Below are 72,089 nucleotides of genomic sequence, written 5' to 3' on the forward strand. Positions count from 1 at the left end.
TTCCGGTCATTGTGCAATTCATACTGGGAAGGATTTTCCGAAAAAGTGAGCATCAAACCGCCATGTTTGTTTTCCCAGTGGGATGTGTCTTTTGACAAAGTCGATCTTTTCAAGTCTTTTGAACCATATCACTTTTGTTTCTGGTTCTGATATTGTCATATTTTAGTTTTGGGATTTGGACATCGTTAATTGTTGTGGTTGTTGGATCCTAACAGCGGAAAACGGCTCGAGAAATGTGTTTGTGAACTCCATAGATGCAAAAGTGAATCAGATGTGTGTGACTGCAAACCTCTGTTCAAACTGTTTCTCTTCACAAAGGAATTGAAAAAAAGTGAAAGCTGAAGGCGATGGGCAGGATTGATCCACAGGAAAGAGGAAAAAGACTGCCTAAATCATCCCGAGTTTGCAGTGAACATTTTGTATGTGGAGCGTCATCAAAGCGGGATCCCGTTTGTTAAGTGAGAGGAACAGAAGACAAACAGACTGAGCTGCACTTTCTTGTTCTTGTGGTTTTACAGCAACATTCACGTCTTGGTCTCTTTGCAGTGGAAGGTGTTTCTTGGTGAACAGCTGGTGACTTTCACTTTGGCGTTGACTTTTTAAATTTGTAACCAAATATGAGCGAGGGATTGGGATTTTGCTTTGATGTCGCTCCACATACAAAATGTTCTCTGCAAACTCGGGGTGATTTAGGCAGTCAGAGGTTTCCTTTTTCATCCTTCCCGTGGATCAATCCTGCCCATCACCTTCGCCTTTCACTATTTTTCAATTCCGTTGGGAAGAGAAACAGTTTGAACAGAGGTTTGCAGTCACACACATCTGATTCACTTTTGCATTTATGGAGTTCGCAAACAAATTTTTCGAGCCATTTTCCGCTGTTAGGATCCAACAACCACACAATTAACGATGTCCAAATCCCAAAACTAAAATATGACAATATCAGAACCAGAAACAAAAGTGATATGGTTCAAAAGACTAGAAAAGATCAACTTTGTCAATAGACACATCCCACTGGGAAAACAAACATGGAGGTTTGATGCTCACTTTTTCAGAAAATCCTTCCCAGTATGAATTGCACAATGACCGGAAGTCCGAGACTCTATTGTAATGAAAGGTACACTATGTAACTCTAGAGGTCGCCACCTGGTTGTTAATGCTTACCTGAAATGTTCCACAGTAATGCATTAAGCTTACATACATCCACTCTACTCTCCACTCTTGTACCAGATACAAGACAGATGAGTTTAATGCCGTACTTCCAGAACATCTCAGGCCAAGTAATAACATCTCCATGGAGTTGAGTAACATAGTGCTTCTTTAAACAAACAGGACATTACAGCGTGAGCATCGTTGCTTCAGTTTTAGATTCTTTCCATCTGATGACATAAGAGCCCCAGACTAACAGACAGTCAAGCAGAGTTTTGATCAGGGATACGGTTGGGCGTATGGTTCTAATTTCCAGATCAGTGATACGCAGCAAAAAATGGAGAGTTAAAAATTTAAGAGTAAATTATTTCAGAGTTGTTTTTAATACAAAAAGTGTTACTTTAACTATTAGATTAGACTATTAAATGAGGATTCCAGTTGGGGTTATGTGCCAGAGTTGATATGGTTGAAGTTAATTCAACTTCTCTTAGTGTTATTTCAATTTCCATTAGTGTTAATTCAACTTCCTCTAATGTTAATTTAACTTCCCTTCATGTTAATTCAACTTTACTTAGATTTAATTTAACTTCCCCTTGTATTAATTCACCTTTTAGTGTTAATTCATCTTTCCTTAGTGTTAATTCAACTTCCTCTAGTGTTAATTCAACTTATTTTAGAGTTAATGCAACTTCCCCTAGTGTTAATTTGGCTCCTCCCATCCACCATTTCAAATTCCGGCGAGAGAAGACCATTTTGAACCAGATTTGTGCATAATTTCATTTTAAATTAACTAAAATAAAAAAAAAAACAAAAACAAAAAAAACAACAACAACCAAACAAAAAAAAAGTAAAAATAAAACACCTCTGTGTGTTGTTTCGCTAAATCAGGATAACTCTACAAAGTGTTATCCATTTACTCGCAAAACATGAATATAACTCTTGATTTCGGGGTTAAACAGAAATTTTGGTCCAGTGTTACTTAATTGACAATTCCAAAAAAAAGTTCAATTAACTCTAGAACAGATTGGACGCATATAAACTCTGAGAAAATGTTAAAATTGATTCTGTGAGAGTCAATTTTAACTCTCCACTTTTTGCTGTGTACTGGAGGGTCTCGGTACCGGTCCGATAAAGAAAAATGTAGCTGATATTTAGGTCAAATATTTTGCTCTGCACATTTTTCTGCACCTCCCGGGTCTTTGCGTGCCCATGTGTCATTCCCAAATTGTCTGTACATTTTACAAAAGTGAAAAAAAGGGTAATTTGTGAACTTTACTATAATAACATAACTTTGAGGGATTTGCTGAGTTACACAATTTTAGTATCGGTATCGGCAAATATTAGTTATCGGCCGGAGCAGCGAGTCAAATATAAAAAAATCATATCGGACGATCTGTCATTTTGATCAAGAGCAAACAGACCACACATGCACAAACACTGGCGGCTTTTGACATAATAATGAGAGATTGAGGCAGAAAAAGCGCTCTTAAGTCTCTCCTTTGGGCTCTTGTAAACACTCATTTGAACATAATTCTGAACAGCTGAAAAGGCCGCGGATCAAAAGGCAGAAGGACGCGAGGAGAGAGGGGAGGGGTGTGGCGGCTGGTGGCCCTATCTCGCACTGAGAAGCAAACATGCGAAAGTTCATCATATCATCCCTTTTAAGGTCACAGCGTCGTTCCTGCACACTGAATAATGCAGTATGTGTGTCAATGTGTCAGTGTGTACACGGCAAGAATAAAAGACTTCACTTCGACAAGGAAAATGATCTACCAGTGGAAAATAGGAAAACACCTCCATTTGTAAGGCTTTAATTCTCTTTTAAATGTGTTTTCGGTCAACGTGGGATAAGTATTTCACATTTTCTAACTTGAAAATAATGTCTGCATTTGGAAAATTTTAAACTTCACCTCCATTTCTAACGAGGCATTTAGAAAGTAAACAATTGAAGTCCCTTTTCCTCTGTGAATACTAATCGAGGCGTGTGTTTGTTGTGAACACAGTTTGACCACAGTCCACTGATGGTTTCTGGGCTTAAAAACGAAGCACTATTACCTGTGACGCAACAATCTTGGCAAAATGTTAAGGGAGCATTTTAGAGTGCTTGGAGAGGACGACTTTGTATTTAGTGGGAAAAGTCAATTTTGCATAATATGTGCTCTTTGGAGTTTGTATAAAGTAAAGTTGTATGTTTCTTGAATGAAGAATACACATATTACACGGGCAGATCATTTTACTTGTGAAGTCAAATCTTAAAATCAAGTCTTAATTTGAGTTAGTATTTTCTGGGCTATTAGACGCACTGGATTATAAGACACACTGTCATTAAATGGTCTATTTTCAAACTTTTTTCACAAATAAACCGCACAGGACTTTAAAGGAAACACAACAGTGTGATGGGTGAGTGGTTTTGTTTGTTTGGTGCGTTCACGGTGACTCTGGGCTTTGTTCAGTTGTGGTGTGTAGGGAGGGTGCTGTCTGGGACCAACGGATTGTCGGCGTGTTCGCAGTGACTCAGTTGTTCAGTTGCGGCTCAGAGTGGTACATTGGACTCGCTTTTGTGGTTCGTTCTAGTTCCTCGTCGGCGTGGAGTGATGAGTGTGTCTGTGGGTGTTTGTCACTGTGCGGTCGCTGTCTGCTCCGTGTGTGTTTGTGTGTTCTGCGGGTGGTGCAGCTTTGTAGTTTACTGAAGTGGTGCTGGGACACCTGAGTGGATTCGTGTATTGGGCGCTCTGGATTGCGGGGTGCGGTCGTTTTTTGATGGTGTTAGAGGCTTAAGAGTGCGTCTAATAGCCCGGAAAATACGGTAATGACCTAGATCTGACTTTTTGCATTTGAAGACACGTGACTGGCAAAGGCCGTGAAGAGCGGCTGCTTATCTACTCCACACATGACGTCTGGATGCTACGGAAGCCCAGTGGAGACAAAACACTGTTGTGGTTTCAGTCAGAGGGAAGAGTCCAGCCTAAACAAAGACCATAGTGATGCATAGTTGTTGTTTGTAAAAGCAGGTTGGGCCCTAAGACCTTGCACTGGGATCTGAGGCCAGTTCAGCTTGTTCTGCGCACACCTGCTGTTTACATGGAACTTCGAAAGTCTGTTTTTAAATTTGAAAAAGTTGAGCAACAGCTTTTGTTATTCTTATTTCATTCTGTGAGTATTATCAAATGTGTTATATAATGATGTGTTCTTTTATTGCGTGGCTTTAAAGTGTTCAATCTGTATTTTGAAATTAGCCAGACTATTTGAAAACTGTATTTGTACTTCAAATTATTCCATCAATATATGTCAGTTTTACAATTATCCCTAGATTGCACGCTTCAAAGCCAGAGTGGAGACTCGTCGCATGGTTTGGTAGCATTAGCAAGTCTAATTTGAATCAAATAGAGATCCAGCTGTTTAAAATGGTCAATGATCAGCTTTTTTTTTTTTTTAAAGCAAGGGTCTACAGCCAATCTGTCATTAAAAGCATGTGCTTTGGAGCAGAAAGCAGACGCTGGAGGAAGACACTTGAGAGCTTTTGTTAAATGGTAATGATTGGAAGCCATTTTGAATAGTTAATTGTTAGCAGATATAACTGAATTAAATACTGTGTCTGATCAATATTGACTTTAAGGTCTGGGGTTTATACTCCAACACATTTTTAAGGCACAACTGTAGCGTAGGTTTCATAAAAATCATACTTCTTCTCAAATAGGCACATCGAGTTTACATTGGGCACAGTAATACTTCCAAAGGCACTTCGGCAAATACATAGCATACAAAAAAAAAAAGAAATCTCAAACTTATGAAAATAAGTTAACATTAGAAAAGAGTCTCTGCTCAGCACTGGTGTTTGGTCCCGGTGGTTGCATAGTAAAGTGTGGGTCAGTACTTGGGCATGAGTGGCACTTTGACAGTCTTGATCTCTGCTATGTGAGAGGACTTCTGGATGATGCAGCTGGTGGTGCCGGGGGGGCTGTCGCTGCTGGTCTGGGACAGGTTGGTCAGGGCCATGGCGGCGTTCATCTCCCTCCAGTACGTCTCATCTCTGCCCTTCACCCTGTGCCTGTGCGCCGCTGCCCCCCCACTGCTGCCGCTGCTACTGCGCACACACACACAACACACACACACACAGAGAAGCACGTGAGTTTAGAGACTGAAGAAGTGTTTTTGTGATAAGAACAGTGGGAGTGAACAGAGCCGCGTACGTCAGCAGACTGTAACCTTCAACAATGTACATCACTTCTCCAAAAGATTGATGTAAGCATGTCGGCTCTTTCATTTACACGTTTGAGTTGTTAAAGGCCAAAAGTACTACAGTGTAAATGTTTTTGTAATAAAAATAATTGTCATAAACCACGTTGTGAAACCACAGTGCAAATACACACACTTGGGACAGTGAGTGCTCTGCATAGCTACACAAATAGTTTCTATGTTAAATCTTGCAAGTAAAAAGTCAAAATATGGTTCTGAAGGTACAGTATGTAACATTTTTAGTGGATATGTATCATTGCTTTGATTGGAATGTCCCACAGTATTGAATTGAACCTAATCTATCTGTATGGAGAGTACAAAACCCACGTTACAAGTCAGATCTGTGAAGACACAACCTTACTCATGATTAGAATTTGTGTTTTAAGGTATTTTTAACAAAAAAAAAAAAAAAAAGATAAGTTTAAGACCATATAGAATATTCCAGACAAAGCAAGACCGTTTCCATGGAGACAACTAGCTGGCAGATCCCCCACCAGAAATATCACACAGTGCACCTTTAATATTGTTAAAACAGGGGTCTCCAACCTACCAGGAGCTCTCCACCCCCTTCCAGGTACCTCACCAAGGGATTTCTGAAGTCTATGTATTGTGGATAGTAAGTAAATTTAATGAATTACCAATGTAAATATATTATTTTGATGCATAACTTGGTGCACTGATAAATGGATAATGGTTTATGTTTTATATATGTTCCCCGTTCTAAGGCTCACCGTTGCTCTTATATTTACTCAGTTTCCTTGTGACTGCTGAAACTGGTTAGCCTGATTCATCAGCCGGTTTCACTTTGTAGAAACCGTCTGACCTCGCAGAATTAGAATTTGTTTGTTCGACGGTAGGTGGGTACTTTTTATCATTTAACCAATCGCTGATATTTGGTAGTCACGTATGTAATGCACCGCTAATGGGGCTAACTGGCATATTAAGCTTTTCCCAAATCCCGTAGGAAGAAGGACAATAAAATTTTTCCCCTTGATAAATTCACAAAACATTCTCTTTGTTCTGGCTTTAAATCCACGATCTTGGGAATCATTGACAACCCTGAATCTATGGCTCTTCACTGATTGGCTGGTGCCCGAACTTGCACTTTCGGGGTTTTTGCGAACCGTCTATTGTATTCTGGTTCCTGATCTAGTCGCTGGACAGAAATGAAACTGAGTGGAAGCAGTAGGTGGCGCGAGCCTGGCTAGAAATTGGTAGCTCTCTGGCATTTTTTTTAAAGGTAGCTCACTGGAGAAAAGATTGGAGACCCCTGTGTTAAAAACAGAAAAACAATATCATTTGCAATGTGTAGACTGTGGACTATGAGCATTTAAAATTAAGCCTAAATTTAACATTATTTCTCTGTAAATATGTGTATATTGTGCAAACATTATTTATGTTTTATTATAGTTCATCTTTCAAAATAGGATTTCACTGATGTCACAACCTTTGGATTATTAACGCAAAATAATACGTAAATTCAAATAACAGGTGGATACTGTGCAGACGGACTCTTTTTGAAATTCCTCTCACATATTTGGAAAAAGCCAACTTACTTGTCACATTTACTTGATCCATGGTCTGTGGTTTCTGAAAAATACAAGAGGGAAAAAGAATGTTAATTTCTCAAACTTGATGTATCCACATTCTCTGAACATGTCTGCTGGAGCGCGCCGTGTTCCGTGCAAACATGTGCGGCTCTGCTTTGTCTCCGTGTGGAGTTTTTTTTTATATTTTTGATGCAAAGAGCGGCGTTGAGAAAGTAGGTGACGAATCGGACACAGATGAAAGATGTGTCTCATGACTCACAGGCTCCGGGCGCTAATATTTAGTAGGAAAACAAATGGGTCCTGGCCAGAGCATTTGAGTGATCGGAGCCGTCCAAAAAAACCTGAGAGGAACTGAAACACTGCAAGGACAGAGGCTGATAACTGCTTATAGACCTGTGACAATAAACAGTTTTGAAGTGCATTATAGATTAATGATCATTACCATTATCTGGTAGGAATGCACAAATATCATAGTGCATCAAATATCTTGGATATCAGTGATATGACATTGGTTCAGCCAAAATCCAGAATACTTCAGAATGTTTGAACTTTAATTCCTACAAAGTTGTTCAGCTGTTACTTGCAGGATAAATAGCAGTTACATAACACATTTGGATACAATTTGTAATACGTTAACTGTGTTTTAAGGGCGGAAAAATCAGCCCCTACACTGGTAACAGGTAATCAGTATCAGCAGATACTCAAAGTAGCCCAAGTATCAATATCGGTATCAAAACTGAAAAAAAAAAACAAAAATACTGTTTGGTGCATCCCAAATTATCTGGACTATACGAAAAGACACACATGGAAAATACCTTTTCTAGAACAAAGACAGTCAAAAAAGGGGGAAAAAACAGTTTTGGATGTTCCTCAATAATACGCTTTATTCTGACATATTCTCTTTTTAGTAAGTTTCAGTCACCACATTTGGTTGATAATTCACTTTAAAAGTCTCAGTGGGCAATAGCTAAAAATCATTTGACTGGTGAAGTACTCGAAATTATGCACAATAAGCATAAAAAATAGGGATGTAACAATATCTAAATCTCACAGTACAATATTTTCATGATATACTGTACATCTCACAGTACAGTATTTACTGAAGTATTTATTGCAGTATTTTGTGGAGACTAACAAAAATGTGAATATTCTACTTTTTCCTCTTAAAATGCCTTGACAAAACTTAATCCAAAGATTTCAAAGTGCTTAGAACTGTTATTTCTTCATGTAGTTTTCACTAAAAGGATCATGGTCGATGGAGTTCCCTCTTTTCTTTTTAGTTACTGCTCCACCATAAGCAAAAGAACTCGTGATTCGATATATTGTGACAGCCCGTGATATTATTGAGAGACTTTTGATGATACGATATCACAGTATTTTGGTTATTGTTACACTCCTAAAAAAAAAAAATCTAAATGTACAAAATAATTAAGAATCCTGAGCTGCAGTACAGAAATAGTAAACAAAACACTTTAGTATTTAGTTTGTATTCATAGTGAGTCACAGAAGTTGTTGGGTTTCAGATGACCTCACAACATTCTATAGGGAGTAATATTGAAGACAGATGCGAGGCTGAACTAAAAATTGTTGTTTTTGTGATCAGGTTCAACATTTGTGCATTTACGTTTTGGATATTTCATGGTAAAGTACAATGTAATCAGTATGGAAATCTGTCTCTTCCCCATCTTATTTCCAAACAATTTCCCTGGTGGATCAATGAAGTTTGTCTAAGTAAATCTAAGTCTAAGTCGATCTCATATCATTCTGGAATCTGAAAAGCAAACATTCAAATTTATCCTGCTCAAATCTTACCGAACACTGAAAGAAATAGTACACAAGATAAAATCCGACCTCCCAAAAATCACCAGTACGTTTTGTTGAATCGCTGGTTACTTTTGACTTTATGGGACCATCTCGATCTCATATGAAAGGCATTAGCTGGAATTGCCCGCTCATTAAACACAGAGCGCGTTTATAGTGTAGGAGGATCCAGAGCGGAGTGTGGGGGTGAGCTCTGTGTGCTCTGGACCTGTCTAGTGTCTCCTCCGCTGTGGGGTGAGCTGTGCCCGCCAGCCATGACAAAAGCTTGGCGTTTGGTGAGGCATCTGGAGTTCCCCAACCCCTATGGCCTGCTATAAAGCGGCGTTTAAGCTAGCCAAACAGCCCGCTAAGGCTCGCTGAGCTGGTAAGAAGTTCAATCTGGGCAACTCGGTGACTTCACAGATGCTGGATCCGGGCTAAATTTGAATTTGGGTCAAAGACAGAGTTTTTCTCCCTGTACAAAATACCGAGGATGAACATAAGAGTCAGTCAATATTAGTGTTGTCACGATACTGAAATTTCAAACTCCATTTCGATACTAAGGAGTAGACTCGATACTCAAAACTGATTCTTATACCATGATTAAAATAAAAAATGACAATAGAAAGTGACCTTTAACGTTAAATTGTAGTATTTTCTTTAATTTTACCACACAGCAATAACTGGAGGGTTAAAATTTCAGGGTAAAATATTTCAGAGTTGTTTATGAGTAGTTTTAACTATTTGAAAGTTAAATGGGGGTTAAAGTTGGGGTTATTTGCCAGAGTTGATATGGTAGAAGTTAATTCAGCTTTCTCTAGTTTTAATTGAATTTCCCCTAGTGGTACTTCAACTTTACTTAGTGTGAATTTATCTTCACCTAGTGTTACTTCAACCTCCCATAGTGTTCATTCAACTTCTCTTAGTGTTACTTCAACTTCCCCTAGTGTTAATTAAACTTTCCTTAGTTTTAATTGAACTCCCCCTAGTGTTAATTCAACTTCCTCTAGTGTTAATTCAACTTCCTCTAGTGTTAATTTGGCTCCTCCCACCCACCACTTCAAACTCCTGCAAGAGAAGACCAGTTTGAACCAGTTATGTTCATCTTAAATTAACTAAAATAAAGTGTAAAAATAAAACACTTCTGTGAGTTGTTTAGCTAAATCAGGATAACTCTTTAAAGTGTTATCAATTTACTCGTTAATATAATATGTTAATATAATATATGTTAATATAACTCTTGATTTTGGGGTTAAACAAGAACTTTGGTCCAGTGTTACTTAATTAACATTTCCAAAAACTTAATTAACTCTAGAACAGATTGGACTCATATAAATCCTGAAAAAATGTTAAAATTGATTCCGTGAGAGTCAATTTTAACACTCCACTTTTTGCCGTGCACGTGGTCTTACATTTCTGTAAATTGTCTCCCTCGCAAAAAATGCAAAAAGAAAAAAAAAATAAAATCACCTCAGTCACTCTATTTATAACAAATCTGTCCCGCTAAGCTAAGAGAACCTTTATTTGTCCAGCAATGATGAATTAAAAGTATATATAGTCTAAAAACCTGTCTAGAACTTAAGCAATATATTCCCTCTCAGAATATTTGTTATAACTTGTCAGTTTTAGTCGGTTTTGTTAACTAAAAAGAAACTTCGAAGCCAGCTCTTCTCATCTGGCATCACAATTGGGACGCACATTTTTGCACAGTCACGCCACTCTTATCAAGACGTATATTGTTCTTGCTGGGAATTCTATCATAAGATTTATGGTATATTTACAAGGCTGGACTCATTCTATGCATCACTTAACACATGATGACTTACACAACTTGCCAGCTTTGAAACAATAAATTAAATACTGAGAACAAAGGAAAAGGGGCTATGCTGAGGTTAACGCTACCATCAAGAGAACAGAAACACACAATAGAGCAAATCTGCGCACTTTCAACAAAGACACGTTTTACTAAGAAAATGACGAAATTTTTTTTTGGAAAGGCTCTGTACTTAATTTTAAAAACAGTAATTTTACAGTCATTTTTTAAGCATTGTGATCTAATTCTGATTCTAATTATTCACGGTGATAGTGATGAGTTTATAAGGGCATTTCACAACTTTCTGGAGCAGAGAGTTATGCCATCATGGTAACAACTAACCACAACTAGCATGCTAAAGCGCACGTCCTGATTATCGGACGGCGAAATGCTTTATCATTAGATGAAGACAGTACACAGCCGACTTATTTTGACCTTAAGAGCTTATATAATGTATCTGCATGGGGTTAGGTTTAGCTGAAAAACTGGCCTTTAAAATGATGTGCAATATACAGTGTGTACATATTTGATATTTAATTATATTTAAAGAACTGAATGATCAACAAATTCACAAAGCATTGTATACGGAACTTTCAAAATTCATAAAATAATGCAGAAAGATGGTAGCCTGATTACTCAGCCGGTTTCACTTCGTAGAAACCCTCTAACCTCGCAGCATTAGGATTCGTTGGCTTGACGGTAGGCGGGTACTTTTTTTCATTTAACCAATCGCTGCTATTTGGTCGTGATGTATGTAATGCGCGGCTAATGGTGATAACTGGTATATTAAGGGCAATAACGTCTTTCCCCTTGATAAAATTCACCAAACATTCTCTTTATTCCGTCTTTAAATCCTCGATCTCGGGAATCGTTTCCACCACTAAATGTATGACTCTTCGCTGATTGGCTGGTGCCCAAACTCGCAATTCCGGGGTTTTTGCAAACCGTCTAGTGTATTCTGATTCCTGACCTAGTCACTGGAGAGAAATTAAATTGAGCGGAGGAAAGCTTGGCTAGAAAGATGGAAGGGCCTCTTTTGAATGTTGTCCAAAGATGACACTACTAATGATTAGGGGTGTGCAAAACATCAAAATGTCAAATTGTTTAATGTCATGAAACAGTATCAATATTGTGGGTTGCTGTATTTTTTGGTATATTTTACAAAATTATTTTGTTACAGCTACAGTTTTATTGCTTGTTCAGAGGAAGAAAACTCGTTCGTCCAACACATTTGACATTTTCACTGTTTTCAGGATTAAAATATTTGTTTCATATGAACTTTGCACAGGAAGTGGTTTAACACAGCCATGATTTAGCCTTTATTTTTAATTGAACCGTATCAAATAGTTTTGAAATGTCTCGAATAGAATCAGAAGTGCACTGTACCGAGATATGTATCATATCGTGGCCTTTGTATTGAGATAGGTATTGTATCGGTAGCTTTTTAATGACACCCAGCCCTACTAATGATCCTTCGCTCAAAGTGCCTATGCATTTCAACAAGAGCCTCCGAGCTAAATATTCACCAAATCACCACACGGTTTCACTGCGGCATTGTGAATATCTGGCAAAAATTATAAGTTATTACTATCTGGAAAAGGTATGTCTGTCTTGATTTGGACCCAAGACTTGAGTAAGGTTGGGCAAGGACTGTTTTCAGGGATGTAACTCCAGCCAAACCACCTATAATCTTCCCCATTCTTTATCAGTGTTGCGCTTCCTTCCAAAGATCTGGATGTAGCGTTAAGACAAGCTGTGAGGAGCTCTTAATTACTCCAGATGCCTTTCTCTCTTCCTGCTTTGTTTCTCGAAATGTTCCAGCGTGTCCTAACCTTATTAACACCCCGGAATTTACACGGCTCCAGGCTAACACGAACTCAGACCTTTCCTGCGCTTTTCTGCATCAGGGACAGGTTTCGTTTTTTAACTTATGCACTTGATTCTTTAGTAAGATTGTGTGTGCTCGTGTTAGAGTGAGATGAGAACTTGATAACCCAGAATCTCCGACCGCAGACTGGAGATTTCCCATTTGAATATGTAAATCTGTTCCAACAATACCTCCTGGTCTGGCCAAGTTTCTCGCCAAAGCTGTGTTTCCTTCAACTTTTATCCTGCTTTATCAGATATTCTGTTTACTTTCCATTATTGGTATTTCACAGGTCATTGGTCGTCTGTGTTCCACTGAAAGGGTTTGTGGTGATACCCGCTGATCTTGGTACAAAGTGAGTGACCGCTAAGACCGCGCCAGGCCAAAGTAAATGCAGCGCTTCCCGTATATGTGTTTTCAGAAAGGTGAACTCTGTACAGTAATCCTCCATTGTAGCTCCATTCAAACGCATTCCATTGTACAAGATATTTTTGAATAAATATTATCAATGCAGACGTTTAGAACTTTCTAAGATTAAAGTGGCTCTCAAACTTTTCACACTAAGTACAACCAAAGAAAAGATTGGGCGTTCCAAGTACTACCAGATCTAAATCAGGTCTGTAACAGCACTGTTCCAGGTTTAATCTAGGGCTAAACCAGGTCTAAAAGCTGACTACATCTGTTCCACTGTACTTTTAAACAAGAAATTGTCCAAAGGAGCATAAAACGTGACTAAAATTAAGTGTAAATTAGGTGAACCAAAAGCTGAAGAGCTGTCAAAGTACCAGCTGAAAAAGTTCGTGTACCATCAAAACACTGTTCTATGGTTTTACAGGACATATTTTATGGTATATTTTAAGTCTGCAATAGGTAAAATAAAGCTGAAATGATTAATTGTGTTGAACTGCATGCATTGAATGGAACAAAATACAACTCCAGGTATATTTTTGATGAGAGGACAAGCATATAATGTGGTTAAAAAATCAAAAAAAGTCACTTTTGTTTAATATGTGTTGTGTAAGACATGACAAAGAACAAAAGAATGAAATGACACTGAACACTGAACACTGAGACACACATTAGAAACATGTTAAGTCTAGATCAGACATGTCAAACTCAGGCCCGGGACCAAATTTGGCCTGCCAGATCATATCAAATATGTATTAGAGCTGCCTACTGACTACAGATAGACTATAGAGACATTATTTATTTAAAATGGTGCTATTATTTTATATTCTGCTTCTTCTGGATTCATTGTTTAAACAAAACTATTATTAAACATTTATTTTGATGAGAAAAAAAATTAACATTACATCTCTCGAAAGAAGAGAAAACCTGCAGATGTTGCTGAAATTTTTCAATAAATTTTAATTTGGCCCACGACTTAGTCCCAGTTTTTAATTTTGGCCTCTGTGAATTTGAGTTTAACACTCCTGATCTAGATGCTGAGTTCTCAGCAAAAACTCAAATCTAGCCAAGTTAAGATCACTTGAATTAACAAAGTTTAACCACAAGCAAATTTCACTCAACAAGTAAAATCATCTGCCAATGGAACAAAACGCTTTGTACTTAAAAATGAAAATACATCTTGCTACACTTAAGATAAGAAAAACAACTACTTTTTGCACTTAAAATAAGAAACTAAACTGAATGTTGCTTGAAATAAGAAAAATACACATATTCCATTGGTAGATCAATTTACTTGTCAAGTTGAATCCACTCAAATAAAGTCAAATGTTCTTAATCTTAGTCATTTTAACTTCCCTAGATATTGATTTTTGCAATGTTTTAAGGAACAGAGAGCATATTCCATAACTGTCCCCCTCACAGAGAAGAATGTTTGAGTGAAAGATGTTTTATGAAAAGGCACTTTACAGTCTCCACATGAGGCAGCTCTGGTGAACCTGCCACAGCTCTGCAGATCCCACTGATACAGCTGCTCAGAGACTTTTGGAGCCAAATGAACACGCTGAAAAACAGTTTACGAATGCTAAGAAGTTAATAAAATACAACGTCCCCTTTAATCCACTTTGAATTCGCAAGCCAACGTCAAAATGTCAATGGAAATACTAAACGGACAACTAAAAGAACAACCAAATCCATTTACAGATGAATGATGGTTACCAGGTTTCTCAAGCAATAAAAAACACTTTCAATTCTAGGTTTGCAAAAGTCCATAATACAATGACTGGCTTCACCAAACAATGTTAAACTTCACAATTCACAAACACTTTTCTCCTTTTTATTCAGTGCCAGTGGTTGATTTACAGTTGAATTCTTTGATCCAATGCGATAATTACGGTTTCATTAGTGTTTTCATGTGACTTTCTGTTCCCTGTAGATGCTCTTAGCTCACTCGGTCGGTGACAGGCTTGTTCACGGCAATGGCATCAAAGATAAACAACAGGGGAGCTAAGTGGCTGGCGTTGTGAGGTCACTGCGCTTGTCAGTGCGGAGACTTTCCATGCTAAAGGCGAAAGTGTTTCCAGGCTGTGTGAGCGCCTGCCACCGTCCAGATGGGCCACCTAGACAATAGCATCAGCACGTGGAGATAATCACTGTTTAATGGAGTCAATTACAGGCTCTTCCAAAAGTCTGCTATAGAGGCAACAAAACCACCATTTCTCAAACAAAACGGCGCAGAGACAATACAGACCGCTGTCAAGGCGATGGGCCTATCTCGCAATGTTGAGTCAGGATTTAAAACAAATTTCTTACCATACAGGCATTCTGTAGTGGGAGAGAGTTTTTTTAAAACGTTCCATATACAGATAGTTAAGCTGCCAATGCAAGATATAAGACATGTTTACCTTGTACATGAGAACACAGTTAGATCATGGAATTAACAAAATCTTATGGCTCCTTTAAAGAATTCACAATAGGTAAAGAGAGTTCATTAAGGATAGTTGTTTGATAATTAGGGGTGTGAAAAAATATTGAAATATCGATGTGATGATACAGTATCGATATCATGGGCTGCTGCATCAATATTTCGCCAAGAGTATTTTTTGGTATATTTTACTAAATTATTTTGTTACAGAGCTACAGTTTTGTTGTTTGTTTAGATGAAAGAACTCATTTATGCGACACATTTGACATTTTCACTGTTTGATGATTAAAATGTTTGTGTTTTATATGAACTTTGCACAAGAAGTGGTTTAACAAAGATGTTTAGTATCACAGACATGATTTAGCCTTTATTTTTAACGAACCGTATCGAGTCGAATTGAATCGAAACTCTTGGTTTAACTCTTAAACTCTTGATTTTGAACTTCAAATGAACTGTTTGACATTAGTTTGTATGTACAGTGAGTGTGTTGTATGTACAGTGAGTGTGCTGGTTTTATGTACTTTTGTGTGATTCTTGTTGCACTTTTCTCTGTCCTGTAGATGATTTCACTTGGACTGAAGAAGGAAATGAGTCACACTGGCTATAATCTTTACATATTTACATTTTTAATGTTCATTAATATGTGCTGTCCCTTTACGAAAGAATAAATAAGAATAAGAATAAATAAGAAATCTCACAGTATCGAGATATGTAACGTATCGTGGCCTATGTATTGAGGTGTGTATCGTATCGGCGACTTCTGAATGATGCCCAGCTCTATTGATAATCATTCAAATGTGGGATGTTTCATTGTATTTTAATCCATGTTTGAGTCAAATGTATTTAATCTACAGCGTGCAAATTCATTTTTTTTAGTAATCCACAGCGTAATGTTCAATTTTAATGTATTCAAATGTGGAGGCTTTAATATCACCTCTTATTTTTTTTAAATCTAGTGTGCTTTAAAAAAAATGTTATCTGTTATACACCTGCAAAATAAATAGATCGATAGTTAAAGTTAGTTGGTGAGTTGGACTTTATCAGTAAGTGGATGTAACTCTTTAGTACCTCAGAGCGTCACTCTTGAAACTATTTCTTTCTGGAAGTGGACGATTTCATGTGAATAAGAAAGTTAAAACCATACTCAACATAAAACACAACCATTCCCTATAGAGACAGATACATTTTATGCCATACTTTGGAATATTTTAGCCAAAAGAGGTGATTAGGTGATTCCTTCACTTTTTATCCAATACTTTCACCTCAGCTAATACATTTACAGACATGTTTTAGCACTTTCTCAATCATGAGTTAACTGTTACCAGAGGGTTCTCGAAAAAAAAAAAAAAAAATACTGACATATCTTTTCATTGTCATGATCACAAAGCCTTAGTTCTATACACCTACTTAGAATCAACGCCAACCCAAATGACATCAGACTTGACTTTTTGAGTGGAATTGAAAATAAATTTGTCTGGTATGACGAGCAAGTTCACAAAACTCTCTGCTGATCTCCATTTGTTATGTTTAGTACAAAGAAAAAGTCCATGACAAATGACTGCAGCTTTACTTCCAGCCCCCTCGGGATCGGGGCACCACATGCTGAACCCAAACCCCTCGTCCACCAGGATAAGCAAATGCCTGGGCGCATACAAAAACGACATTTCCACCGCTCTGTGCCTAAAACATCTCAAAGTGGGATTTTTGAAAACAAGCGTCGTGCCAAGGACTCTATAAATCAGTCATAAATCACGGGGAGCTTTCATTATTTCTGCTACCGAACACTGCGTCCGCCGCGCTGTTGCCTTTGGGCCCGTCTGACCGCGGGCTTTCACGGACCGCCGAGGGGGACGGGGGGGAGAGGGGGAGGTGGGGAGGGTGGGGAGTCTGAAGGTTCCTGGCGTCGCGCTGGAGGGCCTAAAATACTAGCTCACTTAACGTCACCGCGGGGTAATGGTGGCACCGGCCCAAAAAAAGAAGAGGACGCTCAGGTTTGATTTAGATGGGAGAAAATGAGCGTTGGTTTGATAAATTAGAGGGAGTTTGCTTCCACCTGTTAACACCAGCGTGCGGTTACGTAGCGTCATTACCGTCTGGGGCTGTTGTTGTTAGCAACGTGCTGCAATAAACAAGTCGGGCGTCGTCCACAAACATGAGCCGGTTCAATTAGGCACGATAAACAAAAAGATAGTATAACTTGGCTGCAGGTTGCAATCATGAGCATCATTTATGTATTAAAGTAAAGTGAAACCTGTTTACGATATTTTCATGACTCTTAAAAACGAAATCACTGTTTCCATGTCTAGTAAAATGTGAGCGTGTAGACGGAGGGTTAGGCTCTCCGGGTCTTTCCGAAGTTCAAAAATACACTTCTGACCTCACAACTTGAACTGTTTCATCTGTACAACAAAGAAAATAAGTCACAATTTGGAAAGGAACTGCTTCAGAAATGAGCATTAATTCTCATTTAGGTCATGGTCAAATAAAGGCAATGGATCAGGCTATATTGGAGCAGAATGCCAGTTGAAATAAGGCGAAAATAAAAAGCTGCTAAAAGCTGCTAGTTACTGACAAGACATGCGTTTACGGTGACCAGAATTTAAAAATAAAAAACTGGGACACTCTCGGTTTGCGGTGGTTGGTAATCATAAAATTGTGAAACGAGTGCGTAATTAAGGAAAACTGTTCAGTGCTCGGCCCATTCATGAGTAACATGAGTCAGTATAGTCGCATTTTCTTTGTGTTATGGTCGTTTTTAAGCAGCTTTATTGTATTTTACCAAAAACAAATGTCAATGTATGTCTCTCTTTGCTGTATCAGGGATTAAATTGGTTAAAAATAGGGACACCTGGGAGATTTCTTGTGTAAAACTACGACAGATCACTGGTTTTGGATAAATCTACTGGGAATGTCCTGGGTAAATAGGAATGTCTGGTGATCCTACAAGCGTTATAATGGCAATTTGAACAATAGAGCAGTCAATAGAGCAAAACAAAAAGATTGAGGCTACGTTTATATGATGATGGTCTGAATAGAAGATGCAAAAGTGGCGTCACATCTTCACTTTTTATTCCGCGTTTAGACAGGTGGTTCTGGGAGGAAATCTGCATGCATACAGTGACGCTAAAGTGTGTGGAATTCGATTGGGTGTGCATGCCAGGTGGCTCGGTGGTGACGCTAAGTGGTGATGTATGTGACATAAAAGCGTACGTGAGCAGATCTGACCAGAGTTCTGTGTCTGCGGCAGTGTAGACGGAAACGCTATGGCGGAGCATATTCAACTTTTCCACTCTGGAGGGTGGTTTCAGGTTTTTGCATTTTTAAGCTCCAAAAACGCCATCACCGTCTAAACGAAAGGTACTTCCGATAAAATATTTAGTCTTTTTTACCTGCAAGTGTTCTCGTGTAAACAGGCCCTTAATGACTTTCCCTTAATGACTTGGAGACATCAGCTGGTGGAGCAGTGTGTTTAGAGTTCTTAAAAGGCCTGTACCTGTTTTTCCATGTACAGTGTTTGAGCAAAGGTTGTCTTGCCCCAGTAGAGATCTGTTTCCTAGTGATCCAGAGTGTTGGAGACGTGTGGAGACACTTTTTGAAATATTCCATCCAGTCCTTGTATTTGCAGAGATCACTGGTGTTAGGCTAGTGCATGTCAATGGTCATAGTCTTACCCACTCCACAAAACACCCAAAACAAATCTATTATTACACCAGACTATCGATGTAAGAATATTTTTAGAAACAAAACCAACCTTGCATTTGAAGGATTTATGTCTGAGCAGCAGCAGTGAGTTGTACTTCCTGATAGAAAGCTTGGCAGCGGCGGACTGATATCACCTAGCACCTTGCACATAAAATAGTCCCTCAGCATGCAACGATTCATGCGATGCAAGGTTAGTTTTATTTCCAACATTATTCTATCGACACAGACATTCACATGGACAGTCTGGTGTAACAATAGCTTTGCTTTGGGTGTTTTGTGGAGTGGGTAAGACTGTTTTTAGTGGCAGGATAACTATGGCCATTGAAATGCACTAGCCTAGCACCAGCAACCTCTGCAAATACATGGACTGGGCGGAATATTTAAAAAAGTGCCTCCATACATCTCCAACACTCTGGCTCACTAGGAAATAAGGAGCTATGTCCAAAATTCCGGAGTGTCTCTTTACTCCGCTCTGGTCTCTGTAAGTTGTAAAAAGCGCTTATAAACTCATCATGGAGAACAACTAGGATGCTCAGAATGCTTAATGTAGTCAGTTTCAAGTTTTAAGGCAGTAAAAATCTGTACCATTAACAAGAAAACAGACAGTAGACCAGAGTAATCAAACATGCTTAAATGAAACACCCTTTTGTTTTTTGATGAGGGAACTTCCTTCATAACATGATGATTTGATGTATCTCTTAACTCATTTTGTCAATGTGTTTTTATCGCCAGTTCAACTCAAATGAAAATCTACCATTTGTCTTTGATAAAATGCAGTGGTTTGTCAGACTTCACAAATTCTCACTGCTGACCTAAGGAAACACGGCGAGCATGAATCATTTAATAACTTCTCAGATTCCTACAAAAGCAAAGCAAACTCTGAAAATGAATCAAAGTTTACTGTCAGCAGGTTAGTCACTGGACAAAATGATTTAACTCTGCAAAATGGTTAATGTCATCTCCTTCAAAATGGGGGACACGTATGCATTTTGGACTGTCCTGGTTCTTCTTGTCTTCCAGTCTTTTGCTTGACTGTGGCCCAAGCTAAAGTTTAGGGCCCGGGGTGTAAAAGTGATCACTCGCCACTGGGTTTGGCGCGGTATTCCGATCTCTCTTGTAATATTTTTCTTGAAAGATCTGTGCTTTTTTACAGTGTCAGGGCTGGAAATGGACTCCGATTCGCCTTGGCACCGCGGCCGGCCTGCGCGCTGCCAGGGTTTAGACGGGCCTCCTCCCTGTCTCTTCGGGTGGTGAGACGTTTTGAGGTCCCATATAACTAAACTGTCAATTTGAGTATGTTCGCCAAAGACATCATCCACGGTGTGAATTTAATGCCTTCTCCATTCACGCTGACAACACTTTTAGCTATCTGACACCGCAGGGGATGGACGCTCGGTGCTTTTAATCCAAAAATTTATAATACATTTAATTTCTCAGTCCATTCTCCAATAAAAACATTAATGAAGGATCAAGGAAAAACAATGACTCTTAGTACTTTGGATCTGTAAAGGAAAACTACAATTCATAGAAGAACTAGTAGCAGTATCAGAAATACCAACAGTGTTAGAACTAGTTCTCTGGTGTTTCACAAATTTTTCATCCATTCCACATTCTTACTCAAGTTGTGGTAAGATTCATCTGTAACCACAGCCGCTTTGGGCAAACTAACCAAAGCACCTACAGACACTCCAACCACCACAATCACTCCAACAAACCCATGTAGGAAAGAAGGGAGTGTAGCCCGAGACAGAACAACAATAAGTGAACAGGATTTAAACCAGCCGTCCTCTAGTTGGGTGAACTTTATTTAACATTTTTGTTGAGTATTACAGTATTACTACATGCATTTGCTTTTTATTTTTGATGAACAATGACTAGCAATATTGAACTACAAGTTTTAAAGGCCCTGATTACTCAGAAATTACTTTTGTGCACTTTTAGTCATGATGGAATCCCGTTACCTCATCAAAAACATATCTGGAGTTGTGTTTTGTTTCATTCACACATGTTTGACTAATCCTTTATTATTAGTTTAAAAATGGCTCTGTTCCCCTTTGTGATGTCATGAAGTAGTAGTTTCAAGGTAATATCAACCTTTTAGCATTGCGAATAGCAGAGATGGGCAAATCCAGGTCTGAAATGATCCTAATAACTCTAGTAAAGGTCAATTTCATGCCAAACCAGGCCAAATCTGTGCCAAACTAGACCAAATTTATGTCAAATCTTTAAAAACCAAATCCAAAACAAGACAAACAAGGCCAAAGGAATTCCAAACAAGGCCAAATTCATGCCAAAGCAGGTCAGATTCCTGCCAATGTAAAGTAACTTTTAACTTCTAACTTTAGTTTAGTAGATATTGGCAATTTCACGTCTGAAATTATCCAAATAATCCCAATGGAGTATGGAGTTTAAAAATAATAATGACATTTCAAGGTGGAACAGTGTTTACTCAGTCTAAATATGCAAGGTTTGTGTGTTAAACATGTGTGAATGAAAAAAAAAACAACAAAAAAACAATTATGTATGTTTCTAATGAGGACAAAACAGATCAGAAAATGGCGTAATATGGACCCTTTGAGTAAAAATCATGAGTACGCAACAAAATGAGCTCAGTTTCTGAAAGCGTCAACAGATAAGACAATTGCGTCTGTTTTGACTCTTCCCATCAGATGACACAGTGGTTTGGCCCATGGTTGATATCACAGCCCAGCGTCAGAGGTTCCACTTTGCTGAATGGGGGAATAATAACAGTGTGTGGAGATGTGCCAGTTTGTCCTGTGTTTACCAGCATCAGTAAACAGACAGGGAGAGTAATCAGGACGCCTTAAATCAGCCTAAATGAGTGGAGCGTCTCGCTGTGGACGGGTGTCGCAAACAAACTAAAAAAGAACAAACAGCATCATTACCAGAGCGGATTAGACTGTGGGGCTGAGGACGACAGGGTGACTCATCGTGGACTGGGAACTTACGAGTACTGACCTTTTTTCTGCCCCGCCCATTTTTGCCTTTAGAGCAGACTAAAGTGCACTCGTTGTGGTGGCACTTCTGGTTAAGTGGGAATCCCATCAATAGAGAATTTGGGAAAAGTTTGGCTGCTAAAATATGAGATAAATTGGGTTGATTTGTGTTAAATGTTCAGTGCTCAGGTTAACACTGTATTGATTCTCTGGAGGCTTTAAAATGGCTTTGTAGTATGTAAGACACATAGAACTTGTTTGCTGGCAAGACTGGCTGCCCCATGTAAAATAAAATAGTAAAACCCCAATGACAATGGCTCATGACAACAGTAAGCTGAATAGCTACAACTTTACACAGAAGACTCTGGTGAGCAGACAGTGGGTGAAAATAGCAGACAAGATACTGATAAGGCTTCTAGTTTTATATAGAGCACAACTGTCAATACTCAATTGGTTTCATGATTCCTTGGGTGCACTGGTGCTATCTTGCTTTCAAACAACCCACAGTCACATCCTACAAAATTATACTATATTATACAAAATTGTTAGTTCTATTATTTGGTGTGTGAAAAGAGTTGTCTTCTTTTGGACACAAGAACATAATGCTGGTAAACCCATGTTTAGTTGGTGAACATCTCAAATAACTCATCTGCTGCCATCCCCAAAAGGAGAATACACACAGCTCCTGTGTGGCTGCAGCCGCTGCTGAGTGAATGCTGTAGTTGCAAAATAATTTCTAAAAAATGAATCATCAGTCAGTCATTATAATACCAGATGTACTTTAAGTAGAGAAAACTGTTGGTTGAGTGTACTGTAGATGAAATAAAAGCAGGACCTACAGAATACTTGTACTAAATATTTGTTGCATCTGTGAGACAAATTCTCTCCATTCTTATTTCCGTTCTTGGAATCCTCTGACAGTTTCCCAAATATGGTAATGACTTCTGGCTCCGTGACGAGCCCATTTTGGTTTCTACGGGTGACATCACAGCTTATTGTCTATGTTCTCTCAGCTCCTCAGGCTCTTGTCTGCGGTGCACATTAGAGAAGACGACACCAGCCACAAGTAAACATTATTCAAATTTGTAAGTGTTTTCCTCAGCTTGGGTATGTCCTTTTTGGGGGAGCTCAAGGCCAAATGATATGTTTGTGTTGCACTCACAGCACAATTATGCTCCCATTCTTCACAGTGGTGGGCTGAAGTGGCCTGGGACGCCCTGTGTGGATCCGTCCTCACCTCACTTCTCTTATTAAGGCCTTGTATGTACGCTTATCCCGTGGGAACGCTGGACAGTGTCTTTCTGTGGCTCCAGATACGGGATAACCCAAAGACTATACTTGAGGAGCGCTGCGCTGCACAAAACATTGTTTATTGGAAAGAATCTTTATTTTCGTAAAATCTAATTTCATATCCCTCAGCTCTGAGTTCCAAACTGGTTTGGACCTTATTTAACAGTGACTTTAGAATAGTTTTGTTTTTTACTTTTGATTTGATATAGATTGAGACCAAGTTTGGTAGTGATAATTTGAATGTAGATTTTGATGCCACAATTTGAATGGCGACATGTTGGCGATGGCATGATGTGACTAGTACTTAAGGCCTCACAGCAAAAAAGTTCTGGGCTGAGAGTATTTGTCCACTGCAAAAGTATCAACAACAGATGGATATTTCTTCCCAAATAGCATCAAGTGGTTTAAGAAATATAAATGCTTTGGTATTAATTCAGACAACTCTAGAACTCCTACACTATCTCCATTTTGGTAATTCAGCCTGAACAATTATTGAATTTAGGGCTGTAGTCTACTTAAGTGAGCTAAAGACATGTCCTGCCGATGGATTATTCGACTAAAAGAGCCTAAGACCAAAGTCAGTGTTCAAGTTTTTCCATTATCCTTTCAAGACAGTGAATTTCCTGACTGCGTGTCCTTTGGAGTTTTACTACACACTGTGGCTCTTCTATGTTAGGAAGTCCACACACACCATCCACACTGGAGTTTGTCTGTTCACACTTGTCCAGTCCACCATCCTCGCCCGGCTGTCCCTCTGCAGTGGTCAAGAGCCAACCCCTCATCTTCCAATAAGCCCGTTTTCTTTCCCATTCTCTCCCTCAGCGCCACCTTTCCATTTGCATCCACCACACGTTAATGCCAGGATTATACTCCACTTTGCCAGCTCTCATTTGTTCCCACTGTAGCACACGCCCAGACCCTTTATAGAAATAGCAGATATCCACAGGGAAACGCTGGGGAACATTTAGCCATTGTTGTCCAAAATGGCTCACGCAATAGGCTAATCATTCAAGGTTCATCTGCACATAATGAACGGGTTTTAAAGTATCAAGATTTTGGAAAGGTTTAGCAGAAGTCTAGACCTTAACTGCAATTTGAATCCAGTGGAAGGACACAATGAGAGATGTCCAAACTACATTAGATAAGAAAAGCTTCGTAAGAGCTTCCAACAATATAAGATTTAGAGCTAAGGAACAGTTCACTGTAGGAATATTACAACAAAAAATACTTGTTATAACATTGTCCCGTCATCAAAAACATGCCTGAGGTGGATTTATATTACCTAGTGCATCCTAGTGCTTAATTTCATTTCTTTCCAGCAACTGGATCAGGAATCGGAATACACTAGACGGTTTGCAAGAACCCCAGACGTACAAGTTTGGGCAGCAGCCAATCAGGGAAGAACCATTCTGTTTTGGCAACGATTAGCGAGATTGAGGATTTAAAGCCGGAACAAAGAGAATGTTTGGTGAATTTTATCAAGGGGAAAGACGTTATTACCAGTTAGCGGTGCGTTACATACGTCACGACCAAATAGCAGTGATTGGTTAAATAAAAACCATTACCGCTGAGTGAACGAATTCTAACGCTGCAAAGTCAGACAGTTTCCACAAAATGAAATCGGCTGATGAATCAGGCTAGCTTTATATGTCATCCATGGATGTTTTAGCAATCTAGGGATCTCTCTTGGGCCCTATTTGAACCCTCCTTAAGCTTAGCAGTACGATTATGTCTGTTTCCCACAAGTCCCAGGAGTCATTCATCCTCCTGCACAACAATTTTCCATAAATATACAAAAGTGTAATAAATTGTATGTCAAGTGTTTAAAATTCCTAAAATTTGCCAAAAAATAAAAGTGAATTCATTTTATTATTTATTTATTTTTGTTTTTGTTGCATAGTTTCATTGCAAATTCTAATCAGGATATTTTTGTTCTCATAATGATTGTCATTAAGCCTGTAACAATAAAGATTTTTGAAATATGATAAAATAGAGACAATAAACTGTAAAACTGAAACAAATGTGTGTAATTAATGCTGAAGCATTATTATCCCCAATAAAACAAAACAAAACAAAATAATATGGCAATAAATAGCAGAATTAAACACTGTAATGAGCAACAGTATTTATTTATTCATCTTTTTGAAGCTCAAGTCTTATTGCAGAGCAGAAAAATAACCCAATTATACCTAGAAATACTTAGAAAAAATACTATGCTAAATATTGACCCCCCAAAAATAATGTTCCATCCATCACGTATTGAACAATAACTCGATATAGTAATTATGGTGTCAGGCCTATTTGTCACAGTAAAACAGTGTATTATTTTATATTGCACAATTCCTGGTTTGTTATAAAAGTCGTGTTATTTCTACCTTCACTGGTCTACAATGGGAAGGAGGTGAGGAAAGTCAACGACCACAAATGCCATCTGTGCTCTGGTGTTCCAACAGGGCAAGACTTCAATGGGCTTTATTAGGAGGAATGTCATGTGAAAGGCAGAGGACAAACATAGCACAGATCTGTGTTTGTAGAAGGAGCTATTCATTAGGCCTGTTCTGGAGAAATGGAGCGTGCAGTACAAGTCCATTCATTCCATCTACAATCTGCTCGTGGTCACTCATTCCATGGACCCTAAAAGAAACACGGCCTAGCGATGTTCTCTGTGACCACAGTGTAGTTTGAGTGGAACGTATGGGCGGGTGATGTGCCAAAAAGTCCGTAAGACGATTTTATTAGTAGCAGAATCAGTATCTGAAAGTTTACTCTCTATACTCTACACAAGGGGTCAACAAACTTTTTTTCTCTGGGGGCCACATATCACTCCTGACTGTGATGGGGGCCGGGGTCGGATCGGCTGTATAGCAGAATTGTAAGACCCTGACGACGCAGATTATATTCTTTGAAAACCGCCACACTTTCTTTACATATCAGACAAACTGCACGGTCCTTACACTGAACAAAAAAATAATTGGTTGTCCACTCTTCTTTGAAAACTCTGCACTCTCTGTCAACTTTTCGTACTTTAACACTCGCCATTTTGATGTCTTTAATTGCACTACAGAACTCTGCCCGTGCGTCGACTGTCACTGTTTGATCTTGAGCTTGTCAGGTGAGGAAAATTCAGCGGCAAATGTAAATAAGTCATATAATTATTCAAATATAAATATCAATACTTCATATAAATATCACTTTTAATTGAAAAGAAATTAAAAAGAATGAGAACTTCGCATATCAATTACTTGAGACGGATGCGTTGGGGGAGAGGGAGCAGTCCAAGAACATTTTTCTCTGTAACTGAAATAATCAACAAAATGCAAGATGCAGATGTGTTATTTGCCAAAAAGTAATTTAAAAAAATAGGTTATGACAAATTTTGAGGATTGCCTCATAGGGCCAATTCAAGTGGTGGGGGGCAGAGGGGCTGGGAGCCGGTCAAAGAGGTGTGGAAGTGGTTTTAGCCATAGAGCTGCATTAAAAAAAACACAGAAATGAGATCACTATTTGCTTTTTTATTGCCATATCGCACTACCAGAAAGCAATGTCCAATTATCCTGTTACCTAATTGCCTGAAGAATAGTGTACACAAATGATGAAGCACAAATATGCAGTAAAATGATCTAATAAGTTTCAGTTTAGTTTTTGACGCTCTGAGTACCCCGTCCTTTTGCTTCCAGCAGTCACTCCCCGTTCAGAGCACTATCGCAACACCATTGGCGTACAACCAGCTAATGAAACTACTGCATATCATATCAGGTTTGTGAAGTTATAGCGTATTGTTTTGCATCCTGCTTTTGAATATTTATGAAAAATTGTGTAACGATATCTCGAAGTCTCACGATACAATAGTGTCATGGTATGAACCTCACGGTACGATATTTATTGCGATATGGTGGTAAAGATCACGATATGGTGGGGAGGCTCACGATTAAGGATGTAACAATATCCAAATCTCTAAGTACGATACTTTTACGATATACATCTCACAATACGATTTATTGCGATATTTTGTGGAGGTTAACAAAACTATTAATAAGATACTTTTTTCCTCTTAAAATGCCTTGACAAGACTTAACCCAAAGAACCAAGATTTAAAAGTGCTTAGAATTGTTATTTCTTCTTGTAGTCTACACTGAAATGGAGCAAAGGATCATGGTCTATGTAGTTCCCTGTTTTTTTTTTTTTTTTTTTTGGCTATTACTGCACCATAACTCTTCATTTAAGCAAAGAGACTTAGATATATTGTGATGGTCCACGATACTTTGACAATTCGATATCACGATATTTTGGTTATTGTTACATCCCTAGGGCTGAGTCTTGGACAGGTTCTTACCACTAACCGTAAGATGGGTTCAAATAGTGGCCTGGAAAAATTGCTAGAAAACATATGTACGGGAGACGTGTAAAACCTATTCAGGCTTTTGACGTAACATTTTGAAATGTTATAACATGGAAGAAAGCTCCAAAAAGTTCATAATACTGCCTCTTTTAAGACCCTTGACATATAGACAACAGGTGTGTTCCATTGGATCACCGGATCACAGTATCTACACAAAAACTCCATTCGGAACAAGTGCATGCTATACTTCCTCTTAATGCTGATTCCAAAAACCAAAATCCCAAACTTCGCAGTGTGGAAAGAAGCCATCACTGAGTACGGGAGATTGCATTCATCAACTTTTGGGAGGGTCCTGGATTGTCATTGTGCATTGCTCCGGTGAAATGCACGGCCCCAACCTAGATACTTTCTAATAGTTTCCAAGATGGCTGCTGTATAAATCATCACAGCAGGTTTTCTCTTTGGACACAAAACAAGGAGGACATTAATAAAGGCACGGAAATCCAGCCATCTTGTTAGTCTGGTATAAAAACAATCGTGATCGACATCTAACATTATAGTAACTGACGATCTAATCTGTCTTAACTTTTTGCACCGAGACAAGAAAGTTAAACATTGGTCTCTTTTTCCACATTACAATAACTATTCCATAAGTGCTACTAAAACTGTCCAAGATTCAAAGTGTCTGGTTCTGACCCGGTTTGAAAGGCCCTCAGGATCTTACCAGCTGCCGTCAAGCACCGTTATTTTGGTTGAACTCGATTCTGAGAAAACTATGTGTTAAACATGGCCCTCTCAAGAAATAAGTCACTTGAAGGCTGTAAAATCATGGTGACTTCACTGCCACGTGCGGCCAAGAACAGCAGATAGAAGTATACGGGGAGCGTCGTGAAATGTAGTAACGGGCAAATATTTGGGCAAATTGGACACATAAATTGCATTTGAAATTACTTCGGGAGTAGCAGAGAATGAAAGTGACTAAAAATATTTACAAGGTGGTTTTGATCCATGGATTTTCAGAGCTCTGTAAAAATCCAATCACTGGAAACTGGCTTCTGCTTTCAGACCACCTTGCATTTTTGTGCTTTTTAGGCTGCTTCTATTTCAGACAAGTATTTTATCCCTAAACAGAGCTGATCAAGATCTACAGGAAAAAGAAAACAATTGGAAAGAAGATTTTTCCAATGTTTGTATTGAAGTATTGACATTGTCCGTACTAAGTTTACTCCTTCCATACAGCTCCCAAAAACAACACATCTGTAACTGTTGATAGCAGTCTGACAAATAATTTATCACAACGAATAATTGGCTAATGGCAAATAACGGAAAAAATGAAATATCTATTATTTAACATCCAAAGAACTCGAACGAACCCCATTCCAGTCGCAATAAGCTGTTTAGACAACTGGATCTAATGAATATATTAAAAACCTGCTAAGTGGCATATTACAAAGTCTGGCCTAAACCCTCAGACCTTGTCCACAAAACGCTCTATGTTATTTAGTACACAATGATCTATATGACGTTGGACGGGTCCAAATGTGGTACGGAGCGAGAAACAAAACACTGCGCCAGATTCCTGCCATTTAATATCCCATTAAAGGCTAATTTGGCACAAGGCTCTGGCATGAGCGCTGGAATTCTTCTGTTGTATGACATTCCCCACAGGCCGGGGTTGGTGGAGGTGTTTGGACTGGAGCGCTGTGTGTGGACCTGAATACATTTGTGTGAAGTTTCCATCGGGATAAATCTCCTCTCTGCGCCTCCTGCCACGTCTCACTGCCCTCTGCGGCCCCAGATAACAACAGCCCAGCGGCGCACAGGGGACACAGCCAATGGACACAGGGCTGGCAGGCGCACCGCAACAGGCCAGAGGGGAGTGATAATACACATGGGGGATTGGACAAATGAGCGTGAAGTGAAACTCTATTGTGTTTTTCTCAAATTGCCCAAAATGAGAACTGTGATTTAGTTTTAATGCTTTAAACAGCTACAATGCCTGTTTTGCAAAGACATGCTGTGTTTTCTGCCAAATTAGGCTTTATGTGGTGGGACAGGGGCAGCAGTCAGGGAGGGAGACCCACCTCACAATAGTAAAACTGCCAAGTTGGCACAGCAACTTGTTCTGCCAGATGACAGTATATTGCGGGTTAAACTGCAATGATGCATTGACATACTGTATATGAAGAATGCATTTGTAAAAACTCTTTAAAAAAATATTGTCTTTTTTGTTTCTAACTTTTACCTCTAACTACATTTTTTTTCTATTATTAATAGAATATAGTTGAGTGGATTTGATAAAAGAGGGAGAGAATACTTTTATTGCATCAAAATGGACTGGCTTTTGAAAATATAAAGATGTATCCAAAATCAAATACTAATCAATACAAAAACTAATATCTAGACTAGATACTCATTTGAACAAATATTGATACTAGAAAAAAATCTATTAACAGGACAACCTTTTTAGTTTTCCTGAACAGTGTAAGTATGATTTTTGAGCTTTATCATAACAACCTCATGCTAAGATAAAGAAAGTACTATTACTTTTTTATGTATGAAAATTGCATTCTATTAATCTACTTAAAAAGGTGAATTTGTTTATCCTGTATTGTGGTATTGTAACTGGTATTGAATATTGAAAGAATTCCTTAGTATCAATTTCAAGTTAAGTTTCAACATCATGACACCTAATCAAGCCTCTGATGATTTGTAAAATCAGGTTTTGCTTTAAACTATAGACTTTAAACATAGATGACATAAAGTCATGTGTAAATGTCATCACTGTGAGCAGCAGGTTGATATTTTTGACACATTTGGAGCATCAAAGTCTAAAACGGGTGTCTATAGATTGTGTTAATGCTGTACAACTCAGTGGACGTTCCAAAAAATGTAAAGAAAATCAAAGAGGAATGACTTCCAGACTAACATATCCATAATGCGCAAGGCCCGTTGAGGAAATGAAGTCACCCTGAGTACATAATTACTGGTGTGTGCGTGGGCCAGATCAGAAGAGAAATCCACTTTTCATTTGGAACTCTTTGCTTTGTTCGCTTTCGCCCGGGCGCTGGGGTGACGGGATGGGAGCGGCGGGGCAGGTGTTCTTTCCCATGAGTCAACAGCGCCGCAGAGAAGTTTCCACGTGTGGATGTAACACAGTAACACTTAGGAGAGATCCAAGATGGAGGAGAAGACGTCAGGGCCAGGGAAAGATATGAAGCGTAGAGATAAAACAGTTAAAGTGGATTGGAAACACAAGGCCAGCCAGGTACATGGATGGAGTCGCGTAGGGGTGGAGATTATTAAAATGTGCTTGGAAAAGAGTTATAAGTCTCCCCTGGTCCATTCGTTCGTCTGTTTCCGTCACCATCTGTGGCTCCCAGCAGGTGCCTCGCTGTGAAAAATGGCTCCGGTCACAGGGTTTGAAGAATTTGGATGCAGAGCGTTGTAACTGTCGCTGTCCGTGAAGCAGCGCAGAAGAATTTTGGCTCTGACAATATGAAACATATTTGTCGTTACACTGGCCTTGAATTCGGCTGACTGAATTCATTTTCACAAACCAAAATCCACAACAATGTATACATTTCGATTGTGTATCTAAACAAAGTAATTCGGAGAAAAGTTTATTTTGTCAAGGCATTTTGTGGTTTGGCTGTCAGCAATTGATTATAATATTGCACTGTCAAAACTGTTGAGAGATTTCTTGTGAAAAAAAATTGAAATAAAGTAGAAAAAAATAGTCTGTCTTTGGTGGAAAAGCTAAAAACAACATGTAAGTATTCCTGAAAAAGTCTAAATATTCATTGATTAAAGAGCTTGTACAACCCTGAAAAATGTCAAACAGTGAGAAACATGAGAGAACAAACTGTACATGTGAGCAGCTCTGATACAAGGTTGTAAACTCAAACAGTGGCAGTCAAACATGAGATAGGACGTATCTATTCTTATCTCCGTCTGGAAGGGTCAAATTCTGATGAGGAATAACGTTCTTCTCAGGATTACACGTGAACAGACTGGAATGTTGCTTGAAAGTAAAATTGATTGAAACATAGGTAAGTTGTTTTATTTTAACTAAACTGAAATTAAAAGCTGAATTTAATACAATTCCGCAATCAAAAGAGGGTGGTTGCCAGAAAAGTTGATGTATTGTATTTACGCCAGGCACATTGCTATATAAGGTATTATTAAACTGTAAAAGTAGTTTTCCTCAGCAAAAGTACAAAAGTGTGCTCCTAAAATAGCGCGTTTGCTTTGACATAGCATGCACATGGAGTTCCTGGACTCTCAGCAGGACTATGGCAGGAGCAGAGGCCTGCCAAACAGTAGCCCTACAGGAGTGTGTTGTGTCTGGACACTGGGCCTGGTCAGAGCAGCCGGCCGGGGGAATTCCTCCACTACTGTGAAAGTGTGTGAGGGTGTCACAAGCAGCACATTTAGCAGCACAAACACTTGTTAAATAAAGGAATGAGGTGGGAGAGAACAGTGTGAGCTGGCAGAGGTGGTGTAACATAAAGAGAGAGGACAGCTGGAAATAATGGAGGCCGAAGAGGAATTCAAACAAAAGTGCAGATGTGAGGGCCCAAACAGCGGCGAGTGAGGGATGTCGTGTGTAATGTGGATTGTGGAGGGGAAAGAATGTGAGAAATGTGGCGTCTTACCAGCGCGATAAACAAAGTTGGCCTCGGCCTCAGAGGAGGAGGGCGACAGCAGCTCGTCGTCGTACTCATTGGAGCTGAAGGAGCCCGAGTGGTTCCTCCGGCGAGCGTCCATGACGGCGTTGGCCACCATGACGTGGCGCAGCGAGTCGTTCAGGTAGCGGTGTAGCAGACTGCTTTTGTATTTAGGGGGAGACACATAGTCCTCTGGCTCTGCGGCGGCCCGGAGCCCTGCGCCCATCCCCATGGCCATGCCCACCCTGGAGGAGCCCTCTTTCTTGATCACACTCGGGTACATGGGTTTGTTCAGCTCCTCGGGGCCGTTCTGTGTCCTCTGAGGGTTGTCCACATCTAACAGAAAGACATCACAGAAAGATCAATGAAATCAGACCGCATGGAACAAAAATACACAGTGCCAGGAATCGAGACGTAAAAAAGAGCGCACACATTTTGTCTCAGAAATCACGATCGGTGCCTGTTTGATTAAAGAAAGTTACCATGAATCACGATCCAGCAATGTGCATGTGTTGAAACAATACTTATGAACTGCAATTTTCTAATTTTCCCTTTTAAATGAAATACACCTCATCTTATTTCCCACAGTGTTCCATGTTCGTAGCTACTTAAACAGGCTCTGGTTATTTTAGACTAATCACTAAATCCCAGGGCAGGGAAACTTCGAGCAGGCACGCTTGCCCTGCTGTTGGCATTGCCTCAAGTACAAAGAGCTGGGTCGAGACTTGAGACATATTACCAAACCATAACGGATGGTAGTCCATTTCCTCTCCATCTAAAGTGCCCTTGCAGAAATAAATAATTTCCAGGGAGCTCTGTGGCTGACGATATTGAAGTGAACACAGGTCCGTACCTGATGAAAGAGAGGGGAAAGATAAAACACTGGGCTGAAAAAACACATCTCCCCTGGCAGCGCAAAATCAGGGAGAAGTTCACTCCAGATTCTGTCGCTGCCAAGTCTGTAATTTAGTAATTTAGGCAGGTCGGACATTTGATTCAGTCTGGGCCGAATTAGAATTATAGCTCCCACATATCAAAACCACATGTAGTAGCCTTATAGCTCCCTCTCCATCTTTTCTATTTGAGGGAGGATCGTCTGACTGAATGGGTACGTCTGGATGTTGACCACATTGTCTGTAAAATAATAATAGAGCTGATCGGGCATTTAGCTGTGGCACAGAGCTGAATAAAAACCCTCCAACTGAAAACACAACCTGCTGTTTTGTGTCCTGTGGTATTTACAACTTCTAATAAACAGTAATCAAACATGTTATTGGAGAAGTTATTGGAAACAGTGCAACAGTCCCAAAATGGAGTCTTGAGGAACACCATTTTCAGACACACTATAACAGGTCAGAAATTTCAAAGGTAAACATCTTGGAAAATGATGATGAAATGAAAATGTTATTTTGTAACTGTTTTACATGTAAAATATAGAAACAATTAAAACAAGATTTCAAGAAATGCTTTTGAAGGCCAAGAATTTTCAGTGTTGTGATACCAAAGTTCAACACCAGATAAAAGTATTGAAAATCAGATATTAATCAGTAGGGATGTAACAATATCAAAATCCTTCGATACGATACTTTCACAATATGCATCTCATGGTTCTATACTTCTTGCGATATTTTGTGGAGGTCAACAAAACTGTGAATACACTACTTTTTCCTTTGTAAAAGCCTTGGAGAAGCCTTTGCTACTGTTATAATACAAAGAATTAAAATTTTAAGTGCTTAATAACTGTTATTTCTTCATATAGTATGCACTGAAACAACTAAGGATCATGGTCTATGTAGTTTCCTCTGTTTCTGCTGCACCAAAGTAAGCCAAGGCAAGTTTATTTGTAAAGTACATTTTAGGGGTGTGTATTGCCTTGAGTGTGACAATACGATACTTATCATAATTTGCATGTCATGATTTGGTATATCCTGATACTAAAACAATGGCTGATATATTGCGATATAACGGTTGATATAGTCAACTACACCTTCAAGAGACCCTAACTCAGGGATGGGCAAACTAAGGCCCGGGGGCCATATGCGGCTCTTTAATCTTTTTAATCCGGCCCTCCGAACTTGAATAATAATTATAATTTTCAGTGTTTTGAAAGTCATTTCAATAAATAGCAAATACCGTGGGACTTGAAAGACATATTTTGTTGTAATGCTTTGTAATGATTTTCAATTATGGGATATTTCAATAACATGGGATATTTTTTTCTCTTATGAGGAGGATTACCAAAAAAAAACTCCATCCATCTGCTCCTGGTCCGGCCCTTCCATAAAATTTTAGAATCCTTTGTGGCCCACGAGTCAAAAAGTTTGCCCACCCCTGCCCTAACCCCTAACCCTAACAACTGTATGAAATATAATTTATACATTTTTAATCATCAGAAGAAGTGAATATAACTAATTAATTTTTGTGAAAAAGAATATTTTAACAAATCGATGCAGATCCATTTTGAATCGATTCAAAAATTGTGCAATGAAGTATCATGATATATGACTGGATCAATTTTTTCTTACACCCCTAGTACAATTCATACACAAAGTAATTCAAAGTGCTTTACATAATAAGAAAGACATTCAAATCACCAAAACTATTAATTTAAGCAAAGAGACTTATAATTCAATATATTGTGATGGCCTCCGATATTATCGTGAGACTTTTGACGATATGATATCATGATATTTCGATTATTGTCACATCCCTATTAATCTGTACTAAAAACTAGATTTACATTCACAGAACAGAAATGAATCTTTCCTGAATGTTTGTAGAATGACCTTGAGCTGTATCAGAACAAGTATAAGAGCACATAGACTAGTATACACCCCTGGACCACTATGGAACCTACCTGGACCACTGAGGGATTACACATGATAATATAAAAAGAAAGTACTATGATTTATGTGGAAAGGTAGATTCTAGAAGAGAATAAAGAATGTTTTTATTATCATTGTGGTATCGGAGGCTGCATTAAGTATCAAGTATCGTAACACACTAGTTCCAGTCCAGTCCAAGTGTAGTTAGTGCTGCTCTACTGTAAGTGTCAAACACAGTGAGCACATTGAGGACAGTAGGAGGAATGTGCGGGGGGTCAGTGGGGTCACAGGGGCCCCAGAAATAGCCAGAGAGACAAAAGCACACATAGGCTTACAAACATAATGGAGGGCTCTTTTTTGGCGCCCTCGCAGAAGTGGGAGCAGCTCCATGACCATAATGTGACAAGGAGAGGAGTCGGGCAGATATAGAGAGGCCCTGGTGGTACGGTGGCCTGCGGCGGACACAATGCAAACAGCGTGCGCACATTCCACAGCAGCCACACGCTCGGCTTCACCTCCTGGGAAGTGTAATTAAAGACTCCTCACACCAAAGAGCTGCTCGTCTTTGTTCGTCTTTCAGAGCGAGAGTGCATGTGTTGCTTATTATGTCTCTGGTGGATCATGTTTTGAGCTTTCCTCCCTGGAGAATCAGCATGTAGTGTACTTGAATTGCACTCTATCACAAGATTATTATTACTGCAATATTAAGTTATGGCAAAACCACATTGCAAAAATCTAAATAAATCACAATAAGATCTTCGGTCAACATTCCTTTTTCCCTCACAGAGCTAAAAAGCAAATGTTGGTTACTTTTATATATATTCAAGATAGGACTGCAAAATGAATCACAATCAAATCCGAATCGCAATTTGAATGAAGGCAGTTCGTTAATCAAAGGCTGCCACAATTTCCTCCTTAAAACTGCTAACCCTGTAGTTTAGTTTAATCACAATTGCAACGCTTGTCAGAAAAATTGCAATTTGATATTTTTTTTCCAAATTGTTCAACCTTGATTCCAACTCTGATTTTAACCAGTCTTGTCTTTTTAATCCTACTGTGCAAGGTATTAATGACATATTATAAACATGAAAAATAAAATAAAATTCCTCTCTACATTCCACATACTGATCTAATCCTATGTAATCCAGTGATATATTTGAAAGTTGTTGTACTTGTGTGTTATGGCGCAGCTCTCACGTGTACAGTGTGTTTGCAGTAAATACACAGTGTCATGTTGAATTGCAGGCTGCAGACAGGCTTGGCTCCGTGGGGTGTCCTAATGACAGTGTGTGGAGCCTGCAGTCTCTCCGGGCCACACAGCCTCCATAGATCAGAGCAGAATCAGCACTGCAGACCCAAACCAGATCCACCTTTGGCCTGATTTCACTTCAGTTCACTGAGGTTTTACGGTGCAAACCTTGATGTAAGTTCACCGTACAGAACTGGCACAGACGTCTAACCTCTCAAGCAAAGTCAGCGTATTTTTCTTTTTTTGACAAACTGTACTTGGAAATCTACCACATTTTTCTGGATCGATACGGTACCTTTGGAGGGGCATTGTTTTGATACCAATACTGATACTGGTCTAATCTTAATGGTGAAATGATTTAAATAAATATATGTGCACAAAATGACAAATAGACTCTAAAAAACCAAAAACCTGATGCAGATGGATCAGTCCAAAGTGCTGCTGGTGGAGGTGCTTTGACACAAAATAATGAAATGAAAACATGTTTAAAATGATAAAAGCCTTAATATTTGCATATGCTGATTAGTATTGATATTTGCCTAACAGTACTGATACCCGCATTTGAGTCAATATCGATATATCAGTACTTCAATATCGAAATTCCTAACCCTATGTGGCAAGTCTACCCCAAAACCAACCTAACTCAAGAACAGTGTGCTTGCATTTGAAGAGTGTGCTTTCAGGTTGGGTATAAGTCAGTTGTGTAACTTATTTAGAGCACACACACTGCGTCTGTTTTGATTGAAGTGAGTGTAAAAGAATGCGGCGTACCCTCAGAGCAGCTGTCGTCACTGCTCACGCTCAGCCTCTCGGCGTTGCCCTGGACGTATTTGTTGTAGAGTTTGATCCTCAGAGCCCAGCTCAGGTCGGGCTGCCTCACTGTGTTCTTCAGCCGCCTCCGGGCGTTGGCAAACCAGTTTGAGACCTGCGCACACAACATGAGCACAATATGATTATGTGAACAAACAGACCCACAGCCAAAGTAAAGAGCGTCCTCCATGAGATTGTGTGCTTTGGGTATGCTCTGTCTCATTCACAAAAACAAGAGTGAAGGGAAACGGCTTGGGTTACAACAGACTATCTAAGTGAAACCCAGAGAAACATCGCAGACACCCTAGAGTGCATCTTCTTTGCATCATTGGCCATGTAGAAACATTTAACACTTTCCAAATGCAGCGGCGAAAGCAACGTTCCATTAACCGACGTTCCGACCGAGACGCACATCTCTGCTGCTTATTCTGGAGCCTGCTGCCTTCTTGGAATAATAGATTTTTTCCAAACAGGGCCTTGAAGATGCAATAAAAAGGACACTTGAGCTGGTGCTCTCTCTTTCACTGGGAACGGAGACCATTAGATGTTATACTAGAATAACTTTTCATGCTCTATAGACTTCAAGCGGCTTATTGAAGGCCTGGGACAGAGGACTTATGCTAGAGTACTTATTTTCTGATGTGCGTTTCTGTGTCAGGTTTCTCATTAAATAAGACCATCCCACATGCTCAGTGTGAGATACAGGGCCAGGGGACAGCCTGAGTGTACAGGCTGTGACAGACGGCTGGCAAAGTCACATCTGGAACGAGATCCGGCTCTGGAGAGGCCACAGAGGACGCAGAAATATTAATAAAAGCTTTTTCATATAAAGTGAAATAATGTACAGCGGGGTTTGCTCAGTTGGTAGAGCTCATCATTGTGTCATTCTCCCAGTTCAAGCCCAGACTCAAACTGTTTGCTGAACGTTTCTCTCTCCATAATTTCCAGTCCCAAGTATTACACTGTCCCATCTCATAAGGAAAAATTATCTCCAGTGTTAGTTCTGATATTTCCGCACAGTGCACAGCCAGCGTTAAAACAATAACAAAATGATTCTCCTGTTTCAGATGATGTCGCAGTGAGGAGTTTTTGCCAGATCGCTGAGCCCTGGCTGAACTACCTGACTCATGTCTGTGCTGTGTACCGTGCAGGAGACAGTAGGAGCCACAGCGTGACCGCCTAATGCTCGATAACAGAGAAACGGAACAGTGTACAAGTACAAACTGTGAAGAACACATGGAACAAGAGGGCCGGGCAGCAGAACATGACAGATTTAGACACTTGAGCACCTGCTGCCAGGGGAAAAGCACAGGAAGTGATGCGCTCTCTGCAGCTGGCAGCAGGGACATGAGAGCGGCTGGAGCGACCTGTGGAACATCTGTGGTGTGGGGTTCAAGAGGGAAAAATGTAACAATGATCTGACAAAACAACAAGACTTAAACTGTACCACTGTCTGCTGTCAGGATTTTCTAAATGATGTGAAGGAGATCTGTTATGTGAAATTGTCTTTTTAGAGCTTTTAACCATGTTATAACTGTTTCCCCTCTCATTTCGAAGTTGTATTTAGAGTGATGAATACATGTTTGAGTAATGTTTATTCTCTGCTATCAAGACTGCCTCCAGTACACACCCACAAGTCTGTACTTACTTTGTTCTCCAATTTTATTTTCAGTGATGCACATTAGATTTGGCAGTATACCCATTTTAGCAAAAACTGAAAAAATGGGGCAGGTGTGAATTGATTCCCATCGGGCTCCACAATCCTGCAGCCTGGAAGTCAGCAGACGTGTTTTTGTACTGAGTCATTTTAGATCAATATTGCATATAAAAATATCTAAAATATAACAATCATCCACGGGTGTCAGGGATTATAACTATGTAGCAGACAAAAGCACAATATTTGATTCAAAGTGACTTCCCTTTGCATTCATTTGAAATCAATATCACAGTCCACAAAGGAAGTACTGCACATTTTATACATAAAATGTGTAGGCTATAATTTGAATGTTTGTTTCAGTTGCTTCCAGCCATAATACTGTGTAGCCGCACATCTCTGGTGGAGTCATTCTGGCACAACCCTCTGCATAATTAGCAATAGCGACTGATGCTAATGACCAGTGAAGTGGCGATGTTAGTACAACTTAACAGAAGGTCAGACTTGGATAGGAGCCTGACCACAGCTACAGTAGCACAGTGCGGCCCATTCTATGCAATTATATTTGGATCTGAGAGAGTTTAAGAGCACAGCTCTGAGATGGCAGCAGGAAGCCAGCCGTCACTCAGGCTGTCAGCTGATGGCCGCTCAGGGCACAGTCATTAACCTGTTATTGATATGCTAAGTGTGTAAAATAGCAGCGACTGACGGGTAAATCCTCAGAAATATGCTCAAATAATCATAAAAACGACGCTGTACGTTTTTTTGCTTCTTCATCAGCAACAAATCCTTCAGTTCAGTGTTTTCATTCCATCTCCAGTCCGGACGTTATTCCAAATGTGTCGGTAATGATGTGTACACGAGATGGGAGATAAGTTTTTAAAATAACACAGAGTCGAGGTGATGGAAGTTGACCCTGAGCCCTCGCGTCTGCTGTTTGGGTGTCATCTCGGACTTCTCTTCACCCTGAGGTCCGACACAAAGCATCCGCCTGCCTCTGCTCAGCCCCACACCAAAACAAACACTGTTTGATATGTCAGAGCAGATCAGGGCCCTGTACAAGCTCCACCGCAGACTCTCAGGCCCAGCGCACAGACCTGCAGCTCACACAGGACACAGCTGCACACGCCACAGGCTACGCTCGCAACCGGGCGGCTACAAGTGCTGCAGCAGAGGGGACGGGCTATTGTTTAAAGGTTTATCTTGACGGCAAAAGAACCTTAAAAACCATAACAAAGGAAGCACAGAAATAACAATGGTTTTACAAAATATACACGAGTCATTCAGAACTGACAAATGATTTGAAAGCATATGGTGCCTGAGGTTCAACTGCAATTAATATGTAAACACTTTTCTGCTGGTGAGTACGCCATCAGGTTGTGGACATGTAAACGTTACTGCTTTGCCTGGAGTGTTCCTCAGTCTGACATTAAACTTGACATATCATACTAGGCCATGTTAAAAGTCAGATCTGTGGAGAGGTGAGCCTGATCACTGTAAGAATACATTTTTTCAAACAATTTTTACAGAATAAGACACCTGTAATTATGCTTAAGAAATCACTGTAATACCAAACTTCAGACAAAATGCAGTAACATCTTCTTGGAGACAAATGAACAGGTAGTGGACCCCTCCAGCAGAAATGTTATGTAACAATTTGAGTAGACAGCAAATGCATTTTTTATATATATTTTTTTATTTGGGTGAACTAGTGTCTCGCAGAAGAACACCCAGACTGCACATCGTCTCTGTTTGAACTGTTTGAAGCTTCAGCTGGAAAAATTCATGGCACCACTGCAGGCCGCTATATTTTACTGATCGCAAGCAATGAAGAGCCTGCATTTATTTAAACGCGCAATCGAACATATGACCAATGAGCACTCATCACTGCATCTGGCTTCTACCAAGTGATCTAAAAATAAACCATCCACCCGACTTTACAATTGCTTTTCCACATTTATGAAAATTATAGGGAAAAGTATAGCCTGCCAACGGCCCTTTGAAAAGAGAATCGACTTGGACGTGCGGAGCTTGAAAGAGTGTCTGACCTGCACCAGGGTCATCTGCGAGCCCAGGGCCAGCAGGATCTTCTCGGTCTTGGTGGGGTAGGGGTTGTCCCGGTGCTTGTACAGCCACTGCTTGAGCGGCCGGGCCATGTCCTGTAACGCCTGACGCTTGTGCCGCACCTTCCCTCCGCTCGGACGTCCACTGCGGAGAGACACAAAGAGGAGGAACAAACTTAAAGGATGATCCAAACACAAACCGCATTTCTGAGTTATGTTGTCATCTCATTTATCAGCTGTGTGCAACGTTTCTAGTGGAGGGTCCATCAAAGGCTTTTGTAAATGTTATTACTTTGTCTGGAGTGTTTCACAGTGTGGTGTTAAACCTTTCTATCTTCATGGAGACCAAACCAGAGCAAGTTACAGGTCAGATCTGTGGAGAGGCGATCCCGCTCACAGTCAAAAATACTTGTTTTTCTGGGTATTTTTGAGCTATAAAACCACCTGGGATTGAATAAATGTAAGGTAGAGCTGTTTAATGTCATACTGTGAAACATTTCAGGCAGAGCATTGATCTATCGGACCCTCCATTAGAAAAGTTACACAGTGCACCTTTAAATAGCACTGTCAGTCATTCACCTGTATCACCTGTATGGCATTAAACCAATCGCACAACTTTAACACACAACTTCATTATAACTTTATTATTAAATCACAATGCATGGGTGATGTGTCTTGCCCAAAGACACGAAGCAAATTTCTCTGATCTGGCCAAGATTTTAGAACTTATATCAAGTTATTCATCTTGTTTTCAGAGTCATTATCTACTTACTAGGGATGTAACAATATCCAAATCTCACGATACGATATTTTCACGATATGTATCTCACTACAATACTTATTGCGATATTTGTGGAGGCAAACAAAACTGTTAATATGCTGCTTACTTCAAAAAAAACAAAAAAACATTGATGCTGTTAATAATGGTAATGTTGTAATATGAAGAATTAAGATTTTAAAGTGTTAATGTTAGGTCTTCACTAGGGGTGTGCAAAAATATTGAAATATCGATATATCGTATAATTTAATGTGATGATACAGTATCAATATTGTGGGCTGTTGTATTGATATATCACCAAGAGTATTTTTTGGTATATTTTACTAAATTATTTTATTAGAGCGCTACAGTTTTTTTGCTTGCTCAGAGGAAGGAAACTTATTTGACATTTTCACTGTTTTGATGATTAAAATGTTTGTGTTTCATATGAACTTTGCACAAGAAGTGGTTTAACAAAGACTTTTAGTATCACAGCCACGATTTAGACATTATTTTGTATTAGACCATATCAAATTGATTTAAAATATATCGTATTGAATCGAATCGAATTGTAAGCTCACTGTATCGCGATATGTATCGTATCATGGCCTGTGTATCGCGATATGTATCATATCGTCAACTTCTGTAAGTCATATCTTCACTGACAACACCAAAGGATCATGGTCGATGTAGTTCCCTCTGTTTTTTAGCTATTGCTGTACCATAACAATGAGTTCAAGTAAAGACACTTGCAGTTCGATATATTGTGACAGTCCACGATATTACTGACGATACGATATCACGATATTTCGGTTATTGTTACATCCCTACTACTTACTAATTCTGAATTCATTGTATAATCTTAAACATTGTCACATATATTTTTTCCATGACTCAACTAGTCATAAAATCTTCAAGCTAGGCAATACATGTTTAAAAGAAGCTGCTGTCGTTTTCCCCTGCAACACTTAATTTGGTTTTAGATTCAGTGAGACAGATTTGTTTCATACTCAAGTATGTTTATCTAAAACTTAGCGTCTATAAACGTATTTCCAGCCCATGAACATTTACCAGAAACTGCTTCATTCTAGTCTAGAGGTAGTTTATTTGAAGAGAACTTGTAAAATGATCTTGCAGCATGGACTACTTTTAGGTCATTTTCTGATAGATTTAAGTTCTCATATCTTAAATTTTGGCCAAGTTTTTCGCAGTGTACAACGACGAACTTGGTCCAAGAGAGAATCGATCCTCCGGCCTAACCACTGAGCCACTGTCGTCCCTAAAGAGGCGATTTTCATGCATTTTTCAGCAATAAAACATTTGTAACTGAATATAAGCTAGATTGATTTGACATAGTTTAATTTCATACTTCTGCTTTCATACATTCCAGGCAAAACAATAACCTCACCACTGAGACAAGCTGGTGACAGATCTGCGACATTACATAGCGGACCTTGAACTTTTAAAAATTTAACATCTGCAGTAACGAACAAAAATGCAACTTCAAATCTCAATTAGAATCCGAAGCACACTTTGCCAGCGTGTGGTCTTGTCAGTGAATCTTGTCGGCAGTGACACTTGAAATGGGCCTGGTGTCAGCTGTGTAATCTTCTCTCTCAGAGCACTGTCATTAGCCCGGGGAGGTTTGACGACGTTACGAGCGCGCAGACGTCGCTGCAACAAGGCACCGGTCCAGGGAGACCGCTGCGAGTTTATCATACAATGGCCACCCCGCAGACCACCGTCGAAAACACGTCCCCAGTCCACGTGAAGAGGGAACGATGTAGGAACGGGGTTAACGTCCGAGCCAAGGTTTTCACGCAAGGCACGGACAAACAGACGAAATTATACCGTCGGGTTTCCCTCACAGGTCAACGTACAGGTCCAGCTGAGCCTACACTAAACACACACACATTCTTGGGTATAGTAAGTGTTGAAAATGAAATATGCGGCTGGGTTTCACTATAAATGTTATGATTTATCTTTACATCATAAGAACAGTGTTTATGTGCTGGTCAAATCACTAGGTGTTGCTAGCACTGCTGCACTCTGCTCCTTTACTGTAGCTCAGAGCAACAGTGGTCAGACGTAGCTCTTTTCTCTAAACTTTAACATATTTTTACATAAGTTACAATACAGTAACCAGGCTGGCGCCACCTAGTGCCTCCACTCAATTTCAGGAAATCAAAATACACTAGACGGTTCGCAAAACCCCTGGAAGTGCGAGTTCAGGCACTGTCCAATCAGCGAAGAGTGATATATTCAGGGTTGTCAACGATTCCCGAGATTGAGGATTTAAAGCCGGAACAAAGAGAATTTTTGGTGAATTTTATCAAGGGAAAAGAGTTATTGCCCTTTTTCCTACTGGATTTGGGAAAAGCTTAATATACCAGTTATCCCTGTTAGCGGCACAATACATACATCATGACCAAACAGCAGAGATTGGTTAAATGATTAAAAGTACCCGCCTACCGTTGAGCGAACGAATCCTAATGCTGCGAGGTCAGACGGTTTCTACGAAGTGAAATGAATCAGGTTAACAATAAAGGGGAGTTTATCAAAAATTGTACGACAACAATCAGTTTAACATTGTGCGTATCTAAAACAACTATATGACAAGATTAGTAGACAAAGCTCGCACATTTAAAGGTGTACTGCGTAACTTTTCTGATGGAAAGTGAGTAAGCCACCTTCATGTCTTCCTGAAGATGTTCCACAGAAGTGACCTGTAACTTTTACCATTTGTCCAGGGACTACAGATGAAAAACATCCTCTCTAGATGATAAACAGGCTGGCGCCACCTAGTGGTTCCGCTCAGTTTCATTTCTCCCAGTGACTAGGGTCAGGAATCAAAATACACTAGACGGTTTACAAAAACCCCTGGAGGTACGAGTTCAGACACCAGCCAATCAGCCAATCAGAGTGATATATTCAGGGTTGTCAACGATTCCCAAGATCGAGGATTTAAAGCCAGAACAAAGAGAATGTTTGGTGAATTTTATCAAGGGGAAAGACGTTATTGTCCTTCTTCCTACAGGATTTGGGAAAAGCTTAATATACCAGTTAACCCCGTTAGTGGTGCACTACATATATCACGACCAAATAGCAGCGATTGGTTAAATGATAAAAAGTACCCGCCTACTGTCAAATGAATGAATTCTAACACTGCGAGGTCAGACGGTTTCTACAAAGTGAAACCGGCAGATGAATCATGCTAACAACACAGGGGAGTTTATCAAAAATGGTACATCAACAATCAGTTTTACATTGTGCGTATCTAAAACAACAACATGACAAGACAAGTAGACAAGACTCGCACATTTAAAGATGTACCGCCTAATTTTTCAGATCGAAAGTGAGTAAGCCACCTTCATGTCTCCCTGGAGATGTGGTTTTGAAATGTTCCACAATCTGTCCAGGAATTACAAATGAAAAACATCCACTCTGGATAATTCTGGAACATTCACAGAAATGCTGATTAATGTAGGCTACACTATCCTTGTTAAATAAATCACATAAATAAATAAATAACCAATAACTTGCCACCAACGACAGGGAGATAAACAAGCTTAATGCCATACTGTGGAACATTCCAGGCAAAGCAATAACATCTCCATGGAGAAAAACACGTAGCAAATTCTCCAGGCCTAAACTCTGACAACAGATTATCCCCGTAAGAAATACCATCTTTAATACAGACTCCATAGTTATTGAGTTTTGAAGATATTTTATCATTTTCATTTCAAGTATATCGCTTATAATACAAATGCAGCAAAAGGAGCTGATAAAAAAAATAAAAACAGAAAAGTAAACTTCTAAAAAAGGATATAAAGTGGATGTCTGCACTTTTATGGGTCATTCGAAACCTTTCATACTTTTCTAAAACCTAAACCACAACTCTCAGACGTGTTTTAGCAAATTTCTGTCGGATTTTGTTTGACATAGTGTTGTCTGAAAATTGGTAACGGGATACTTTCAAAATACATCATGCTATTCCCACCACTTCCCACCACAACATAAACAAAAAATGAGCATAGATTAGTTAAAACGACATGAATTTATAATAAAAATACAAGTAATCTGGAGTAGTAGAGTGGAGTTTTTGTGTTGAGTGGATTTGCAGTGCACCTGGCTGTCAGCTCTCCTGTAGATGTCAGTGTGGCGCTGCTCTCCTCACTCCTTCACATGTGCCTCCTCTGCCTCGGCTTCATGTTCTACAAATATTTTCCTTGTAATCTGAAAGTCTGTGTACATCCTCGAGGACATTTCGCTGCACTTTCCCCCCACACACCCGCGCTCCCGATCCTTAGATATCCCAGCAGACCTTGCACGCTTTTTTGCGACGTCCCCCTACACCTGCTCCTTGTCACTAAACTATTACGCCGTAGACGGACCCGACCACACACAAGGTTGAAGGACAAACGCGGTCATTGGATCCAGATGGATGTCTTTTTTTTTTTTTTTTTTCAGAAAGCTACCGCACATTTCTGACCCACTTATTAATTTCAAAGATTAGCTGTGAACAACAACACCTAAATGAGAAGCAGCCGACGGTGGAGGGTATTGGAACCAGCTGGGAGGCGGGACGGCTGTCATCTCTTCAACGCACGGCTTATTTTGACAACGAGTACATCCGTTACTTGATTTGAGCAAAATATTTATCCTGAAATACTGTATGACGTCGCCCCGGTCTGTTTGGTTATTCTTATCATGCGCTGCTTGTACGCACAACTGTCTGGTGATGACGAGTTTTTGGTCATTCCAGCGTCTGATACGGCTCCTGACTTGAGAATTCTTTGTAAATATCAACGTTGGGATGACAGCATTAAAGGATTTGAGAAATATTTGCGATTATAAATTTCACCACAACATGGGATTGTCGAAAGTATCGGAAATCAGATCAGTAATCGGATCTAAAACCAGAATCAAAAACAGATTTACAGTTTTACAAGAACTTTCTTGAACAGACTTAGGAAAACCTTGGACTTTATCATAACTTAAAGAAAAGCATTATTATTTTGTGCTAAAAAAGACACTCCACTGTGTTTTTTCCTCATGACAGTATCAAAATTGTCAGTCTATTCCTTAGTATCGACATTGTGACTGAAATTTTTGTATTGTGACACTACAACAACATTGTAATTACTTCAGAAACAATAGTTTATTTAAACCTAACAAGCTCTACGTAATACAGTAGGCCAACTAAAATTCCAAAAATAGCTTACATTTCGATTTATTTTGCTATTTTGTTGTTTTAAATTGTAAAATGTTTGTCCCAGTAGCTTATTATGGTCAGTTTCCACATTTCAAACACTTTAATGTGATTATTTAGACAGCAATTTTCATCCAACTATGACACAAAACTCAATTTTTATTCGAATTCCTGACTAAAATGCGTCTCACTGTTCACATTGTAACCTTCAGAGTCCGCATGTGTCAAATTCATTATCATATCTTTGTCGTTTGAAAAGTCTCATCTCAGTTCAGCAACACAAGCAGCCTGAAGAACACTGTTAGACCATATGAAAGCCATTGGAATTTTCGGTACGCACCCGTTGCGCCTGTGCCTGTTGGCCTGGCTGTCTCGAATGCCCGGGTTGACGGAGAGCAGGTCCGGATGCTGGCCGTCCATCACCTCCAGGTAGTTTCTGCTGCTCATCTCCACCTCCTGAGCCTTCTCCTCGAACAGGACCTGGCTGCTCAGTTTGTTAAAGACGATGGTGTTCATGGTTGCGTAAATAGTCCTCGGTCTTCACTGGGGCCAAAAAAAAAGTCAATAAGGGTGAAAAATCAAATAAAAGTCCTTCTGGTGTGTCGAAGCGTTCCCAAGTCACTCCTGGAAGAAAAAAAAAGTTTGGAATCAGTGAAAACTCAGTGAGATAAATGTGTTTGGCTGCAGTTAAACCTTGATGTGGGCAAATACTAGGCTACTACTTTATTAGAGTACGATTACTACTACTATCCTGCTACTAAGTCTACATTTTGGCACTCTGAAGTAGTCCTACATCTAATAGTACTCGCCAGTTAAGTAAAAGTGTTGAAGTAGCCTAGTTTTAGATAATGTAGGCTACTTAAAAATAGGTAGGTTTAATTCTACCTTATGATGGCTTTAGAAATGACCTGTCTGAGATGGTTTTTGCCTAAATTGTTTGGCTTTATTGCCGGAAATCTTACTATAATCCTCCTCAATTTAGACTACGTCACACTCATAGAACCACGGTCACACTACGCTGAAGAAGATGAAAAATCGAAGGATGCTTCCGTGCGCACACTTGCCGTCCGTGCGTCCTCGCCCTCGCTGCCTCCTTCGCCGTCTCCCCGCTGCGGTCTGTCACTGTAAACTCGGAGCTGTTTATTTTGCTTGCCTCGCTTTAGCTCTCTCCTTTTTACAGAGAAAACAAACCGTACACGCCGGCTGCTTCCACATGTGTGCGACATTTAAACTTTTCACTAGCTTACTTCAATTAAACACCCTGCAATTACAAGACATTGCTTAGGCTACTGTCAAAAACAAACGCATTATTCCAAGCACGCAAAGCAACAACTTTATCAAGCTGCACTGAATACTACAATTTAGTGGCCTCAACACTTTTAGGCCCTTTCTACAATTAATACTGAGTGATAGGTTCTGTATTGTCCCAAAGCCAATAACCCTAACCTTAATCCAACAGTAGTTTATCTTAAAACACAATAAAAGTCATCAATCACCAGCACCGAGTCCTCTTGTCCAAACATATGAGATGAAAAGAGAAAAAAATATAGGCTGTATTTAATTTATCCAGACTTTTGTTACTCAAGTTGCATAAAAAAAGCGACTGATTCCGTATTTCTTAAGTGTAAAAGTGTAATTTTTAAGTGTTCAGTTGGTAACTTGACACTCTGCAGGGTTTCTAAATTGACGTTTGAACAAAAGAAATAGTAGGGTGCCAATTCATGGAGTGTTGCTATGGTGATTAACAATTTAAAGCTAAATATCGTATAATTTGAATGGTGAAAAGCACTCAAAATGTTTCCTATAACATGAAACTGAAATCCATAGCCAAGTTTGCCAAGTTTAAAAGCAAAAAAATAATCTACGCTATCATATTTGTTCAACTTTCAACAGCTTTTAACACATTTAAACCTACTTTTAAGGTGACCGGACGTCCCTATCCACCCGGGACAGTCCCACTTTTGATCCCTGTGTCCCCTGTCCCAGCAGATTTATCCAAAACCACAGATTTGTTCCAGTTTTACACAAGAAATGTCCCAGGTGTCCCTATTTTGGACCAATTTGATTCCTGCCAACAGTAAAGAGAGGCAAAAATTGTAATTTGTTTCGGTAAAATACAAAAAAAGCTGCTTAAAAACGACCAAAACACGAAGAAAATGTGACTATAGTGTACTGTAAGTCATGAATGGGCCGAGTGCATAACAATTTTCCTTAATTATTATTACCAACCGCCAAAAAAAAAAAAAAAAAAAAAAAAAAAAAAAAAAAGAAAGAAAGAAAGAAACGAGGATGTCCCAGTTTTTGATTTTGATATCTACGCTATCATATTTGTTCACCTTTCGATAAATTTTAACACTTTTAGCACGTTAAACCTTCATGACACCTGCGTTTTTCGCTCTATGCTAATAAAAAAAAAAAGTGTTCCAGAGTTGGTCGTGTCGGAGCCGGGGTGCCGGTGCCGTACCTGTCGCGGACCCCCCCTCTTCACCGCGGCTGTACGTGCGTGCGTGGCTGCGTTTGCGTGAAATAATCCCGCGTCCGCCGCTCGCATGTTCCCGCGCTCGCACCTGGCGCTCGAGGCCCCGTCCCGCGCCGTGTCCTCGCGCTCGTTACGCGGTGGCGGCTCCTCTGATGTGCGCTTTGATGTCCCGCTGGCTCCGCGCGCGCCGCACTGTTTCCACCGATGCCGCCGTAGTGTTTCCCCGATGCACTGGCCCCGGCTCCGAACATACCGCCGAGGTCTTACACCCGACTCAGGGGCGGGGAGACTGGGGACCGGCCGGGAGAGGAGAGAGAGGAGAGAGAGGAGGAGAGGAGAGGCGCACGGACACGGAGAGAGGGAAAAGAGAGAGAGAGGGAGGAGGAGGAGGAGGAGGAGGAGGGAAGACTGTGCGTGGAGGCTGCTGCTGCTGCTGCTGCTGTGGCTCGTACACGGCTGTTGGTGCTGGTGGACAGTGTTGGGAAGGTGACTTTTAAAATGTATTCCCCTACAGATTACAGATTACATACCCCAAAATGTAGTTTGTAACGGAATCCATTAAGTTACTTAAAGTGAGTAATGTAATCTGAATACTTTGGATTACTTGGTTTGCTGTACAGAAGCAAAGACGAGGATATCGTAACATAAGATGTGTTGTCTGCTAAAAGAAAATAAAAAGCCCAGACTTTACTGAACCAAATTAAAAATATTATTGATAGAAAAGGAGGAGACACGGTCCACGCAGCATGATTTAGTCCTGCTTTTAGTCCTGGATTTAGACCTGGTTTTAGTCCTGCTTTAGTCCAGGTTTAATCCTAGTTTAGACCTGTTTTAGTCCTGGTTTAGACCTGGTTTGGACCTGGTTTTAGTCCTGCTTTAGTCCTGGTTTAATCCTAGTTTAGACCTGGTTTAGACGTGGTTTTAGACCTAGTTTAGACCTGGTAGTTTAGACCTGGTTTAGACGTGGTTTTAGACCTAGTTTAGACCTGGTTTAGATGTGGTTTTAGTCCTGGTTTAGTCCTAGTTTAGTCCTGGTTTAGACCTGGTTTAGTGTCCGACAATGAGTGGAATTACCGAAAAAAAAAAAAAAAAAAAAAAAGGGATATAGCCCAAATGGGAAAATCCCTCTGTGTAATCCATTTATTTCAACAAAGTAACTGTAATCCAATTACCACTCACTGAAACAGTAACTGTAACTGAATACAGTTACTCATAATTTGTACTCTGATTACATAACTCCGGTACATGTAATCTGTTACTCCACAACACTGCTGGTGGAGCTGGTGTAGACACGGGTGACCAGGCGTCCCTATTTACCCAGAACAGTCACAGTTTAATTTTTTTAGTCCTGTCAAAACTTTATCATACAACACCTTACCTTTAGTCTGCCTTATATCTTCTTCTGACACTCTGACCAACTTCTGTGGTGGAGGGACACAGGGCCATTTGGGAAGCACAAATGCTCTGTTATTAGTAGGGCTGGGTATCATTAAGAAGTTGCCGATACGATACATACCTCGATTCACAGGCCACAATACGATACATATCTCGATACAGTGCACTTTCGATTCGATATGATATATTTCAAATCGATTCGATACAGTTCAATAAAAAATAAAGTCTAAATCGTGACTGTGATACTAAAGTCTATGTTAAACCACTTTTTGTGCAAAGTTCAAATGAAACATAAACATTTTAATCATCAAAACAGTTAAAATGTCAAATGTGTTGCATAAATGAGTTTCCTTTCACTCCACAAGCAACAAAACTGTAGCAATGTAACAAAATAATTTAGTAAAACACACGTAAAAATACTCTTGGTGATATATCGATACAGTAGCCCACAATATCAATACTGTATCATCACATTAAACGATACGATATATCGATATTCTGATATTTTTGCACACCCCTAGTTATTAGGTTCTTTTCTCAGACCAAGAGTTTGTTTTCATACCTGACAGTTTGGACTGCTCACTAGTGTCTTCCTCAGAGTCACGTGATGTTGCTGTGACGTGTCCGGTCAGCTGATTTAAACAGGTTTTGATGCTGTCTTCCTACCGGTGGAGGCAGGACGACAGCGCCACCTGCAGTCCGACTTCCTCAGGACAGTATCCCAGGTGTGTGAGAGTAAAAAAAGCCCCCTCGTCCCGGTTTACAGTCCCGTGGGCACGTTTCCGTATTTCGATTGCCTCTTTAATCCAGCGACGATGTTTGTTTTCCTCTGTCCCAATGATGTTTGCTCCATCCCAATCCATAATGTGGTTTTCTCTTTTACAATGGTCAGAAATGGCTGATTTGAGTTGTTCCTGTTCTGCTTTGTGTTTTGTTGCTCATGTTTTGCCTTCGCTGTTTCCTTCTCGCATTCTGTTCTATGTTCCTTTTTTTGTGTATTGAACGCCTTCCTTGTTTCCCCGATGTGTGTTTTATTGCAGGACATGCAGGGTATTTCGTATATGACATTACATTTATGCTCCGGTTCTATTTTATCTTTTGGGTGGACGAGTAATTGCCTGAGTTTTGAGTACGGTTTCACTGGTGTGTTGATATTGTGTTTTCTCATTGCTCTCTGCACTTTTTCTGTTATGCCCCTGATGTACGGTAAAGTTACTATGCCTGTGCTCTTTTTTTCCGTTTTATTTTTGTTTTTTCTGGTTCTGTTTCTCTTTCTCTCTAACCTGTTGTGGTCTGAGAAAAGAACCTAATAACATAAATTATCGGAAGATCAAATGAACTTCATCGGGCACAAATGCTTTGAGGTGCCACCCCACCCCATCCCACCCCGAACTGAATGAACAAGAATTCAGAATTTATCAGTGCGATTAATTTGACTTCTTGAAATAATAGATGCTTAAAAAGGTTAATACATACATACCAGCACCATTATTATAAACAAAGATTTGTGCAATGACTAAACCGAACATTGTAAACACAGAACAAGTCTCTACCCTTATAAATAATAATATGTAAATTTCTTTGATAAATAATGTACAAATAATAGAACAACAGTAGAATTTACTCAGCTTTCAACTTTTCACTTTCAAATAAGAATATGAAAGTAAAAATTTCTCCGCGAAGACTTTCTCCTGCTGCATGTGCGGAGGTCTGGATGGATATAGATTTTTAGATGCATATATAGAGCATTATTTTATAGTTGGGTGAAAATATACTATGTCTATATGTATCCAGATATTCTTCTTATTTTTCTATTATTACTCTATGATTTTTGTACTATGATTAACATTTCATTATTATTATTATTTTTATTATCATTACACTATATGTTGTTTGTCTTTGTTCTGTGAATTACTATTTAAGATGGCCACCTGAGCTGTCATTCTATTTGCCTGATGAAGGCCTAGTGCCGAAACGTTGCACAGTTTGTCCTAATAAATCTTACAATTTGCAAGTAAGACGGTGTGCGGGATTTTTCTCCATGTTCTTTAGATGCATAGTTTTGCAAGGATTCACAAGCCTGGTTTTTTGGTGGTGCCCCCGCGAACATTTGGTGCCCTATGTCCTAATGTGTAGGCGAGTTTCATTCTTGACAAAAGCGCGCGTTGCATGCTGGGAATTGTTTTGGTCGGCGGCAATAAACACTAATTCAACACGACGGACGGAGCGAGAAAGCACGTAAAGGGTATTGATCCCGGTTATGTATCCACTCTAACGGCAGAGGACCCAAGACCATTTGACCAGAAATTTGTCATAAGCATCGACGGAGCCAAATCACCCTTTTCAACCCCTACAAAAGGTGGACCAAACCAAATTTCTGGTCAGAATTGCCAACTACCTTGACAATATTCACTTGGGCGATATCCACAATGACTTGGTGGAAACTCCTGGGCCGTTCACAGCAGAAAAGATGAAAACCTCCAAGAGTCTCGATGTGTTGTTGAACTTGTTGGAATCCACGGTTTGCTAGGATCTTCTACGTTTGCTCTGCGGATAAATACGCGAGGTTACGCACTGTGTTTGACCGCTACCGTGTTTCTTGCCTCCGACCAAAATATTTCCCAGCATGCAACACGGGCTTTTAATAACAATGACGTCAGCTGAAACTTGCCTGTATGTGTGGAGAAACGGCACTGGAGGGACATCATCTGTCTGAGGCACAGTGTTTGCGATGTTACTATGAAAAAGTAATTAGTGAAAATATAATATAATACATTTAGTTACTGCCTCACCAAAGTAACTTAGTTTTACATAACATTACAGTAACTAGGTATTTGTAAATAAGTTACACACACTGCTCACAAAAATGTTAGGATATTTCTTTAACTGTTCCATAGTATAAACTTATCCCTGCCTGTATTTTTTTCAGTTCCTGGTGGTTTGGCAGAGTCAGTGTGGATATAATATTGTACAGTATAGTATGGATAAAACAGCAGTGCAAAATGACAGGAGATTAATTACAACTGTATCTATATTGAGTTTATTAGGAGTTCAGAAGGTTTCAGATCCTCTAAAAACATGTCCTTGCTGTAAAAGATGATTTTAAAGCTCTAACTGAAGTTGAAATAATTCCCCCAAAAAACAAAGTCATAAGGAGTTTATTGGCCAAAATAACTGCAGTACATTTATTACAACATATTCTTAGTTCACAACAACATTCTTTACGAAAATCAGCAAGTGATTAAAAAGCCTAATAATGATTCAGCCTACAAGTTCCTTATGCTCATATTGGACTTTGAACCCTGAACAAATCAGAGGAAATCAAGTAATTGTAAAAGAGGTGCAAAAATCCCATAAGCTGTTTTTACTGAACACATTTCCACAGCCAGACAACCCAAATACTGCTGCTGTTCCCAACATAATCAGACTGAAGCTGTACCAAACGTATCATAATCCTGAGAGGCATTCAGTCACATTTTGACTTTTCAGACCTGTTCTGGGAAATGACGCTCATGTTTCAGAGGTGAGACTGAAGAATGCAAGGACTGTAAGAAGTACCAACGGGCCGACTGCAACACTGCAACACTGTTCAGATTATCTTCATGCCAAAACATTCCACACAAAGCAACAACATAAAAGCAGGCAGGTGGCAGAGACGTCAACAGAACATGGTTATATTAAAGGTGCACATTTCATTTTTATGTAACATCATAACGAAAAACTGGCCAGGATTAAACACACACTATTACAACTTTTAAAATATACTAGCTGTGTATATTTGTATGAGGCTTGGCACAGACACAAGTCCTGTTCATTCAGCCCACAGCCTGTATGATGTGTTCTAGTCATGTTTCATCACTTAAGTTCACAGATAATTCTTCTGTATCAGAGATGTTAAACTCAGATTTACAAAGGGACAAAATTAAAAACTGGTACTAAGGCTTTTTTTTTGTGAGTGAAAATGATGTAATACATGTGCCACACCTGTATGTGGCGCTGTTAACAATGATAATAATATTTAATAATGCATATCCCATTACAGTTTTGTTTTTTTTACTTTAAGGTCATTTAGCCGATTTTAGATATTTCCTACAAATATAGCTGTTTTGTTTTGCAGAAGTTAAACATAAGTTTTCGTTTTTAGCCATAAGTTTTGGATGAGAATTATTAGAATAACTTGGTCTTAAAATCCAATAGTTTAATTACTTGTGTGTAATCTCTGTTATTGATCCGTGTGCATAAGCTGCGTGGTGTGTGTTAGTATTGGTGCTAACAGTGTGTGTCGGTTGCTGGGCGACAGGAGCGGCTCCGTCAGCTACACCTGTCCCATTTCAGCAACACTCTTGCTGCAGCCTTCGCTCCATCAGAGGACCCTGGCGATGAAAGGGTTGTGACGTCATCATTTTCCAAAAGTTGAAGTTTGCTCATATTTCTCCACTCTGGAACCCGTTCTTAAAAAATTCCATTTTCGCCCACCTGAAATGCCGGCTCCATGTGGATGAAAGGCCAAAACGAATACAAACTTCACCGTTTCAACCAAAAAACGCTGTCGTGTGGACAGGCCCTAAGTTGTGGGTGAAACTAAATATTTACTGAAAATTTTCAACAACATCTGCATGTTCTCTCTTCTTTTGAGATATGTAATGTTAAACCTTTTCTTATTAAAATAAATGTTTAATAATAGTTTTGCTTAAACACTGACTCCCGAACAAGCGGAATATAAAATAATAACACAATTTTAAATAAATAATGTCTCTATAGTCTATCTGTAGCCGGTGGATCAGCTCTAATACAGATTTGAAATAATCTCGCGGGCCAAATATAATTGTATGGGACCTGAATTATCTGGGCCTGTTTGACATGTCTGTTCTACATGAATCAGGGGTCTCCAACCTGTAGCTCGGGAGCAACCAGTAGCTCTCTACCCCCTTCCAAGTAGCTCGCCAAGGGATTTCTGAATTACATGTATTGTCCTGAATAAGTACAATTGTATTAATTAAATGCCTGTTACCATTGTACATGTGTTATTTTGATATCTGACTAATAAATGGATAATAGTTTATATTTTAGAGGCATCTAACTCTACCTCATTTAAGGCTCACCTTTAATATACTCCATTTTTTGTGACCGCCAAAACTAGTCGCTTTCTGGCATTTTCATTTTGTAAAGTTAACTCACCAGGCGAAAAAGTTTGGAGACGCCTGATATGAATAAATGATATTCAAACTTTCTCCGTGGTGTAACCTGTGTGGGCAGGATTCACCACTAAAAGCCCAAGATCCACACGAATGCAGCGACTGTGCTTTTTTCATTGCTTGTATATTTCGTGATTATGACACAATTCCTCATGCTCCACAGTTTCTCCATTGTTCTGACTGATCTGCAGAGTCTCCAGAGACTCTCATGTTTGAGTTAGTCTGTCCAGGATAAGTTCAGCTCACTTCACAGTAAAGGCCTCAGGATAACAACTCCACCCTCTTTACTTTTATTGAAGTAATTATGTTGTATTTTAAAGAAACTTTGTGCATGTCGTCATAGTTTTTGCATTTTAACATTTTAACAATATACATTTATAGTTAATAATTGTTTCATGGTCACATATTGCCAATACTTTTCCAGAGGCAAACAGAAGACCAAGAGCAGTTTATATAAATTGAAATGACAAACTAACTGCTGTCTCGTGTCTTTTCCCTTTATTAGACGCCAAAGCAGCACAGCACACCCAGAGGCCCCTGCCACAGCCGATGACCTCACATGAACCATGCCATCGGGGCACAGCAGTGTTAGTGTCACATTATGGCCTCTGACTCATGTGTTCTAACAATGTATCCGAGGTTTATCCAAGGTAGTGATTCGCCCAACGTGACTTAAGACATGGCTGTAATTACTGTTTATTTGTGCTTATTTTCATTTAAAAGAGGAAGTTGACTTTCACTAACGGCTCGTGCAAACATGCTATGAATGGCCCAGTCATGTAATCACTTTAATTAAGGTTAGAGAGTTTAGTTGGTTAAGTTAATATGCAGGTTTCCCCTCTAAGCTACACTGTACTTGTGTTACGCATCTTTGAAATTTACATGTTATTTTTTCCAGATTTGTTTTTTTTAACAGGTATGAGACGCTGCAGAGTACAACTTTGGGTAACCCTCTACTGACATTTAGTACTAAAATAATATGATTACTTGTGTTAGTTAACATTTATTAGTCAATATTAACTTAGAAATTCACAATTGTTAATAATTTGTACACATTAATTAAAGATATGTCTATGTTTATTTTATTTTTTTCTGGTTCTTTTTGACTGAACTGGATCCTTCCCAACAGTGGAGCTCCAAATACCACCTGATTAGGGTGACCAGAGGATCCTATTTACCCGAGACAGTCCCAGTTTTGAGCCCTGTGTCCCCTGTCCCAGCAGATTTATACAAAACCAGTGATTTGTCGCAGTTTTGTACAAGAAATGTCTCAGGTGTCCCTATTTTTGACCAGTCTGGTACGTGCCAACAGAAAAGAGACACATAAACTGTCATTTGTTTAAGTAAAATACAGAAAAGCTGCTTAAAAAAGACCAAAACACCAAAAAAAAAAAGATGACTATATTGACTCACATTAGTACCAAGTGCATAAAAAATGTCCTTAATTACTTGTTTTACTATTTTATTATTATTATCAACATCCCCAAAACAGGGATGTCCTTGGTTTTTATTTTGAAAACCCTTCACCTAATGGAAATCTAAAACACAACTTCCAGGTCTAAACAAGGCCTTTTAATTTAGACCACAATTTCTGAAATAGTTCTAAACAAGTAAACAAGGACTAAACCAAAAATGTTAATTCAGTTTAATTTATTATGCAAGTTTAAAATGGACTGCAGAGGAATCTACGAATACATATTGATGCATCATCTCAGAGCAACACCCAGAGACTGCCGTGATGGATTTGCACTTAGGGATGGGACAAAATCTCATGAGACAAAATAGGCTCTATACACGTTTACGTCACAAACCAGGAAGAAGTTTGAAATGCAGTGACAATTTCCGGTGCGCTCTGTTCACGTTAAGTCTGACCAAATCTAGGAAAAATGAGAAAATGTCCCAGTTTTCTTCATGTCCATGTCATTGTAGTGTTCCGTTAGGTTCGGCGAATCAACAATTACAACCATAGCTCAGTTTTCATTATTTCCCCACTGACACACAACTCTGAGTGCACTGGGTACATGTGATTAGAAGAGATGAAGGTGCCAAATTCCAGATGATTCCAAACAGCACATACATCTGCAGTCTTCATTTTACCACTGATCACATTTACTTCAGTGGGTTTGATCACAGTCGGTCGATGAGCGAGTATAATATTGTACAGTATATTATGGTCGGTGTAGTCAGAAACTACACTGGAAGTTGCTGCATGTTTCCAAACATCTTCCTGGTTTGTGACGTAAGCGTGAAAAGAGCCTATTGCCACAAGATTGTGGCCTGATTCATCAGCCGGTTTCACTTTGTGGAAACGGTCTGACCTCGCAGCATTAGGACTGGGTCGCTTGACGGTAGGCAGGTACTTTTTTAATTTAACCAATTACTGCTATTTGTTGGGGCGTATGTAATACGCTGGAATACTCAGTGGTGTCCATTGCCAGCACAACAGCAAACAAAACAAAGAGTGAAAATCCTCAATCTTGGGAATCGTTGCCAACACAGAATGTTTGTATTCATCTACATCCATCTCGATCGCTTTGTTTACTGTTGTGCTGACATCATGGCTTCACAGCTCTTCACTGATATTGACCACCGCTTCCTCTGGCTTCTCTGACATGGTGTTGCACCTAAGAATGGTGCACGGTCTACAACTTCTGGGGTTCTTGCAAACCGTCTAGTGTATTCTGATTCCTGACCTAGTCACAGGAGAGAAATGAAATTGAGTGGAGGCACTAGGTGGCACCAGCCTGGACAAGATTGTGCATACATGCTGAAAAGCATCTTGTGTGATTGTTTTCCCCATATTTGTACATACAGATCGGATAAAAAAATTGATTTAAGTACAGGCAAGTTACAATTTTTAAGAAGCTGTAGTCCCAAAAAGCAGAGCTATAGTGACAACAACAATATTAACAACAGTAAAAAATAGTGAGGCTAAAATTGGGAACTGGATTACACCATTTATTAATAACAAATAATGTCAAAATCTCATCTTGTCTCGTTCTTGTAGATCCAATCTTGTGTCTCACCTTGTCTTGTGAAAATTGCATCTTGTCCCACCCAAAACTGCAGCTTACCTTGTTACAATGTAGGTGTATCATGTAACTTTTTGGTAGGTCGTCATTGCCCATTTTGCAATTCACCAGAAAATATAACTTTGTGCACCTTTACAGTAAAACAGTGTAAACCCTTTGCCAACAAACTCACCACTTCACTTGTACAAAGAGTCATTCCTCTGGTGACTCCACAAAAGAAAAATCTGTATCAGGAAACCCATGACACGTGACGTATTATTAAGCGGCTTTGTCCATTTTTATTCTTAGGTGCAACACCATGTCAGAGAAGCCAGAGGAAGCGGTGGTCACCTGAGCAGCTCCCGAGGGATTGTGGGACGCTCCATTCCTTGAGAGGAGCAGTTTGACAGATGGCCCGGGGTTACTCTGAAGTGGTGAGCTCCAACATTCTACACTGCAGTTTTCCACAGACGCTGGAAGTGAAAATATCCAGCGAAACCCAATGGTGAGTCACAGGGATCTGCAGAGGTAAGCGTTGCATGTGTATGTTACGAAGTACAGACTAATGACTTTAACTTCAGCCCCAAATATGTAGGCTATAAAAATACTAGTTATAATAATAATACTAAAATAGAGAAAACGATTGTCTATTTTTTTCTCTTTTACAAAACTGTTTCTAAAATAACATGGACAAGTTTTAAATATAAAATAGTAACAGTAAAAAAAGCTGTATTTTTTTATTGAGTTTAATATAAAAAGACTACGCACTGTACATTTCAAGTCTCAACCAGTTGGGGTGAATCATTCCTTTGCTCACAGTGTACATGGAACACTGCAGACACTTACTGTAATTTCCAGACTGTAAGCCACTACTTTTTTCTCACACTTTGAACCCTGCAGCTTATACAACAATGCCTCGAAAATATGAACGGATTATTTATTTAGCAGCACAGCAGATGCACTAAATCAGACATGCCAAACTCAGGCCCGGGGGTCAAATTTGGCCAGCGACATAATTATATTTGGCCCACAAGATCATATCAAATATGTATTAGAGCTGCCCATCAGCTACAGACAGAGACATTATTTATTTAAAATGTTATTATTTTGTATTATGCTTGTTCTGGATTCAATGTTTAAGCAAAACTGTTATTATTATAAACATGCAGTTTAATAGGAAAAGGTTTAACATTACATATCTTGAAAGAAGAGAAAACCTGGAGATGTTGACATTTTTCAATAAATATTTAGTTTGGCCCATGACTTAGTCCCAATTTTTAATTTTGGCCTCTGTGAATTTGAGTTTGACACTCCTGTACTAAATGAACATGACCTGATGTGTTAAATGTGTGAGGTGGATATGATCAAACTTCAGTAGGCGGACATGCAGTCATACCTGATTCTATGCAGGAGACATGAGCAGTACAGAGCAAAGTGATTTAGTTTGATAATCCCTCTATAGATTTTTACAACCTAAGGCCTCTAGGAGGCAAGAGCGAGACAGGTGGAAGACTTTTATTGTGTTTTGAACAGTTATTTTGCCCTTCATACACACACTCTCCTCAGGGAAAACACACGAAGAAATGCAGATGATGCAGCTTTTATGTTAAAGGCGACTGATCTGGCTGTCAAAGACGTAAACAGAGCTGCTGCACGTGAGCTCGGCATCACTGAGCTGATGGTGAGATTTTGGTGACGTCAGCACAATGAACAGACTCAATGCAAAAAGATGACAAAAGCTTTCAGAAGCGATAAAAGCTTCCTCCTCCACAGCTCCCTCAGTAGAAACACCTCCTCCTGCCTCCTTACTCTAGATAATAATAATAATACTCTAGATAATAATCATAATTTAGCAACAGTTTTCAGACCCTTCGTCTGCTTCATTCGCGCAATCACTGGAAGGAATCTCCAAGAATCACTTCAGTTTGTCTTCACTCTTTTTCCCCTTCTCTTCTTCTTTCAGCGAACTCAAAAACTGACTTTCTTTCATGGTGAACTGGTTGTGGATTCTCGTCCACCATCGCAACAAAATTTGTGCAAAATGCGAGGAAGCTACAGTTTAAAAAAGCCTCTAAAAACCGCTGCATAAACCACATAATCCCTGTGAGTCAGTTACACTAGAAACATAGGGAGTTTGATTGACAACCTAACAGCCAATAGAAAATGAGGGAGCCTTGTTATCTATAGGCTGATATTTATCTGGCATCAACACGTCCAGAGTTGATAGATTTTCATTCTTTTTATTTTTGGCCATCATAATTACAAGGCTACTGCATCTCTGTAATGGTATTTTAAACTTTCATTGACAATTTGAAACTAAAAAATTAATCCTCCATACAACCTTTAAGTCTGTTAACACTCTCGATCTCTCTTGACTTAGAATAATACTGGACATGTCACATCACAATCACAATACATTTACAATAAAGTCTTGTTTTCGTCTATTCTTGCCTTAAAGTTTACTCTTTCACCCGTCCATCTGCTCCAAATGAAGAGGAGGACAAAAGAAATAATGAACATTGAACATATGAACATTTTAAGATCAAAATGACAAGGGGAAACAATATTCTAATGCAAGTTAAGTCAGTATGTGCCTCCATTTAAACAGTATATACAATCTATGACCACGTCTCACTTTCTAATACACCACACCAGAGTAGGAAGAGGAAAAACAAAAAAAAAAACACAATACATAAACAAAAGAATCTCAATGGAATCACGCATTAACTCAAATTTGGACTCCATCTCGTGCATCAATTATATGAAAGTTTCCAGCATATTTGATTTGTCACAATGATGTAGTGCAGCAGTTTCCAATCCAAACCATCATATACCAACAAACAGACTCTTTGTTCTGGAGTCACAATCAATAACAATGCTTCATAATGCGATATTACAAAAAAAAATCGGAATATTTCACAAATAATTACAATATAATCAGGGTCCGTCAAATGCTTTTCCTCATGGAGATGTTATTGCTTTGTCTGGAATGTTTCACAGTATGGTATTAAACTTTTCTATCTTCATTGAGACCAAAGCAGACCAAGGGTGCTTTCACATCGACAGCAGTTGGTGCGCACCACACGTTCCATTTGAACCAAAAGCTCTTAGTTCGTTTCGTTTTTCGTCTTCTCTAAATCAAGCGGGCCGAGACCTCAAAAAAGAGGTGGTCTTGGTCCGCTTGACTCTGCACCAATTGCCAAACTCTGGTGCAGTCCCTGTGGTGAGAATGCCAACTTGGGTCCAAACCATAGACAGTAGGTCCAAACAAACTACTCAAAATGCATCGTGGCAGGCTAGGACTCCCGAACTGAGCGCGCCAACCTCCCCTCACCTTCCGAGAGGTCTGGCAGAACCTCAGCGTCCCCCAGCCAAGTGCAGCTGAACCCGCTGTGCACAAGAGCCTTAGATATACACTACCGGTCAACACTTTCAGAACGCCATACTTTTTCCTTTTTTTTTTCTGTTTACTGTTGACCAAAACATATTCTAAACTTTTAAATGATGAAAGTGTCCACCTTTGGCAGATAGACCTTTGGCTGAACACACTCATGGCTCGTTCTTTTTGCAACAGAAATCAAATATTCTTCAGAAAGTTCTTCCCAAGTCTGTTGCAAAAGTTTCCATAAATGTGTGGCAGTTGTAGGTAACTTCACTCTTCTGTCCAGTTCATCCCAAACCAGCTCCATTGGGTTTAAGTCTGGACACTGTGCTGCTGGACACTCCAGGTTTTCAAGTTTTACCATCTTGTTCTTTTTTCCTGATGTAGTTTTGTCAGAGTTTGGACTTGTGTTTTGTATCTTTTATCTCTTTTTTTAACCTCTGGCTGTTCAGTTCTTACCTTTGTACCATTTCAAACTCTTCATTAGGCTTGCACGACTTGAATTGCAATAACTGGAAAAATTAGGGTGTTCTAAAACTTTTGACCAGTAGTGTTCGTCAATCAGACCAATTTTGGTTGGTTTGCAAGTATGAAAGTGGACCACAGTGGAGTCTGTTGCTATGTAATAACAATTTTATTGCCTGGTACGGACCAAATAATCAAACTAGCGATGTGAAAGTGCCCCAAGTTACAGGTCGCATCTGTGGAGAGGCGACCCCACTCAGTCAGAATGCCTGTTTTTCTAGGTATCTTTGAGCTATGAAACCACCTGTAAGTGAATAAATGTAAAGTGGAGCTGTTTAACCCTTGTAAGGTCTTCGTTTTTTTGTTACACAGAGAGTCCTGCTGGGTCTGGTGGACCCATTGCACTTTGGGGCTTTTACATCATCATATTTAAACCTTTTTTTTGTTAAAATTCTCAGCAGTTACTTAATTCATCTCATTTGGAAGTACTATTAACAACTTATTGTTAAATTTGCTCCCTTTACCTTTGTTATATTGCATTTATGAATAAAAAGGCCACTCGTTTTTGTAAAGGTTAGGGTTATTAAAATAGAAAAAAATTAAAAATAAATGCATCATATAACAGTCATGACTGGATAATAATCAAACAATGTACAAATGAAAGAAGTTCTCACAACACTTTAGTGAAGTATCCAGAATGGAAATGACATGGACGCAGCAGCTCACACATCACAATATTTATAATAACAAAAAGCAAAAAATAATAAATAAATAATAAATAAATGTAATAAAAAGTCCAAATAAGTAGCAAAAGTAGAAAGAGACTGGTGTCAACTAAGGCATAATTATATGAATGAATTCTGAATTAAAGTGCTTGGCAGGTTTACACATGTTTGTGTTTCAGTACCTCTTCTACTTCTCAGACTCTGATGATTCTGACGACTCCTGGTTTTTAGATGAAAACACAGAGTAAGTCTCTCAAACTGACAGGATTTCATTTATTAATGTTACACTGTGGAACATTCCAGGTAGACCAACGACATATCCACAGGAACAAGCAGGTGACGGACCCTCCACCAGAAAAGCTACACAATGCACCTTTAATACAACCCGAACCTTTGATACTCCAGCTTTTCACAGACTCACAGTAGTGTTGGCCTGCCAATCATTCAGAGTGCATTAAAATAACTACTTTTGATAGGCAGCCATTACTTATGAGACAGCAATTGCTCAGTGTCAGCACCTCGCTCCATTACAATCCAAATTATATTTTAAAACCCTGAGCCACAATAATCGTTGCTTGTTCAATTCAATGTTTTCACTCCAGCTCTGCCCCTAATACCGCCGTGTAAACCAAGTCAGAATTATATGTTGCGGCATACTTGTAAACCACATACATATTTGTTCATTACTTTGCCAGCTTTAGTGGAAAAAGTGACTGGGAAGAAAAATTACAGGTTGTTTAAAACGACCCATTTACTGTTTTTGGGTAGGGGGGGTGTTCTGTCTGTCTACTCCAAGTAATCAAGTGCCATTAAGCATCACTGGGGCTGTTCATGTGAGCTACAGTGGGCAGTAATTGAGAGTTGGAATCCTCTTGGCTCTGTAACCATCTCTTCCTTGCTGGTCTAAGTATGGCCTTCTAAGAATACACAGATACACAGCAAACAGAGATTTACTGTTTTAGGAGATTCAGAAGACTTGGTTGAGAGAAGAGTGAAAGACCAGAAGATTTTGATTCCACACTTGAATGCTCTTATGGCTTGGAGAAACATCTCAGTGGTAATCCTGAGGGAGCATTAAAAGTTAAAAGTACGTTGTGTAACTTTTCTGGTGTAGGGTCTGTCAAATGTTTTCCTCCGTGAAGATGTTATAGCTTTGTCTGGAATGTTTCCCAGTATGTTTTTAAGCATTTCTTTCTTCAAGGAGATCAAAACAAACCAAGATACAGGTCAGATCTGTGGGGAGACGACCCTGCTCACAGTTAGAATGCATGATTTTTAAGTGTTTTTGAGCAATAAAACCACCTGTAACTGAATAAATGTAAGGTAGAGTCATTTAATGGTATACTGTAGAACATTTCAGGCAGAGAAATTACATATTCACAGAAACAAGAAGAAGACAAACCCCTAACCAAAAAATTACACAATGCACCTTTAACAAGAAGGCTTTATAATAACTACACTTTTTCTACACTGAACACAGACTTAATTTATAATTGGATAACAAATGTATTCACAATTGTCGGCAGTGATGTGGTCACTGTACCGGACTGCTCTCGATTTACCGGTCAATCTACGTTCCTACACTCACCTATGGTCATGAGCTTTGGGTAATGACCGAAAAAAACAAGATCGTGGATACAAGTGACCCAAATGAGTTTCCTCTGCAGGGTGGCTGGGTGCTCCCTTAGACATAGGGTGAGGAGCTTAGTCACACAGGAGGAGCTTGGTGTAGAGCCGCTGCTCCACCACGTCAAGAGGAGCAGCTGAGGCTCGGGCATCTGTTCCGGATGCCTCCTGAGTGCCTCCCTTGGGACGTGTTTCAAGCATGTCCCACCGAGAGAAGGCCCTGAGGAAGAAATAGGACACGCTGGAGGGACTATGTCTCTTGGCTGGCCTAGGAACACCTGGAGGAGTTGGAGGAAGTGTCTGGAGTGAAGGAAGTCTGGGAGTCCCAGCTTAGACTGCTACTACCCCCGCAACCCAGCCCTGGATAAGCAGAAGAAAATGGACTCAAAGCGCTTTACAACAAGAAACCACTCACCCATTCACACACCAGTATACGCAGACACTGTGGGCAAGGTGGGTTAAGTGTCTTGCCCAAGGACACAATGACAACATTCATCTGTGGGAGCTGGAAATCACACCAGCCAACCTGTGGGTCAGTGGATCTGACTGCTCAACCTGACATGTTTATGTTAAGAGCTGGAATTCGTACCGCCAACCTTCAGATCAGTGGGCAAATGCTCTACCACCTGAGCTACTGCTGGATGGATGTATTCACAATCTCACAATATATAATTTTTCTGACAAGCATTGTGATTTAAGATTCATGTTTGAATAATTGCTGGGTTTCAGATGACCTCACAACATTCTATAGAATATTACTTAATACAGATGGGGGCAGCTAAAGGTGCAGCTGAAATTAATGTTGAAAATGCATTTCCATACAGTGAGTACTTAGGTCTAGACACTGATAGAAATGACCAGGTTCAACATTTGTGAATTTTTTTGAGATTTCATGGTCAAGTACATGGTAATCAGTAGGGGAAACAGTCTCTTGCCCCCATCTGGGAGTATGACATCATCACATTCTAGAAACTGAAAAAAAAAAAAAAAAAAAAGCTATAGGATGAATTGACAAAAAGACTGAGAACTGATAAACTAAAACAAGAGACCCACTTAAAAACATATTTGTACTACAGGAAGAAATTATGGTATTAACATTTCTCATTGCGTCCATTCAAAATGCAATTTTGATTTGACTGTGATGAATCTTACAGGCCTAATTTAATGAATTATTACCGAATTATGAATGAGCTATTATTTAGGAAGTACTAAATCAATCCCTTATCTCTAATTCCTAATTATTGCCCCTTAATTAAGTACGAAACCGCACTCATTCTTAATAAGCAATTTAATAATTAAGGAGTAATCACTGTAAAAGTATCTAAGAAGGCAGTTTTCATGGAAGAAAGGATATGGTCACACAGAACAAATAAAACAAATCGAGCATGTTCCAAATAGTGCGCCGTGCCACTTTGAAAATAATAAATTGCAGCTGACCCTGTGATAAATCACAATTTGGAACTGAGGAAAAAAAGTCGTTTCTATCACTCTGATTTTGCACATTAACAGAAACAACTCTCTGGAATAGTGAGTGGAAAATGTTTTTACAAATGTTCACGTCTTTGTTAAGTATCGGAAAAGTGTGTATTCTGGATGCCAGGCAAACATTTTTCTAAACTAATTAAGTCCAGCAGGCGTTTTGTGTCTTGATGATTCCCACCAACCAGAGTGCCACAAAGTAGCTGGTTCAAAGTTTAAAAAAATTAAAAATAAACTCAACCAAACAAGATGAAACTGTGAACAGGAGGGCAGTTGTCTTGTCTTCTCTTTAAACGTGAACGGACGTGAGCTTTTTTCCGAATCGTTCAGTCAGTAAAACATGTGTGAATGTTCCAGTGATCCATTTGTCAGCGCTGGTATCAGTCTGCTCCTACTGTCTGCGAGGCTGTGGCTGTGGACGGTGAGGGGATGTGTTTGGGCAAAGACACAGACAGAGGAGAGCTAGACTGGAACGGACAGATGACGTCTGAATGGTGCTGAGAGAAACATCATTCATTATTGTTGAAATGGAGGAAAAAACAGATGACAGGTAGAAATGTGTTGAATTCTAGTAACACCACGTTTGGTAAAAAGACAAGGACAAGCTACAATAACTTTTAACTCTGGAAACCCGGGTTACTGTTCCAGATCTGGCTCTGTCATAACAAACAGGAAAAGAGTTAGGGGATAATTTTAATGCAAAAATAGTTAAAGTCACAGTATGTCACTTTCTGGACTTGTTTTTTTGTTTGTTCATTTGTTTAGTTTAGTTTTAGTTTTAGTTTTATGCTCTGAAAAACTGAGAACAAACATGTCCTGACTGTGAATGTTCTCCACAAACCTGACTGTTATTTGGCCTTGAGGAAGACCTCCTCCTGCTTGTTTTCATGGAAACGTTCCTTTGGAGTTCTGTTCTGAAGTATGGTTTTAATGGTGCGTTCGATTATCTGACTCTGACTTCTGACTCGGAGGTTCGAAGATGCCTAGTGACACGCATTGACACCCCCGCCTTTTTCCTCAAATGGCGCAACTTGGAACTCTGAAGAGAACGAGCAAGAATTCCGAGATAGAATCCAAGACGGCTGTGTCCAGTGTGACTTTTAAGTATGAACTGTTTTCATTGTGTTTGGAGCTTTGGTAGTTTAAATGACTATTTCAGTCACTTGTATTACCGCAATAACTTACTGTGTCCGTATCACTACCATTGGTATGGTAGTATTACTGCAGTATCTTACTTTGTAAGTATCACTGCTTATGGGTTAGGGTAGTCAGTGTTGTGGCTGTTGGTGTTGTGGAGGTCGGTGTTGTGGTGGTCAGTGTTATGATGGTCGGTGTTGTGGTAGTCGATGTTGTGGCAGTCGGTGTTGGGGCTGTTGGTGTTGTGGTAGTCGGTGTTGCGGCAGTCGGTGTTGTGGTAGGCCGTGTTGTGGTAGGCCGTGTTGCGATGGTCAGTGTTGTGTCGGTTGGTGTTGTGGTAGTCGGTGTTGTGGTAGTCGGTGTTGCAGCAGTTGGTGTTGCAGCGGTTGGTGTTGCAGTAGTAGGTGTTGTGGCAGTTCGTGTTGTGACAGTCATTGTTGTGGCGGTCGGTGTTGTGGCAGTCGGTGTTGAGTCGGTTGGTGTTGTGGCAGTCGGTGTTGTGGCGGTCAGTGTTGCGGCGGTCAGTGTTGTGGTAGTCGATATTGTGGTAAGGCCAATATTGAACAAAGACTTGTTTTAAATGGGTTTCGCTAAACATCCCTAGAGTCAATAACAGAAGATAAATAACAAGAATAACAGCTTTCTAGTTGACGTCCAAGATTTCCTTCAAGTCGGACATGCAAAACCAGAACGGGGCGACAAGCTCGTTAGCTATGTCCATTCATATATATGGTCTATGCAAAATATAATGAAACTCTTGAAGTATGAACATGATGTCATATCCAAGATCCAAGTGGAAGACGGATGAATAATTACTTTCTGTTTCCATATTCCAGGAAGCTACATACTGTACCTTCAAATATTCAGTAGAGATACAAAACAAAGATTTAATAATAATTGTATTAACTTGTAAAACTTGGAAGACCAGACTGTACATTCAACAACCCAGACCATCTACTTAATTTTTGTCAATATGTTCCATACTACATGAATATGTCAGTTACACTTTATGTACAACTGCAATCCAGGTGGTAATAGTACGGTTAAGTGACATTGTACGAGATGTAGCTTAAACATCTTACTCTCCACTTTGAATCCTCCGGAAACCCAATCCTTTCGCTGGGAGCCTCGCAGCTTGCAATCAGCCGCAGGTTCAAATGGGACATCCCGTAATGCCTTGCTGATGATTTGTTGATTTGCTGCTATTCCCCGTCTCCCCTCAGGTCCGCACCGGTGATAACTTGATGAAAAGAGCCTGATGAAAACTGTAGGATAATATCATTTTTGGTGCGGCGCCATGTGGGGAGCTCAGGTTGGCCGCGGGTCCAGAGAGAGGGAAGCCCGATTTCTGGCTCGCAGCTGTGCACGTCTGAGCCAGTGCCAATTCATCACTGTCTGCTGCGTTAGCCACTTGGCATTTCGGGGAATCTTTACTAGACATTATCCTCCTTCTGCCAATGAACCGGAGAGATCGCTGGCTATCGCTTGCCATCTTTTCATTTGTGCGACGGCGAAATGGAACGGTCCAGAAATGCGAGGCAACGGGCAAATCCTGTGAACATAAGATTATCTCATGTCACATTAAACTGTAATGTTATGTCATTTTTTACGACTTTGTTCGTGCAGAATTACCACAGTGAAGGCATATGATTTGGGAAGGTTTTTTTTTTTATTCCTTGTCTGTCGCCACCACACACATGTTGTATTTTGAATGACCATTATGACTATTTTCTATTAAAAGTGCATTGTGTAACTTTTCTGGTATAGGATCTGTCGAACGCTTTTCTTCATGGAGATGTTATTGCTTTGTCTGGAATGTCTCACAGTATGGCATTAAACCTTTCTATCTTCAGGGAGATCAAACCAGACCAAGTTACAAGCCAGATCTGCGGAAAGGCGAAACCGCTCACAGTCAGAATGCCTGTTTTTATAGGTATTTTTAAGCTATAAAACCACCTGTAATTGAATAAATGTAAGGTACAGCTGTTGAATGCCATAGTGTGGAACATTTCGGGAAGTGCAATGACATATCCATGGAGAAAAGCATTTGACGAAAAAGTTACACTATGCACCTTTAAGGCAACAATTAGGGCTTTGCAACTTTCCAAAAAATGCATTTTTTCTTACAATTTGATACAAGTTTGAATCACTGTGCAATTTTATGTGCAATTAAAAATTATCACGCGATGTTTGTGAGAAATAGAGCCTGATGTGAATATGTATAGACATATACTTAGAATTAGACAAACTTTATTGATCCACAAGGGAAATTATTTGGATACAGTAGAACATCACAATATAATATAATAACAAAGAGTAAAAATATAAATGGCATTAATAAATTCTAAATAAGTAGCAAAAATACCAAGAGATTGTCAACAAATAAGGCAAAATTATATAACTATATAAGTGTGAGTTGTTGTACGGTTGTAGGGAGTATTATCAGTTACATAAGGGTGAGTTGTACAGTTGTAATTATCTGTTACATTAGAGTTAGTTGTTGTGCAGTTGTAAGGAGTATTATCTCTTATATAAGGGTGAGTTGTTGTACAGTTGTAGGGAGTATTATCTGTTACATAAGGGTGAGTTGTTGCACAGTTGTAGGGAGTATTATCTGTTACGTAAGGGTGAGTTGTTGTATAGTTGTAGGGAGTATTATCTGTTATATAATGGGTGAGTTGTTGTACAGTTGTAGGGAGTATTATCTGTTACATAAGGGTGAGTTGCTGTACAGTTGTAGGGAGTATTATCTGTTACATAAAGGTGAGTTTTTGACAGTTGTAGGGAGTATTATCTGTTCCATAAGTTGTAAAGTTGTACTAAATTAAAATGAGGAATATGCCCTACATGAAAAAAGCCCATACCATATATATTTTTTTATGTTACCTATTATTTTCCACATTTTTGACTTGACTGATTGCATTTATTGAGTAGTGATCATTGTAATAGCAATTTGAATATTAACGTCAATACGAATCCTAAAACAGTGGATCTGATTTCACAATTTCCTCGATTTTCAGGAAAATAAGCTGATGATCCATTGATGTGTTTGACAGACACAGCCCACAGACCAGAGCCTCGACAGTTGTGCAGATGCAGGCCGCTGTGCAGACTTTGCATTGTTCATTAAGTCTTCTCTGATGTTGAGTGCCTTAGCAGTTCAAGATGAGCCCAATCGAGTAATCAAGGAAAGAGTTCTGCTTTGTGTCCAGACGAGCTTATTCATGTCATAGGTATGCAACACAAGATACAGCCAATGCACTTAAGACGGTAGGACCTAGGGATGTAACGATGTCCAAATTTCACGGTACGATATTATCATGATATGCATCTTATGTTAGAGATGTAACGATATCCAAATCTCATGGTACGATATTATCACAATATGCATTTCACGGTAGAGATGTAATGATATCCAAATCTCACAGTACAATATTATCACGATAGGCATCTCATGGTAGGGATGTAACGGTATAAAGGTATCCAAATCTCACGGTACGAATATTATCACGATATGCGTCTTACGGTAGGGATGTAACAATACCCAAATCCCACGGTACAATATTATCACGAGAGGCATCACATGGTAGGGCTGTAACAGTATCCAAATCTCATGGTACGATATTATCACGATATGCGTCTCACCATAGGAATGTAACGATATCCAAATCTCACGTTACAATTGTATGACAATATGCATTTCACGGTATGGATGTAAAAATATTCAAATCTCATGTATGATATTATCATGATATCCGTCTCTCGGTAGGGAAGAAACAATATCCAAATCTCTCAGTACGATATTTATTGTAATATTTAGTGGAGGTTAACAAAACCGTGAATATGATACTTTTTCCTCTTAAAATGCCTTGACAAGACTTAATCCAAAGAACTAAAACTTAAAAGTGTTAGAACTGTTATTTCTTCTTGTCGTCTGCACTGAAATGGAGCAAAGGATCATGGTCTATGTAGTTCCCTCTGTGTTTTTTTTGTTTAGCTTTTTCTGCACCATAACTTTGAATTTAAGCAAAGAGACTTGTAATTCAATATATTGTGATGGACCATGATATTATTGTGAGACCTCTGACAATACGATATCACAATATTTTGGTTATTGTTTACATCCCTACCTCAGGGTACGGTAATTATTGCAATATTTTGTTTCCTTTTTGAATACCCTGTATCATTGCTGTGATAGTCCAAAGACTTGAAAGTGCTTAGTTGTTTTATTATGTGGTAAATTAAGAAAAGGATCATGGCCTATGCAGTTCCCTCTATTTTAATACTTTTGAGTGGAAAAACCTTGAAATTTGATATAGTATGACAGTCGGTGATATTATTATGAGAGTTTTGACGCTCTGATATCACCATATTTCAGTTATTGTTACATCAGTAGTAGAACATGATCACATTTACAGAGGGATC

General features: G+C 39.4%; 1 protein-coding gene across 1 annotated transcript; it reads right to left on the reverse strand.

Annotated features, from left to right (window-relative positions):
• Window positions 1-5,013: 5,013 nt before the first annotated feature.
• Window positions 5,014-47,286, reverse strand: mkxa (mohawk homeobox a). The gene is made up of 6 exons (XM_055151083.1): window positions 47,111-47,286; window positions 40,787-40,946; window positions 37,046-37,199; window positions 32,189-32,536; window positions 10,990-11,002; window positions 5,014-5,224 (listed from the first exon to the last, which is right to left on the reverse strand). The coding sequence occupies exons 1-6, from the start codon at window positions 47,284-47,286 to the stop codon at window positions 5,014-5,016; spliced, it is 1,062 nt and encodes a 353-aa protein (XP_055007058.1).
• Window positions 47,287-72,089: the final 24,803 nt, after the last annotated feature.

The sequence above is a fragment of the Boleophthalmus pectinirostris genome, unplaced genomic scaffold (genome assembly GCF_026225935.1).
Source record: "Boleophthalmus pectinirostris isolate CB_2022bp ecotype Guang Dong unplaced genomic scaffold, ASM2622593v1 HiC_scaffold_15, whole genome shotgun sequence".
NCBI classification, from domain to species: Eukaryota; Metazoa; Chordata; class Actinopteri; order Gobiiformes; family Gobiidae; genus Boleophthalmus; species Boleophthalmus pectinirostris.

What these genes read in the sequence shown, in the direction of transcription:
- mkxa (XM_055151083.1), bottom strand. Translation starts at nt 47,286, where the DNA reads ATGAACACCATCGTCTTTAACAAACTGAGCAGCCAGGTCCTGTTCGAG. An exon ending in AACAGGCACAGGCGCAACGG is followed by an intron (nt 40,947 to 47,110) that starts GTGCGTACCGAA and finishes GTCTCTCCGCAG; the next exon opens with TGGACGTCCGAGCGGAGGGA. An exon ending in CGCAGATGACCCTGGTGCAG is followed by an intron (nt 37,200 to 40,786) that starts GTCAGACACTCT and finishes TTGTGTGCGCAG; the next exon opens with GTCTCAAACTGGTTTGCCAA.